This window comes from Schistocerca americana, chromosome X (genome assembly GCF_021461395.2).
Source record: "Schistocerca americana isolate TAMUIC-IGC-003095 chromosome X, iqSchAmer2.1, whole genome shotgun sequence".
Lineage (NCBI taxonomy): Eukaryota > Metazoa > Arthropoda > Insecta > Orthoptera > Acrididae > Schistocerca > Schistocerca americana.
This window is the reverse complement of record NC_060130.1, coordinates 375,596,506-375,668,594: the sequence shown is the minus strand read 5'-3', so window position 1 is coordinate 375,668,594 and position 72,089 is coordinate 375,596,506.

Genomic DNA, 72,089 nt, shown 5'->3' with positions numbered 1-72,089 from the left:
GTGTAGTGCACCAACTTGAAATGGTATGGACTCAACAAGTCGCTGGAAGCCCCCTGCAGAAATATTGTGCATTGCTGCCTCTATAGCCGTCCATAATTGCAAAAATGTTGCTGGTGCAGGATTTTGTGTACCAACTGACCTCTCCATTGGAGCCCTTAAATGTTCGATATCATTCATGTTGGGCGGTGGCCAGATCATTCGCTCAGATCGTCCAGAATTTTCTTCAAATCAATAGCGAACAATTATGGCCTGGTGACATAGAGCATTGTCATCCAAAAAAATTCTATCATTGTTTGGGAACGTGAAGTTCATGAATGGCTGCATATGGTCTCAATTGGTTCAGCTGGACCAGAAAACCCAGTCCATTCCAGGCAAATACAATCCACACCATTACGGAACCACCACCATCTTCCACAGTCCCTTGTAGACAACCTCGATCCATGGCTTCGTAGGGTCTGCCACTCACTCGAGTTCTATCATCAGCTCTTACCAATTGAAATCGAGTCTCGCCTGACAGGCCAACGTGTTGCAATTGTCTAGGGTTCAACCCCTATCGTCAGGAGCAAAGGAGAGGCGCTGCCGGCGGTGTCATGCTGTTAACAAAGGTACTCGTACCAGTCTTCTGCTGCGATGGCTCATAACCGCCAAAATTTGCAGCATTGTGCTAACGAATACGTTAACCATACGTCTCACATTGATTTCAGCGGTTATTTCACGCAGTGTTGCTTGTCTGCTAGCAGTGACAATTATGCGCTAACGCTGCGTCTCGTCGTTCAATGAAGGTCGTCGGCCACTCCGTAGTCCGACGTGTGAGGTAGTGCCTGAAATTTGTATTCTCGGCACTGTGGATATCTGAATACGGAATTACACAGTGATCTCCAAACTGGAATGTCGCTTTGTAACGTAGAAAAATATAACGAGTTGTCATCTTGTATTCAAAGCGTAGCTTGCCGTGGAGCCGGAAGGAGTGCAGATTTTGGTTCTCACACTGGCGCAGCTGACGCTGGCTACTGGGCTGAGCGAGCCGTCTATTTGTCTAACGTTGCATGCAATACGTTACAAACACTCTCTATGAATCCGAAGAAGTGCTATTGAATATTAATCGTTCCTTTTCATACTTAGCATAGCAAATTCTACGGATAACAGAACCATACTGTTACAATTTCAAATCACTAACTTCAATACCTTCGGAGATATAAATTTTTACCTAAAACACATAATAACCGTGCTACCATTGTGAAACCGAGTTAGGGACTGTAATGTATGCATCTACAGTGTCAACTGAAACTACAAGCAAGAGGATAGGTCCATATAAGCTAATTTTCTGGAATTTTCTTTAGTTTCCTTACCACATATTTCTGACGTAATTAAAAGTACTTTCGAAAATTATTATTTCATCGTGTTTTGGATGTGTCTGTGTTTTAGAGAGACTGAAAGAGTGAATGGAGGGCATACTTAAAGTGAGAACGTGATATTTTGTTAAAACTATGTAAATGTATGCATGAGGAAGTTGTTGAGCAATAGAGAAATTTGTAACGTACCGTATGTCCGAGTGAACTTGATTTTGTAAAAGGCAGCCAGAAGGGGCGTTGAGTATTAAATTTATCAGTGATTTATTTTGTGGAAAGGAGTCATCTTTTGTTTTCATTAAATTTTATTTAGTTTCGGAATTAACAGATTTCTAGTTTAAATTACTTGTGGTAATCTGATTGGCTGACATTAGAAATACCGTGAATATAGAAGTGCTATAGATGATCTGATTGGCTGCTTAATATACTAGCCAGTAGGAATTCAGTATTTCCCGCACGTCTGAGTAGGGCTTTGTGCATCAGCTCTAGCAGCCGAGAGAGACGCTCGCGATCGGTCTTCTGGTAGACAGCTAAGTTACACCGCGATGATCTGATTAGAACCAAAATGAAGAAATTCTCGCGTTTGATCGGTTCTCGTGTCGTTGACGAAAAACGACTACAGTATTCAGTATGTTGTGAAAGTCTGAGCTTTGTGAGTGGTTTATTTTCGCGTGTGAACATTTCATATCGTACATAAACTCCGCGTGGCGTGTAACGTGCGTATTACGAGACGTTATGGGGAGTACTTCTATACAAGAAGCCTATTGAACGACTGAATGTGTTAACTCGCTAGTAGTCTTGGGTTTTAAAATATCGGGTCGGACTAAATATCTTCTGGCTCCTTTCGGTGTGAACCTGTAACAGAGACCGACAGTAACATTGCATAATTGATGCTGGGATATGAAATAAGGACTTGATAGCCATTTTCCGTGTTTTAAAGACAATAAACCAAATTAAAGGAAATTTTAGATTTTTTCAAAGGAATCATGCAAGAATTCGGAAAGCTCGATAGTTAACTAACTTTCAGCTACTGACCATGGACTGGAGTATGTGGTGTTTGCGTGGTAGGTATTTAGTCAAATTTTCGTCGGCGCTGCTTCTGTCAGCTCAACCAATATCTACCATCGCAGAGTGAAGGGGCAGACAACCTGAAACCTATCCAGGTAGGCGGACTAACTGTTTAAATGATAGCGAGGGATCAACCCGTCCCGCTGCACCATGCGTCTAGCTACAACTTGTATTCCGTCTTCAGAGTTTGTTAATTTCTGTCGTGCAGCCATAAACACATCGGAAACCTTTACTCATGAATCACCTGAGTTCAAATGACAGTTCCACCAATGTACTGCCCTTTTATACCTTGTGTGCGCGATATTACGGCTACCGCTATCCCACGACTTTTGTCACCTTCGTGTATAGTACACGATCAGATGATATCGGCATTAAGCCAGTTTCAAGTGCTGCTCAAATAGTCGTAATTTTATCACGTCACCCGGTGTGACTGTATACAATTGTGAGCCTGTCATTTTAATACACTCCTGGAAATTGAAATAAGAACACCGTGAATTCATTGTCCCAGGAAGGGGAAACTTTATTGACACATTCCTGGAGTCAGATACATCACATGATCACACTGACAGAACCACAGGCACATAGACACAGGCAACAGAGCATGCACAATGTCGGCACTAGTACAGTGTATATCCACCTTTCGCAGCAATGCAGGCTGCTATTCTCCCATGGAGACGATCATAGAGATGCTGGATGTAGTCCTGTGGAACGGCTTGCCATGCCATTTCCACCTGGCGCCTCAGTTGCACCAGCGTTCGTGCTGGACGTGCAGACCGCGTGAGACGACGCTTCATCCAGTCCCAAACATGCTCAATGGGGGACAGATCCGGAGATCTTGCTGGCCAGGGTAGTTGACTTACACCTTCTAGAGCACGTTGGGTGGCACGGGATACATGCGGACGTGCATTGTCCTGTTGGAACAGCAAGTTCCCTTGCCGGTCTAGGAATGGTAGAACGATGGGTTCGATGACGGTTTGGATGTACCGTGCACTATTCAGTGTCCCCTCGACGATCACCAGTGGTGTACGGCCAGTGTAGGAGATCGCTCCCCACACCATGATGCCGGGTGTTGGCCCTGTGTGCCTCGGTCGTATGCAGTCCTGATTGTGGCGCTCACCTGCACGGCGCCAAACACGCATACGACCATCATTGGCACCAAGGCAGAAGCGACTCTCATCGCTGAAGACGACACGTCTCCATTCGTCCCTCCATTCACGCCTGTCGCGACACCACTGGAGGCGGGTTGCACGATGTTGGGGCGTGAGCGGAAGACGGCCTAACGGTGTGCGGGACCGCAGCCCAGCTTCATGGAGACGGTTGCGAATGGTCCTCGCCGATACCCCAGGAGCAACAGTGTCCCTAATTTGCTGGGAAGTGGCGGTGCGGTCCCCTACGGCACTGCGTAGGATCCTACGGTCTTGGCGTGCATCCGTGCGTCGCTGCGGTCCGGTCCCAGGTCGACGGGCACGTGCACCTTCCGCCGACCACTGGCGACAACATCGATGTACTGTGGAGACCTCACGCCCCACGTGTTGAGCAATCGGCGGTACGTCCACCCGGCCTCCCGCATGCCCACTATACGCCCTCGCTCAAAGTCCGTCAACTGCACATACGGTTCACGTCCACGCTGTCGCGGCATGCTACCAGTGTTAAAGACTGCGATGGAGCTCCGTATGCCACGGCAAACTGGCTGACACTGACGGCGGCGGTGCACAAATGCTGCGCAGCTAGCGCCATTCGACGGCCAACACCGCGGTTCCTGGGGTGTCCGCTGTGCCGTGCGTGTGATCATTGCTTGTACAGCCCTCTCGCAGTGTCCGGAGCAAGTATGGTGGGTCTGACACACCGGTGTCAATGTGTTCTTTTTTCCATTTCCAGGAGTGTATGTCACCGCTGTCGAAGTAAACACGAGCCAGAACAACGTTGCGCACTCGTCAACGATTAAAACTGACTTTACTGCCGAAATGGCATACATACGTAAACATAAAAATAACATACTGGATAGAACATTGTTCTACATGGGTTGATTCGACTCCGTATGAAGCAGTGTCCTGTGATGCATTTTATGTCATTCTCATTTTTTAAACGTCTGTATTCTCTTTTACCTCCTCCATATAATGAATTTTTATATTTTTCCTTTTCGCCAATGACATTCAATGTTTCCTGTATTTCTCAACGATTCTCTTTATCTATCATTAATACTGCTGCCATTCTGCAACAGTCCTTAATTGAAGGGGAAATTAACTTCATATGATGGGACAATAGGTAGTGCAAATAACTTATTTGCCTACCAAGATAGGACGTTTATGTAGTGTGTGGGGCATGCGGTGTCGATTCAGTTAATAGAAGCTGAGCAATCCATGTTATAATGGTGCATCCAGTGGCTGCTGTTGAATAATTATTGTAGTCTAGCGTGACGCATCATGAGCATCTGGATGTTGATGGTAACGGCACAGTCTCCCCATTGTATCGTTCACATTCATTTACTGCCGGGTCCTGAGTGTACACAAGGCCCAAAGTTTTAATTCTTTATTTATTACTCGAGCCCATCAGCAGGATGACCATACGTTATTTTATGAATTAATACACTGTCCAACAAGTTGCTAGGGATAGATAAATCAGGACAACATAGAAAAGTTAATGGTGGTAGTATTTGAAACTTGATGAAATTATATTCCATGTAATGTAATTTATGGGGGAATCAACTGTTTTTGTACGAAACTTGTTTACGCTTGCGCTCAACACTGGATTAAGTGACATAGATGTTTCGCTGCTGGTGTTCTTAACAGAAAACTTCATCGAAACATGGGACATACGTAACTTGTCGATTACCCATACTCTAATATCTGTATTTTGTTACTTCTTCGACTTGAGATGTATGTAAATATTTTTTTCTGATTCTGTGATCTGATGTAATCCCAAAATATTTCGTAAATGCCTCTTCTGAAACTATGCCATTTTATGCACTAAATTGTAATATACACTCCTGGAAATGGAAAAAACAACACATTGACACCGGTGTGTCAGACCCACCATACTTGCTCCGGACACTGCGAGAGGGCTGTACAAGCAATGATCACACGCACGGCACAGCGGACACACCAGGAACCGCGGTGTTGGCCGTCGAATGGCGCTAGCTGCGCAGCATTTGTGCACCGCCGCCGTCAGTGTCAGCCAGTTTGCCGTGGCATACGGAGCTCCATCGCAGTCTTTAACACTGGTAGCATGCCGCGACAGCGTGGACGTGAACCGTATGTGCAGTTGACCGACTTTTAGCGAGGGCGTATAGTGGGCATGCGGGAGGCCGGGTGGCCGTACCGCCGAATTGCTCAACACGTGGGGCGTGAGGTCTCCACAGTACATCGATGTCGTCGCCAGTGGTCGGCGGAAGGTGCACGTGCCCGTCGACCTGGGACCGGACCGCAGCGACGCACGGATGCACGCCAAGACCGTAGGATCCTACGCAGTGCCGTAGGGGACCGCACCGCCACTTCCCAGCAAATTAGGGACACTGTTGCTCCTGGGGTATCGGCGAGGACCATTCGCAACCGTCTCCATGAAGCTGGGCTACGGTCCCGCACACCGTTAGACCGTCTTCCGCTCACGCCCCAACATCGTGCAGCCCGCCTCCAGTGGTGTCGCGACAGGCGTGAATGGAGGGACGAATGGAGACGTGTCGTCTTCAGCGATGAGAGTCGCTTCTGCCTTGGTGCCAATGATGGTCGTATGCGTGTTTGGCGCCGTGCAGGTGAGCGCCACAATCAGGACTGCATACGACCGAGGCACACAGGGCCAACACCCGGCATCATGGTGTGGGGAGCGATCTCCTACACTGGCCGTACACCACTGGTGATCGTCGAGGGGACACTGAATAGTGCACGGTACATCCGAATCGTCATCGAACCCATCGTTCTACCATTCCTAGACCGGCAAGGGAACTTGCTGTTCCAACAGGACAATGCACGTCCGCATGTATCCCGTGCCACCCAACGTGCTCTAGAAGGTGTAAGTCAACTACCCTGGCCAGCAAGATCTCCGGATCTGTCCCCCATTGAGCATGTTTGGGACTGGATGAAGCGTCGTCTCACGCGGTCTGCACGTCCAGCACGAACGCTGGTCCAACTGAGGCGCCAGGTGGAAATGGCATGGCAAGCCGTTCCACAGGACTACATCCAGCATCTCTACGATCGTCTCCATGGGAGAATAGCAGCCTGCATTGCTGCGAAAGGTGGATATACACTGTACTAGTGCCGACATTGTGCATGCTCTGTTGCCTGTGTCTATGTGCCTGTGGTTCTGTCAGTGTGATCATGTGATGTATCTGACCCCAGGAATGTGTCAATAAAGTTTCCCCTTCCTGGGACAATGAATTCACGGTGTTCTTATTTCAATTTCCAGGAGTGTATAATTCGTTCATGCTTAGGGAATACAGAATTGTATACGATAGAAAGCTAGAGGGGAGTCCCTCCGGAATGAAGGGCTTAGGCGGTAGTGGAAAAGGAGCAACGGCGCGAACTGGTGAGAGAAATCTTTGTGTGAATAGTCTGTGGTTTGCTCTCGACAAGTCAACATCCCGGGTGATCAATGAAGCAAAAATTACTGGAATATGCTTCGAATGTGGATCGCTATTCGCTCCTATATCATCGCATTTATTGGGCCGCACTAAAATATGTATTTACAACGCCAAGAAGAAATTTTACACAGCATACGGCATCAAGAGCCATGATTGCATCATACGGCTTTGTTTTGTCGCAACAGAAGATCACAACTGCATTGCCCTTCAGGCAAAGCCACGCTGAACATTGCAAATTCATGCATGGACCACTGCCTGCTGAAGTGTACATTCAAATAATAAGTGATTAGGACTAGCTCTCTATCAAGAACGGTGATTTATCCTAAGTCATTCACCTTGATAGCATCCTATTCCAGCTACAATAATATTTAGTGTTTTCCTTTTACGAGGGAAAGAAAGTGCTTAAATGATTAATGACAATAATTAAAAGAATTGCTAAATTTTGTAGGGCAATTTGATTTGGTTTTGGAAATAGTCTTTTCAGTGAAGTGCTTCAAGTGGTAGTTAAAGTTCTCGAGTTCAGTCCGTAGTAGAAACATATTTAATTAATATTATTAAAATCAGTTTTCAAAAAACAAAATTTACTAGAGAACACCAATTATAGAAACAAAGTATAGGTCATAACAGTTTGAAGGTCTACAGTTGTCATCTCGGTGTAACAGGTTTGTAAATAATTATTTTGTGCGTTTATTCATTTACATATATTGTTAATATTGATTATTAGTGTTAGAGTTAATCAAGAAGCATGTTTTAAGACAGAGCACTCTCAGGATCTCCCTTATGTTACAGTCGGTGAACCGGTAAGCCACAGTAAAAGGTCAGGCAAAACTTAATCATTATTGAACTACTTATGTTATTGCAGTCATGAGCTACATTGTCTTACATAAACTGTAACAGGCAAGGAATCCCCAAGTACAACTCATGTTCTATGCAATGCAAATGTTTACATACAATCTATGCAAACTATTAGTGTTCATATTCGTTGAAATACCAACTTGGTTACTATATCAAAATTAGTGTCATTCAGTGGTAAAATATTAGTGGTATCTCATGTCCAAATTACCAGCACTTTTACGTTCTTGAGCGACGAATTGTAATTATCATACTCTTTACACATTAAATCAAGTAGTATACGTTAGTGTGAAGTGGTTTGTTGCCACTAAACGTGAACATCAACTCTGCTCATGCCTAGTTATCTTTCCATTACATGCTACACCTTGCTGTTGTTTTCGTGGTCATTTACCAAACAGATTTCTAACTGAAGTCAAGTTTAACAAAGCAGTTAATTTCCTTTTTTGTTGTACTTTACTTGAAATTACATTTTCTTAATTGTCTGGCAACCACATTTAATCTGTATGGCCACATATTTTACTTTTTAAATAACGTACCGTAGGTTCAAATGGTTCAAATGGCTCTGAGCACTATGGGACTTAACTTCTGAGGTCATCAGTCCCCTAGAACTTAGAACTACCTACGTAACTAACCTAAGGACATCACACACACCCATGTCCGAGGCAGGATTCGAACCTGTGAACGTAGCGGTCGCGCGGTTCCAGACTGTAGCGCCCAGAACCGCGCGGCCACCCCGGCCAGCTAACGTACCGCAGGTTCGATTCCCACTCAAATAACATTACACACTTTCAGTACTTAACACTTCAAGTGAGGAATTGCAGTCCCATTTGTTGACTACTTTCCTTTGGCACACACGTTTACGACCAGATATTAAATCTAATTAAAGAACTGGTAATAACAGAGGTGTTATAGATTGAGTCATACATAGCGCCGAATAGAATGCAGCAATATTCAATATGTCACCACAAAACACAACCAGACTCTGAAATAAAAAGTGGTAATTGATAAATACACTCACTGCGTGACAAGACGAAAAAAAAACAAGAAACGTCAAAAACTTATAAACCCACCTTTTTCACATTTCAGGTACAATATGTTGGCACTGGAAGATTTCACACTTCAATATTTCTCGCGTCCTATGCTGCATGAACAGTGGTCACACCGTTGTTGTTACTGCACCGTGTTTGCTCTGTTAACCGAACATATTTCGTGCGCAATATCAAACCATAATAATAAACCATTTAATGCATGCCGATACGAATGCAGCAATATGTGTTACAGGTACAGGCGCAACATGCGAAGTATCGCGATTCATCAGGCTGATACATTTAGCAGACGAAATTTGGTTTAAAGTAATTAAGGAAGTAGTTGGTTCTAACTCTTAAATAAATTCAATGTAAGCCGATCATCGACAAGTATGTGTTTATCCAGATTTTTTTTTTTTTTTTTTTTGGTTCATGTGGTCTGGTAAATTAGTTCTTGCTCACTGTCGATGTCCGAATCCCACCTTATTCAGCATTTTTAAAACGCACAAAAAGATATTTTTCACTTGGTAAAGCCAAGTGAAGAACGCGGGGCTCCACGGTTGTTTGGAACCCATTAAATCTTATGTCTCTGCTACGAAGTGGAATCATGTCATTTTAGATTACATCATGACTGAGGCACATGTTGCAGCTAAAGCAAACACTGGGTGTCATTTACACACGAAATTTAGTTTTGTTATATCATTGAAAAAGACGAAATTTGAAAAACTCGTTAGCCTTTTGCCAACAGACGACTTCGTGAAATTCGTTTGGTGCTACATGGTTCCTGAACTCCGTTTCATTTCCTATTGTCCAAATGGTTTCAAGGTCAGGGAACGAGACACACATTATTTCAAGGTTACGGAACAAGACCGTGAGAGACCGCTATTGGCCCCTCATAGTGTTTACGATCCTTCAGGATTATTAAAATTACAGATTCGTCTTTCTTTGTGATGATAAAAACAATGTTGAGCACTAAATAGAAATGCAAGACGAACATGATATAATCAGTACACGAGCAACTGATGTTTGTGTTTGTAGACCAGTATCACGTCAGTTGGACAGATTTATTAAGTAAGTTTATCTTTATAATGAAACTCGGTGCTTTGATTCGTAACAGAGGATGTAAAGCTGGATCCTTCTTGAATGTTCCGCCAACGAGTAAGTACTGTTGCTAGTGGTACAGCAAGCATGTCACTACAGCACATACACCGTAAGTTAACTGACTCTTTTGCGCAGGTGTTTCGACAGTTCAAAAACCAAAAACCGTGTCTATGACCCAACGGAGATATGGCTGCACAGCTAACGTGCCGTTCCGTCGGACGAAACCCGTCTCTGATAGTTCTATTATGACAGCGTGCCCGAGTGAGGGTATGAGTCTTTACCTCATACTCATCCAGGAGTATTTTGGGCTGGTTAGTATCTTTCGTTTTAGATAACGCTTGACTATCAGGAACATCAGGACAAATTTATCTGTATGTTATTACAACTACGAGAACTACTTGTGTCACAAAATGGTTCGCATATAGACATAAAATCATATTAATATCGATACGGAAATAAGTTTACAAATTTCGTCTCATCCTTCTCTGAATTTATTATTTTCGGCACCTTATAGACACACCGAACGTCCATCTACTCGATCTAATGTGATAAATATGACAGATAACAGAAACTCGAAGTACTAGCCAGTGCCAATAGCTTGCTGCCCACAAACGTCTGACTAACATGTTCGAAGTGCAGTTGTCTGCATTCACCGATACTACGTTGACGCGCATCTAAAAAAGTAAGTGTCTGCGTGAAGAGCCTAAAACCTCGTACGAAATATAAAATTACAAATCACTTAGGAAACCCACTTAACAGCTCTACATTGCGCGCTTCGCGAAGAACGTTGTTATTACTGACTGTTCTGATTGTGGAGGGTACTTTCCTACCATTTTTTATTGTTGAAAGAGAGACCTTTTTATTAAAATGTTTTTCCTTTCAATTTTTTTAACTTCTATCTTCGATCCCGCTGACATCTCTCCTTTTGTTTTCTTTAAGGTACAGTCGGAATACATATCTGTTGTCAGTGCGTTGGTAGCAATGTGTTTCCTTCCCTATTATGCTGTGTGACAGACAGTAAAAAGCTTTGCGGCTCAGCATAATAAAAAGGCAAGGATTCTCCCAAATTCTGTCCCCGAGTGTACGTATACACCAATGCCAAAAGTAACTTACGTGTGATGTTTCACTGCCAAGAAATATAGGTCAGTGAATCTTGGATCACACATAGAAAGAACTGCTGCAGTATAGTACAGTAAGTAACTGAAGAAACACGCAGTGAGGCAGACAAACATGACACTTATTCAAAGACTACAATTAAACTGAAGTCACCGCGACTGAAGTAGGTTCCCTGAATACAACAGAAGACGGGACATGGTTCTTAATTTGGTGTAAAATCATCACAGATGTCAGAGCACACTCTGCAACGTGTTCCCGCGCTGGACACAAGGTTGGTAAAGAGTTCTTGTGGTAGCGTGTTCCATTCCTCATCCAGCGCAGTTGACAACTGTTGAATGGTCGCTGGTGCAGTATGTCTCCCCCCGCATCCCACAATTCTCGATAGGATTTAAGTCTGAGGAACGGGCAGGACAGTCAACTCCCCAAATACGAGTATCCTATAGTTCCAAGAGCTCTTCGCCCTGAGCAATTTGATGCGGTTGCTCATCGTCAGTCATAAAAAACAGACAACTAAGAGTATGACCCACACTCCGAGGATTCCGTACAAACTTTATGATTTATATATATAATTCATCAATAGATTTTCATGAGTGAATTTGCAAGTATCATAATATGTGACGTAAATGGCGGCACCTTTTTATTGGATTGACTTGGAAACTTAAATTCTTGGTACCGTTAGGTGATCGTAGACCTGAGTATTTGACATAAATTTCAGCTTGATACCTCAACTCGTTCCAGAGAAAAAGGCGTCAAGACAGACGGACAGATAGACAGGCAGACGAGAAAGTGAGCCTACAAGGGTTCCGTTTCTGCTGACTGAGGTACGGAACCCTAAGAATGCAGCCAGGGACGAATGCACCCCAAAGACGCACATGGGCAAGGAGTGTCACAATAATGTTGACCAGTGAGCATATCGTGTGTAAAGGTTTTACGGTCAGTACGCCCGTTCAGCATAACTTCTCCTCACTCCATAATATCTGGGCGACCAAACCGATCATGTTCAACAATGTTCCGGGATGCGTTGCGTGTTCCTACCTCTTGCCTCATGAGTGACGACCAGAATCGCTACGTAGACTGAAGCTGCTCTCATCCGAGAGGAGCACGCGACCCCACTACTAGTTGGTCCAATCCCTATTCTCTTGGCACCATCGCAAATCTTTGAGTTGGGTATGCTCACTGGTCAACATTATTGTGACACTTTTTTCCTTCCCAATGTGCATTATTTCAGGGTTGCATTAAGATCTGACGGCATTTTTACGGATGACAATGCTCTGCCGCATCGAACAGCGCATGAATGAACTGGCCTACCCGTTCCCCCTTCTCAAAACTAATAGAGCACGTGTGTGGTGCGCTGGGGAGACGTACCGCAGTACGTTCATCCGTACTGACAGCCATCCAGCAGCTAACAACCGCGCTGGTGGAGAGATGGAACGCCTTACCTCAAGCACTTATTAAGCTTGTGAGCAGCATGGGAGCACCTTTCAGAGCATGCATCATAAATCGTAGCCACATTCTCCGTGAATAAGAGTGTCGTGTCTGTTTGTCTCACTGCGTATTTCTTTCAATTAACTTCTGCACCATATTGCAGCAGTTCTTCGTATAGTTCAAATAACATCGAGCTACGTTACTTGGCACTGACACATCATGAAACAGTTACTTTCGTCCTTAAGTTTTCCGCATCAGTGTAACTACAACCCAACAAAATCACAAATACCACGTGCACCTCAAGTATATATGGCCGTGAACTTTCCATTCGCAATGACATTTTAAACTTTCATTTGAAAAGGGCGTGATCAGAAAGTTACCAATGTAATATTTAAAAAGTGTGACAAGGGGAACGACTGGAAGGCATACCTTTAGGAAGTATAAGGCAGCACTAAGCGACGAGTTTAAGTCGAAGGTATTTCATATCGGAGCTATAGGCACACACCGGTACGTAACCACAGTTAATCGCAAATGAAATGCAGCAATACTTCCATAGTGGATACTTCTTTAAATACGCTCCACACCCCTGTAGAGACATATTGCACATACCTCTTCCTATCATCCAGTTTTGTTTCCATCTCATCTTAACCTCTGACGACCACCTTACTCGCATCCTGTCTCACTGATCAATAATAGAAAATCTGTCGGCTCTGTAACAGCTGACGATGAAACTGCCTATACCACTGCATCGCATTCCGGTCTCGTCTTAAAAATCCAGACCCATGTCCTTCTAATTAATTATGTCCGCCTCATCCCATCCTTTCTATTCTTCGACAGCATAAACAAAAGCATTTCCCGTACCTTCAGTTCCACTACATTAGTGCCCCAGTTCTCAACCCTCTCTCCGCTCTAACATACGGAGGTCAGAAATAGTCTGAAGAGCTTGTAAGGATGTTGCAGGAGAGGTGGTGATGAGAAATAACTGCTAAGAAAAAAATCCGATACGCTGCGCCGTTTCCGAGATATTTAGTATCGAAATTAGACAATCAGGTTGTAGCGCGTGCAAATTCAAGCAGCCTACCACAGGCGGTGTTGCTAAACGAGTCCTTCGTTTGGTTTCCTCAAACCGAATATCGTAGCTTTTGAAACTTCCTGGCAAATTAAAACTGTGTGCCGGACCGAGACTCGAACTCGGGACCTTTGCCTTTCGCGGGCTAGTGCTCTACCAACTGAGATACCCAAGCACGACTCACGCCCCGTCCTCACAGCTTATGCTCACCTAGCCTAAAAGTATCACTTCCGAAAAAGGATCATTTTAACAGGTTTTTTATATCGTAAGGTCTTATGGGACCAAACTGTTGAGGTCATCGGTCCTGAAGCTTACACACTACTTAACCTAACTTAAACTAACTTACGCTAAAGACAACACACACACCGTTGCCTGAGGGAGGACTCTAACCTCCGGCGGGGGCAGCCGCCCGGACCGTAACAAGGTGCCCCATACCGCGGGGCTAAACCCGCTCGGCCCATTTCAACAGGTAGTGAGCATCTCCACAAGTGGTAATTCACAGACCCAAAGATATTTGCGCACTACCGCCTTTTAGCGCGTGCAAGTGCTTCAATTTTCGCATGCAAATACCTGATCAGCTAACTTCAATGCTAAATAACATGGAAACGTAGCAACGTAGCGAATTTTTTATTATTATTTCGCAGCACAACTACTCCTGAAACACTTTTAGAAGCTTTTCCGACTGTTTCTGACCACCCTGCACATTAATTGCAGTGCTGGTATGTCCAGAAAAACACCATCTCGTCCAGTATGCTTATGATACCGTCATCCTAGCCCTCATCACTACCCCTCAGATATCCCACAGGCTCTTTCAGCTTCACCCAACCATTTCGCCTCCTAGTCCAACTCATGACTCCTCAACATAAACTCACTAAAACTCAGACCGAATTTATAGGAAACACAGTCCACAGCTTCTTTCTGCTCGACTTTTCCCTAACTATTCATGATTATCCTGTCCAAATAACTAATACATTTAAAAACTTGAGACTAACTTTTGATCACAAAGTAACATGGAACCCCATATACCAACCATCCTCCAGAGTGCCCATAACAGGCAAGACCTAAAAAGCAGAATTAGTAGACTGTATCTCTCCACTATCTTGCACTCCCACAAAGCCTTCATCCACCCCGTCCTCCGGTATGTTAATGCCACCTAGATATCAACTCTATCGAAGTTCTGTCACTTAAATCCCTGAACGCCATGTACTGTGACTTGTTCTCCGCACCTGTTTACCCTTTTCTATACGAGTCCTCTATCAGCTCGTTACCTTTCCCCCAGTTCTCACACACTGTAATCACTTCCATACATCTACGTGATTACTCTGCTATTCACAATAAAGCGCCTGGTAGAGGGTTCAGTGAACCACCTTCAAGCTGTCTCTACCATTCCACTCTCGAACGGCGCGGGGGAGAAACGAGCCCTTACATTTTTCTGTGCGAGCTCTGATTTCTCTTATTTTATCGTGATGATCATTTTCCCCTATGTAGGTGGGTGCCGGCAGGGGTGGCCGAACGGTTCTAGGCGCTACAGTCTGGAACCGCGCGACCGCTGCGGTCGCAGGTTCGAATCTAAGGGACTGATGATCTCGGAAGTTAAGTCCCATAGCGCTCAGAGCTATTTGAACCATTTTTATGTAGGTGGGTGCCAACAGAATATTTTCGCAATCGGAGGAGAAAACTGGTGACTGAAATTTCATGAGAAGATCCCGTCGCAACGAAAAATGCCTTTTTTTTAATGATTACTATTCCAATTCACGTATCATATATGTGGCACTATTTACCCTATTTCTCGATAGTTCAAAACGACCTGCCCTTCTTTGAACTTTTTTGGTGTCATCCGTCAGTCCCACCTGAAGCGGATCCCCCAACCGCACAGCAATACTCCAGAATAGGATGGACAAGTAGTCTCTTTAGTAGACCTGTTGCACCTTCTAAGTGTTCAGCCAATGAATCGCAGTCTCTGGTTTGCTCTACCCACAACATTATCTAAGCGATCGTCACAATTTAGGTTATTTGTAATTGTAATCTCTATGTATTTAGTTGAATCTACAGCCTTCAAATTTGTGTGACTTACCGCGTAGTCGAAATTTAGTGGATTTCTTTTAGTACTCATGTGAATAACTTCACACTTTTTTTATTGAGGATCAACTGCCACTTTTCGCACCATACAGATATCTTATCTAAATCATTTTGCAATTCGTTTTGGTCATCTGATGACTTTACAAGACGGTAAATGACAGCATCATCTGCCAACAATCTAAAACGGCTAATCAGATTGTCTTCTATGCCGTTAGTATAGATCAGGAACAATAGAGGGCCTATAACATTTCCTTGGGGAACGCCGGATATTACTTCTGCTTTACTCGATGACTTTCCATCTATTACTGCGAACTGTGACCTTTCTGATAGGAAATCACGAATCCAGTCGCACAACTGGTTAGAAGACGCTTGTTAGGAACGGTTTCGAAAACCTTCTGGAAATCTAAGAATATGGAATCAATTTGGCATACCCTGTCGAAAGCACTCATTACCTCATGAGTATAAGGAGGTAGTTGCGTTTCACAGGAACGATGTTTCCTGAATCCGTGCTGACTATGTGTCAATAAATCGTTTTCTTCGAGATAATTCATAATGTTCGAACACAGTATATGTTCTAAAACCCTAATGCAAATCGACGTTAGTGATATGGGCGTCTAATTCAGCGGATAACTCATATCTCCCTTTTTGGGTATTGGTGTGGCTTGTGCAATTTTCCAGTCTTTAGGTACGGATCTTTATGCCAGCGAGCGGTTGTATATAATTGCTAAATATGGAGCTATTGCATCAGCATCCTCTGAAAGGAACCTGACTTGTATACAATCTAGACCGGAGGCCTTGCCATTATTAAGTGATTTAAGCTGCTTTGCTACCCGAGGATATCTACTCCCATGTTTCTCATCTTCACAGTTGTTCTTGATTGGAATTCGGGAATATTTACTTCGTCTTCTTTGATGAAGGAGTTTCGGAAAACCGTGTTTAATAACTCTGCTTCAGTGGCATTGTCATTAATGGCTTCATCGTTGTTATCGCGAAGAGAAGGTATTATTGCGTCTTGCCACTGGAGTGCTTTATGTGTGACAAGAATCTCTTTGGGTTTTCTGCCAAATTCCGAGACAGAGTTTCGCTGTGGAAATTATTAAAAGCATCTCGCATTGAAGCACGCGCTATGTTTCGAACTTCTGCAAAACTTTGCCAATCTTGGGGATTTTGTGTTCTTTTAAATTTGGCATACCTTTCTCGTTGCTTCTGCAACAGCGATCTGACCCATTTTGTGTACCATGGGGGATCAGTGCCATCACTTATTAATTTATGTGGTACATATCTCTTTGAAATCATTCCACATCTTTCCTAGGCTTACATGATCAGATCGGAAGGAGTGGAGACCGTCTCTTGAAAAGGCGTTAAGAGTATTGTCATCAGCTTTTTTACATCGATGTACTTCGCGTTTCTTTTTGATGGTTGTAGGTGTTACGGTTTTCAGCCTAGCAGCAACTGCCTTGTGGTTGCTAATCACTGTATCCGTCATGATACTCCCTATTTGTCCAGGATTATTTGTTGCTAAGAATTCAAGTATGCTTTCGCAACCATTTACACTTCGAGTGGGCTCATGAACCTATTGGTCAAAATAATTTTCTGAGAAAGCATTCAGCACAATTTCGGGTAGTGTTTATGCCTCCCGCCGGCTTCAAACGTATAATTTTTCCAGAATATCGAGGGTAGATTGAAGTCACCACCGACTATAACTGCATTAGTGGGGTACCTATTTGAAATGAGACTCAGGATTTCTTTGAACTGTTCAACAACTATATCTTCTGAGTCGGGGAATCAATAAAACGATAGAATTAATAGGTTAGTCCGATTGTCCAATATAACCTCTACCCATACTATTTCGCTGGAACTATCTACTTCAATTTCGCTAAAAGGTAAACTGCTTCTAACAGCAATAAATACTCCACCACCAACTGCATTTAATAGGACTTGGCACTCTGATTCTTTCCCAACACAGCTACGACAATTTACGTCTACAATACCGATTGTTGCTATAAGTACCTCACTGTGTTTTAACTGCCCCCTTTCAGACGGACCCCCCTATCCTGAGACACTCTAACCTAAAAGACCCCCCCCCCCCCCCCAGTCCCATCCACACAACCGGCGCTACCTGTGTAGCCGCTTCCTGTGTGTAGCGGAACCCAGAAACCCACCCCTCGATGGCGCAAGTCAAGGAATCTGCAGCCTACACGCATGAGCCTCTGATCCAGACCCTCCACTCGGCTCTGCACCAAAGGAGCACAGTCTGTTCTATGGACGACGCTGCAGATGGCGAGCTCTGCCTTAATCTCGCAAGCAAGGCAGTCAATCCTTACCATTTCCGCTAGCCACCCGAAACCACAGAGAATTTCTTCCAATCAAAAGCGACACAGTCATTGGCGCCGACATGAGCCACCACCTGCTACTGGCTGAACCTTGCACCCTTCATGGCATCCGGAAGCACACTTTTCACATCAGGAAAGACTCCTCCCGAAATGCACACGGTGCGCAAACCGGCTTCCTTCCCGTCCTTGGCAGCCATGTTCCTAACGGGCCCCCTTATGCGCCTAACATTAGAGCTCCCAACTACCAGCAAACCCACCCTCTGTGGATGCCCAGACCCTTGCGCGCCGAGAAGATTCCTCTGTAGCTAGGTGTACGACTGCATCCCGCTCAGAGACTTCGTCCTCCAGAACTAACGCACAGAACCTGTTCGTCAAACAACCGGGGACGCCCTACGATCGGCTGGCCCCTCAGGAAGTTCAAAAATGGTTCAAATGGCTCTGAGCACTGTGGGACTTAACATCTGTGGTCATCAGTCCCCTAGAACTTAGAACTACTTAAACCTAACTAACCTGAGGACATCTCACACATCCATGCCCGAGGCAGGATTCGAACCTGCGACCGTAGCGGTCACGCGGTTCCAGACTAAAGCGTCTAGAACCGTACGGCCACACCGGCCGGCCCTCAGGAAGTCTTTCGCTGCCTGCCAGACTAGTGAATCATATTCGTGGCAGTCTCACATCTCGAAACGAGTCCCCTTTTTCGAACCCATCTGCCACTGTGAAATTCCAAGTGGTTTTAGATAGTCCCTATGCATATTGTAACCACTACTGAGTCTCTGCTCTGTCCTCCCTGCAGCTTTGCGCAGGTGATCGTTCCATTTTAAGTTGGAACAGAGCAGAAGTCGGAGAGCACTATATTTACCGTATTCTGCAACCCGTGTAGACACTGAGTGAGCTGAGTTAATGTGACAGGACCGTGTATTGACCACTCGGTGGAAATTCCCGTGTTGTCGTATCTCCGTCAATCATATACGATGTGTAAGGTCAGCACCAAACGGAGCCTGCTCCTGCAACACGAGGTAATATAAATGACAGTACAGTTACGGTGGTGTTTCCTATTAGGAAGACCGAGCGAGATGGCATCGTGGTTAGGACACTGGATTCGCATCCCGCGTCCGGTCATCCTGATTTTGGTTTTCCGCGATTTCCCTAAATCGCTCCAGGCAAATGCCGGGATGGTTCCTTTGAAAGGGCCGACCGACTTCCTTCCCTGTCCTTCCCTAATCCAATGAGACCGATGACCTCGCGGTCTGGTCTCTTCCCCCAAATAACCCAACCCTTATTAGGAAAATCACGGAGACTCCACACAATACAAGTACTGCAGTTCGAAGTAGATCTGCGTCCCTCAGAGTCCATACACGTCAATCACCCAAACGCCGGCCGCGGTGGCCATGCGGTTCTAGGCGCTGCAGTCCGGAACCGCGGGACTGCTACGGTCGCAGGTTCGAATCCTGCCTCGGGCATGGATGTGTGTGATGTTCTTAGGTTAGTTAGGTTTAAGTAGTTCTAAGTTCTAGGAGCCTGATGACCTAAGATGTTAAGTCCCATAATGCTCAGAGCCATTTGAACCACTTTTTTTATCACCCAAACAATTTAACATCGTTATTCTGTACCATCCAACAGAGAGAAATTACGAACTATAGAAGCTCCGCTAACTTCATCTGACAGAGAACTCGATAAAACTTTTTTACCGCATTTCATTTCTTCCGATATATCGGAAACAAATACCGTCTGGGTGCCAGCATCGAGCGTATGTGGTGATGGCATTAAATATACATCTACATCTATACCTCTTATACGTTTCGCAACCGACTACCCCATGGTTTCTCCCTAATTTCCAATCCTGGTACTATCCAACCACAATATTATTGTTCTTGATCTCCCGCAGCCGTTGTCGGAAAAACGCGGTGATGTTAACAGTAAACAAGTACAGTGATGATTAAGGAAAATACATCGCACTGTGAATGCCTTCAAGAAAGGGGTGCATTTACTATCAAGTGGTGCAGCGTGTCCTTGCAAAACATAATGATAAAATTTTCATGATAAGCCGACCGATACTAACACTGCATCACTCCCAGATAAACAAAAATCCTTTTTCCTCATCGTTTGTCTCACCCTTGACTACAATTGTTAAACACTAAAACCGAGCGAATGGTACATTAGTCAGCTCTGAACTCTTATTTAGGAGGACTACATTCAAATCACCGTCTGGCCATCCAGATTTAGGATTTTCCTGCTTTTTCGTAATCGCTTCAGGTGAATGGCGGGTAAGGTCATCCAAAAGGACACGACCGAGTTACTCGGAATCCTTACCAATCCGAGCACGTTGTCCGTCATTAAAGACCCCGTCATGAATGGGACATTAAACCCTAATCCCACATTATTATTCTTCTTCTTCGTTTCACCCAACTTTGGGGTACGTTGAATCAATCACTTCTGTGTGTTCTGTGCCTTTCTTTTCGCCCAGTACTGCTTCATTCTTTCTGATCTTGCTTTTCTTTCCTCATCAGAGATGACAATCGTTCTTTTCTTTCTATTTTGGAGCTGGAATCCCTCTTTTCTGTCTTTGCTTATCATTTTTGCGGTCCTGTCTGTGAGCATTTTTTCTGTGATGTGTAGTTCTCTTAAGTCTTTCTCTGTTTGGATAAACCAATTTGGTTTGGATTTTTTATTCCTGAAGTAGTCAAACATTCTTTTTGTAAGTCTATTTGGGGTCATTCTGAGAATGTGCCCATAAAACTCAATTCTTCTTTTCCTCATTGTATTTGAAAGTTTTTCTGTGGTTTTGTAGAGTGTTTCATTTTTGGTATGAATTAGTTTGTCGTTATGAAATTTGGGGCCTAAAATTTTTCTCAATATTTTTCTTTCTTTGATCTCTAGCCTTTCAATTGGGCCATGGTTAGTGATAGATAATGTCTCAGCTGCATATAGTGCTTCTGGTTTAATAACAGTGTTGTAATGTTTTATTTTTGAATTCCATGAGAGGGACTTTTTATTATAAGTATTTTTAGTAAGCTGAAAGGCTAGTTCAACTTTGTTTCTTCTTAATTCTATTGCTTTTTTCTCAAGGGCGTTCCAGCTAATCCATTCACCAAGATATTTGAATTATTTAACAATTTCGATCTTTTGGTCTCTTACTTTAAGATATTTCATTGGCTTTTTTATATTTGTGATTATTTTGGTTTTTTCAAAAGAAATTTTAAGGCCTATTTTCTCTGCTTGTTTCTGTAATTCGAGGATCTGTTCTTTGGCTTCTTCCCATGTTTCAGCTAGTAGGGCCATATCATCTGCAAATGCTAGGCAATTAACCTTGATGCCTTTGTTTTTTGTTCCTAGTCGGATTCCACTATTGATTTTCTTGTTCCATTCTCTTACTATTTTTTCTAGGGCACAGTTAAATAACAATGGAGAGAGTCCATCACCTTGTCGTACTCCAGTTTTTATCTCAAATAGGGCTGAGAGTTCTCCCATAAATTTAATTTTGGAGTATGTGTTGGTGATGGTTTCTCTAATTAGGTTTGTAGTTTTATTGTCTAGGTTCAATTCTTTTAATATGGAGATTAGAGATTCCCTGTCTATGGAGTCGTACGCCTTTTGAAAGTCAATGAATGTGATGACATACGCTTTTGCTCTCGATTTTTGGTAGGCCATAAGATTTTTGAGGTTTAGAATTTGTTCTGGGCAGGATCTTCCCTTCCTGAAGCCTGCCTGGTATTCTCCAAGTTGACAATCTAGCTGGGGTTCTGCTCTGTTCAAAAGGACTTTAGACAGTATTTTGTATGTTACGTCAAGGAGCGAAATCCCTCTGTAATTGTTGAGGTCTGTTCTGGATCCCCTCTTATGAATTGGGTGAATGAGGGCCATCTTCCATTCATCCGGAATTCTTTCTGTTTTCCATATTTCTTCAAATATGTTTTGGAGAGATTCTATGGCATTTCTATTGACATTTTTCCACAGTTCAGCTGTAATTTGGTTCTCTCCCGAAGCCTTATAGTTTTTGAGATTCAAAATGATTGATTGTAGTTCCTCGACGGTGGGTGGTTCTGAGTTAGGACTTGTTGAAGTTGAGTTGCTGAAATCCATTTTTTCAATTGGTTCTTTACAGTTGAGAAGGTTTCTGAAATATTCCCTCAAAATTTTGCAATTATCCCTGTTGTTGTGTGCAATATTACCATTTTTATCTTGTAATTGGAGTGTCGGTGGGCTGTACTTGGTTATTTTTTGTTTAAAAGTTCTGTAAAAGCTCCTAGTCTTGTTTTTGTTGAAGTCTTCGTTGATCTGCAAAAGGAGTTGATCTTCTTGTGCTTTTTTAATTCTTTTGAGGTTTTTACTCACTAGTTTTCTTACACTCAGGAAATTTTGCCTATTATATTCATTTTTCTGAGATTGCATCTGTTGCCATGCTTTCTTTCTTTGCTCAATAAGTTTGTCACATTCCTCTGTCCACCATGCGTGTTTTTTGATTTTGGTTATAGGTGCTATTTGTTCAGCTTTGGTTAGTAGGCTTTCCTTCATTTGATCCCAATTTTGGTTCCTTATATCTTGAGTCGCGAGGGGAAACTCCTTCGAATTCATTATCTTTTCTGGGTCGTATCTTCTGCTTTTGGGTTTACTGTTTCTATCTTTCCTTTTGGGGATAATTTTGAGTTTTTTTTTAGAAAGATAGTGATCAGAATCCAAGTTTGCTCCTCTGAGTACTTTGACATTTTGTATTTCTGTATGGTGTTGCCATTTTATCGCCACATGATCAAGTTGAAATTCACCCAAGTGTGGGTTTGGTGAGGTCCACGTCTTCTGTTTTCTGGGTAGTCTCTTAAAGGCTGTGGATTTCAGGATCAAGCCATGCGCTTGGCAGAGTTCTACTAATCTGACTCCATTTTGGTTAGTTCTATTGTGCGCTGGGTAGTTTCCAACAATATTTTTGTATTTCTTCTCTTTTCCTACTTGAGCATTGAAGTCCCCCGTAAGTATGATGTTGTGTTTGTCTGGGATCTTTTGCACCACGTCATCTAGTTGTTCCCAAAAACGTTCCACCTTTTCCTTATTTTTCCTATTGTCTTCATTTATGGGGGCATGTGCATTCACAATTGTGTATACTCTATTAGCAGATTTAAAAGTGAGTGTGGAGAGTCTTTCCGATTGTGATTGAAAGCTGATAATGGAGTCTAAAATACTTTTATCTATTATAAAGCCCGTTCCGAGGTGGGGTGTGTTTTTCATTATTCTTTTGCCTACCTTTCCTTTGTATATTCTGAAACCTCCGGAATCAAAATTGTTTTCATCTATGTATCGAGTTTCTTGTAGTGATGTTATGAGTATTCTATGATGTTTGAGGGTATCTGTAAGATGTTTTAATTTTCCTGTTTTTAAAAGAGAGTTTACATTGAAAGTAGCTATGTAACTTGTTTTTTTACATTTCAATTTGCTTGATGTCTTATCATGTCCCGATTCATCTCTGTGCAATGCTGCAGACTCCCCAGAATCCGATAGTCTGGTTGCGCATCTTGGTGCGGTGGATTGTCCACCTGGGGTAATTTGTTTCACATTACACTCTTCCATGATTGATAGTATTATGTAAGGGGTGACTCTTCGAGCCACAAATTTACAACCACGGTTGTTAGCCCTGGAGGTTTTTCCCAGCCGCCCCTAACCTGGGGAACAGACGCTGACCAAAGACCGCCCAATGTGAGACAGTCGCCTTTGGATTTCTGGTCCTGTGTTGGTCCACGGGTGGTATTTTATTTCCCACCTACCCTACATATCTGTAGAGCTTTCCCCTATCCGCCACCTGGGGACGCGCCCGGTAGGGGAACAGGTTCCCCCCACATTATTATTATTATTATTATTATTTTTTTTTTTTGCTGAAGACTAAAAATAACAGAATGAATGCTTTACGGCCTTCTTGCTGCGTCACATTTGTATGCAGTCTTAGTCTTCCGACGACTTCCTCCGTTGTCAGAATAGGAAATTATCCGTATGCCATGTGGTGCTCTGTTTCATCGGCCGAACTTTGTAGAAGAGATATCACGAAGTCGCGGATGTTCCATAGGCAACCAAACATTATGTCGATGTATGTGGTGCAAGAACATTGGTAGCGGTGTTGATTTCATTAAATGGTTAGTGATTCAGCTTATTTATCTGTTGCCTTTCAGCAGCAAGTGAACATTTGAATGCACCACTAATGGATAACCACTACCCCGGTTACAGTTGTTGTCGTACATCCCGAAAAAATGTGTGTGAAATCTTATGGGACTTAACTGCTAAGGTTATCAGTCCCTAAGTTTACACACTACTTAACCTAAATTATCCTAAGGACAAACACACACACCCATGCCCGAGGGAGGACTCGAACCTCCGCCGAGACCAGCCGCACAGGGTACATCCCGATTTCAACAGTTTCTTTGATTACAGAATTCCAGTTCTGTCAAACATAATATATATTTTGTCATGAGGCTGTGTTCAACAACAACAGATTTGTCGGAATCGCATTATTTAATATGGCGTTGGTACTTTCTGCGGTGTTCTGAAATGTTTCGTATTGACTGACGCGGCAAGGACTTTGTGAAGAAGTAATTCAAGAACGTCGCCGAGAAAAAGTTCTTTGTCGTAGTGAAGATAATTACCTACACATTAAAAATAATTTTTACGCAGAAACCTTGAGGCACTAAGCGTCAGGCTGACATAAATGGTGTACCAGCTTAATAAGAAGAAAAACGGTGCTCGTAGTACACCTGAGGCTATTCACTTCTTTCCAAATGTAATTAAAACATCTCCACAATCTCCAAAACAAAATCCCAGAGAGTATATGATATGATCTGAAATAGTAAAAGAAGGACTAAAGAAGAGGTTAAAGGAAGAATGGTCCTCATTCAACTCGAATAGATCGCAAAATTGCTAGAAGTATGCCGGATAATAATAAGTAAATAATAAGTAATAGATATAAAAATATATAAAAAGACAGTAAGATGCATTTTATAAGTATGCATTTTTACTTGCTTACAGCAAAGTGGCGGAACAGTGAAGTATGTTTTCACTGCGCGACTGCTACGGTCGCAGGTTCGAATCCTGCCTGGGGCATGGATGTGTGTGATGTCCTTAGGTTAGTTAGGTTTAAGTAGTTCTAAGTTCTAGGAGACTGATGACCTCAGGTATTAAGTCCCATAGTGCTCAGAGCCATTTGAACCATTTTTGAGGTATGTTTTCGTTGTTACGTTATTTTTGTTTTCAAAGATTTTTTTTATTTGATGATGAAATTTTTAAATGATATGTGCAACAAAGATATCGAGGAATCGTAAATTCATAGAGTTACTTTTTATCGATAAGTATCAAAGTAATATTGTAAAAATGTTTGCGCCACTGGGATGGTCGAATAATAAAGTGAAAACGTTAAGATACCTGCTGTGAATTCTTGACTGATTCTCAGAATATCCATGATGTACTCAGTCTTTACATACGTTCTGTCTCGGAGGGCACACCTCAGTGCTTGAATTAGTTGTTAATTACGCGAGTCATGAAACGCTATAGCTACTCTGCAGAAAAGTAAACACGACAGAGGAGGACTTGGAGACATGTGCCCTAGAACGCTCACCGACGGTGCAAGACAGCGTACACGTAGCGCAGTGTGGACACACGTGAATCAACATCCTCTGTAGCCGCGGAGCGCCTGCGAAGAACGCGTGCACGGTGCCCAAGTCCGCGTCTCGCCGCACTGCGCCAACAGCCGGTGCACTGCGCACGCTGCGTACCGCCGCCCACGCACGCCTCTCTCTACACAAGTCACCAGCTGACCAGGGGTGGCGGGCTCGATATGTTGTTCATAGTGATTCACACGAAAGACGTGGGAGGTTTAATAACATTTAGTCCTTAGAAAATATGATTCATAAGCAATGTATTACATTGTTCATCGCCCACAACACGCAAAGAAAAAAAAATAGTATCAGGAAAAACGCGTCTAAAGCGCAGAAAGAAGTCCTTCATCTTAGCTACTATATAAAGATAAGTGGTAGCTTAATGTTGTTACCGAAAATCTCGAAAAGTTCTTGACAGATTTACTTTCAATTTTTGCGCGATACCCTAATAATTGTTCGGACTGACATAGGCTACATATTTTCATAATATATTTGGTGTATAACTATATTTACACAATATAAATGGCGAAGGCTGTTAGTAAAAGTCTCGAAACGTTCTTCACCTACTTACTTCATATATTTGCACGATACTCTAATAAACATACAGACGGACATGGGTACATATTTTTCAAATATACTTAGTATATAAATGTCTGTACGTTATGTAAAGGGGAAACATTGTCAGAAAGAATCTGGAAAAGTTCTCGACCAATCTACTTCAGATTTTCGCACGATACTATAAATAAAGTTTGCATGGACATGGGCTACATATTTCTTAAACATATGTAATATATAAAACTATATGTAATACATAAAGGGGAGGTGTAGCCAAAAATCTCAAAAAGTTCTCGAGCGACTTGCTTCATATTCTACATCACAATCTAATGAACATTTGGACATACATAGGCTATTTAGTTTATGTATATGTATACACTACTGGCCATTAAAATTGCTACACCACGAAGATGACGTGCTACACACGCGAAATTTAACCGACAGGAAGAAGATGCTGTGATATGTAAATGATTAGCTTTTCAGAGTATTCATACAAGGTTGGCGCCGGTGGCGACACCTACAACGTGCTGACATGAGGAAAGTTTCCAACCGATTTCTCATACACAAACAACACTTGACCGGCGTTGCCTGGTGAAACTTTGTTGTGATGCCTCGTGTAAGAAGGATAAATGCGTACCAACAAGTTTACCACTTTGGTAAAGGTCGGATTGTAGCCTACCGCAATTGCGGTTTATCGTATCGCGACATTACTGCTAGCGTTGGTCGAGATCCAATGACTGTTAGCAGAATATGGGATCGGTGGGTTCAGGAGGGTAATACGGAACGCCGTGCTGGATCCCAACGGCCTTGTATCACTAGCAGTCGAGATGACAGGCATCTTATCCGCTTAACTGTAACGGATCGTGCAGCCACGTCTCGATCCCTGAGTCAACAGATGGGGATGTTTGCAAGACAAGAACCATCTGCACGAACACTTCGACGACGTTTGCAGCAGCATGGACTATCAGCTCGGAGACCATGGCTGAGGTTACCCTTGACGCTGCATCACAGACAGGAGCGCCTGCGATGGTGTACTCGACGACGAACCTGGGTGCATGAATGGCAAAACGTCATCTTTTCGGATGAATCCAGGTTCTGTTTACAGCATCATGTTGGTCGCATACGTGTTTGGCGACATCGCGGTGAACGCATATTGGAAGCGTGTATTCGTCATCGCCATACTGGCGTATCACCAGGCGTATTGGGTGCTATTGGTGACACGTCTCGATCACGTCTTGATCACATTGACGGCACTTTGAACAGTGGACGTTACATTCCAGATGTGTTACGACCCGTGGCTCTACCCTTCATTCGATCCCTGCGAAACCCTACATTTCAGCAGGATAATGCACGACCGCATGTTGCAGGTCCTGCACGGGCATTCTCCAGATCTCTCACCAATTGAAAACGTCTGGTCAATGGTGGCCGAGCAACTGGCTCGTCACAAGACGCCAGTCACTATTCTTGATGAACTGTGGTATCGTGTTGAAGCTGCATCGGCAGCTGTACCTGTACACGACATCCAAGCTCTGTTTGACTCAATGCCCAGGCGTATCAAGGCCGTTATTACGGCCAGAGGTGGTTGTTCTGGGCACTGATTTCTCAGGATCTATGCACCCAAATTGCGTGAAAATGTAATCACATGTCAGTTCAAAATGGCTCTGAGCACTATGGACTTAACTTCTGAAGTCATCAGTCCCCTAGACTTAGCACTATTTAAACCTAACTAACCTAAGGACATCACACACATCCATGCCCGAGGCAGGATTCGAACCTGCGACCGTAGCGGTAGCACGGTTCCAGACTGTAGCGCCTAGAACCGCTCGGCCACCCCGGCCGGCACGCATGTCGGTTCTAATATAATATATTTGTCCAATGAATACCCGTTTATCATCTGCATTTCTTCTTGGTGTACCAATTTTAATGGCCAGTAGTATATATATATATATGAGACACTAACAGTTTTTCATTCTCTTATATAGTTCGAAAAAGAAGTAATAAACGTATCAATTCAATGTGCTCTTTGGTTTTTGTGTATTTATAACTCATCGGCTTATGATTAGAATAGTACTAAAGAATTTGAGTCTTCTGACACTTTGTAATCCTATCAATTCGCAGATTAAAACCATACGAAATTCTGTCTTTGGGGTTACTATACTCACAAATCCATCACCTGGAGAGGTTTCCCGTGTACCAATGGTCGCAACCGATTTACCCATTCATTTGAAGTAATTTCAATTCCGAATGAAGGTTTCGTTTACAGTAACGATAAATACTTGTAAAGGTCAGAGGAGTTGACGTACAGAGAAAAGGAAGGGATGAGGAGGAGAGGGACGAAGAGAAGGGGTGGAAGAAGATGGAATTCCTACACATAGTTTGCAGTTGCGAAGCGTTTCCGGATTCCTTAGTATTAAGGAAAACACACACAACTTGTATTCCTCATAAATTTTACAGATTTACACCTTCATGCTTCAATAACTCCTTGATTTTACTTTGGATGCTTACTTTTACGCGAATTTCGTTCGTATTTAATCTTCAGAGGATTTAATGATGATTCGAGTACTTTCGCAGAACGTTACGATACACCTTAAATGCGGAATGATTGCCTTCCTAGTTGACAGATATACGAAGACTTCAACACGCATTACGCCTTCAAAATGTTTTTATCTTTTTAGAGGGGAAAATGACCTTCGTGAGAAAGCTGGCGTTTCAGTTACAATTTGTTGCACTAACTTTCAAACTGCAACGAGAACTACAACTAAATTTCTGCTTCTGTATGAACACCCCAACTGATAGTGGAGTTCGTCGCCGGCCGGTGTGGCCGAGCTGTTCTAGGCGCTACAGTCTGGAACCGCGTGACCGCTACGGTCGCAGGTTCGAATCCTGCCTCCGTCATGGGTATGTGTGATGTCCTTAGGTTAGTTAGGTTTAAGTAGTTCTAAGTTATAAGGGACTGATGACCTCAGAAGTTAAGTCCCATAGTGCTCAGACCCATTTGAACCAGAGGAGTTTGTCAATGAATTCTGCTTGCGAATGAAGTTTGGTTATTAGCTGGATAAAAACGAATGTCCATTTTCTGAATTTCTGCTTACTTCTAAAATGCATAGAAATAATTGATGGCTCTATATCCTTCGCACTCGGAGGGCGCTAAGAGAGCCATAAACTTCAAATGGGGTAAGGAGTCATATTTTCACTTTTGTGATAATAATGTCAAATTACACTTTTAAATAGGTCTTCGCATAACTGCAGGCTCGCATTGTTCGTCACAGTTTCACTTAGCAAGTGCATTGCTTTGAAAATCATGAAACGATTTTGTCATTGTCTAAGTTTAAATCATACTGCTCATTCACGTTCCATGTTGTACCCTCAATTTTTTGCTTAAAGTGCAACATACATACATTCTTAGATACAAGACCATCCATTAACACATCTCTTTTTCAATGGTAAGGGCCTGCCCATTCATTTCATTGATAGGCCCAACAGCACAGAAAGCAGCCAAGTGTATAACTTCAGATTTCCACTCAGTAATGAAACAATATTTCGTTGTTTCATTCGCCTCATTTACTACTGTCGAGAATTCATCTCGTTTTCAGTATAAGAACACATGGTCTTGCAAGCAGATATTTATTTCCTGCAGCGATATTTATTTCTGTTGACTCAGAAATAATAAGAAGAAGTCATTATTTGTGCATTATGTCTGTTCTCTTTTGGTCATAAACGAATAATGGTTAGTGCTTATTTGATGTTAGTTATGTTTAGTAAATTCTCGTTGATGTTGCTTACATTTTCACGTAAGATTTCTTGTTCAAATGATGACACACAACCTTCCTTCGAGATCCCATTCCTTCTGTCTAGAAAATTTTCTTCAGTTATTAATAGACTTGGGTGCGACATCTTGAAGTTTGACGTTTGTTGACAGTGCAGAAAATTCGGATCACTTAAAGATTCATTTCTGGGTTCCTTTCGTCCCCTCCATAGACAGTCCTCTCTTCGGAAGGTTGAGAAGGAGCGGTGAGGGGGGAGGGGGTATGCCAACGCCCAGGGCAGCAAATGGTCCAAAAGGATGAATTCAACAAGACAATGGAAGTTTTGCATAAATGATGGAGTGCGAGAATAAGTTGGAAGTACAAATCATTCATAAAATTTGGTGTCTTACTGGAAATTATCCACAGTTTTGCGAAATATATGACGAAAGAATCGCCGGAATTGGTCACCTTGTGTAAATCTTTCAAAGTAGCAAAGCATGCTAGTAGTAGTGGTGCCAACTCAGTTTCTGCCATATATCTATACAACATTGAAATGAACCTACATCAGCTTCAAAGGCCCTACAGAAGCGGATGTTTCAAAATAAACAAATAAAGATAAATCTCAGCGCGTGATGGCCTAACAGTTCCTATACAAAAACCTTAAACATCTATAGCAGTATCGCTGAGAAGAGTTCTTTGTAACAAATAAACAAAAAATAAGTAATATATGCACTGCCTGTTGTCAAGCCAGACATTTTAGTTAAGCGGCTTTTACGGGTGAAAGGACGGATGAAACCTCTCCCCATCCCTGCCTCTGCTTTGGGTCTGTCGTTAATACCATTTACCAGTACAGTGCTCTTCCTCTTCCCACGCTCCTGTCAGTTTTTTTCTTCTTTGTCTGTAACTTTTTTTTTAAGTTTTCACCCGATTGTTTTCTTTATCAGGATTGAAACTACGATCAGTATGTATTAAGATAAAACATAAAAAACCAGTCAATTCTTGTTTTCGAGCTGAAGTAACTAAACTGCACTGCACGAACTGTTTATCCAGTATTTCGCACTCTTTGCGTTACAACAACTTTGTTTAGAATTTAACTGTCTCTTTTCGCTACAGTAACTAGAAGTGCCTTCAAAACCGCTTGTTTCGAGCCATAAATCGAGATCATGGCACTTCTGACAGCATACCTCATCGATATCCAAACATAATAGTTTTTCCTTTACGTACTGCAGGCACAGTAAATAGGCACTGGCGCTTTGTAAACTTTTTCAACAAACAACGCATTTATAACTAGGTCGCTCGCTCTCCTATTACGTTTTACTTTGTAACAGCATAATCGCCACCGATACCGCCGACAGTGCAGTACCCAGCTGTGCTGGCTGCTAAAGGTCACGCGCCGCACGGCCCCCATTGCTCGGGGAAAGAGAAAAGCGTACAGCTTTTACTTATACACTCTGCGAGTGACATAACATAATTCTGATTGATATACTCTTGCAGTTATAACTCAAAATGTATTACACTGTAACCGATTCACTTCTGTTTCCTCCGACAGAGAGAGAGAGAGAGAGGGAATCTTGACATAATCACAATTTTTACTTACAGGCAACATGTAATTGTGACTAAACAACGCAGAAAACCTGGAATTAACGGAATGTAAGTGTGACTTGTGTTATGTCTTCTTGTTTCTTTTTTTTTTGTCGTGACTTACGATAAAAGTATAATACAACATGACGTCGTTTATCGATTTGTCATTGCGTTGCAGATAAATGAGCTATTGTGTAGGTTTTACTCGCTATAAAAGTAAAGTTAAAACTTTTACTTTTTGAAAAATTTGTAAGTTTCTACGGCTGCCTGCTGTCTCACACATTCAGATATTTCATCTCTCTGGAGTCTTTTCCTTATTCGTAACGAATAGTACAGCCATGACTTACTTTTATAAACAGCTTTATTCGAAGCTATAAGTTTCGATTTTCTGTCGTCGTCAGGCCTCTTATAGTCAGTACATTTGTTGTTGTATGCTGCTTGAGATTCCGCAAAGTATTCTTGTTGGCCAATGGTATCGTGTGACCTGTTTAGCGTTTTGCAGGAACCAGCGTGTTTCAGTCATGACGTAGCGCTCCACTTCTTGTTGAAAAGCGCAGTGAGTAGTCCATAAGGTACCAACATTACAAATGTGATGATAACTCTGTCACCTTTTCGCGGCAGATTCACTGAATCGAATTTGATGAAGTATGGTGTTGAGATAGCTTCAACACTGAGAAAGAACAAGGGTTTCTTAAAAAATTAAATAAATGGGCAGAGTAGATAATAGTCATAATAGTGGATGAAGGCAACAAAATCTTTGTTGGCAATGCACTCTTTTAGAACACGTTGCGCAGGCAATAAGAACTACGTCAGACTGGACTCTGTATCTAAAAAAAAAAGCAACAACATCTACACAAAAGTCCACGAGAGCATATGCCTAGCTTTTACGGTTCACCCATAATAATGCTTGTTTTTGGATTGCACCTGTCGCAGCGAATCCAAAAGACATAATAAAATTGGTGACTCTAGGTGAACCATAAAAGATAAACATATGTTCCCACAGGATTTTTGTAGCAATTTTTGAGATCTGTCTTGTAGTATGAGATCAAATTATGTACCACATGTTGAATACGCAGCATGTCTCTGCCGGCAAACTCGTTACTTTCTTACTGTTGTGGAAATCAGTATAATGGCATGGATATTTGTAGGAATATTAACATTGTCGGTTGAAATAGCTATGCAGAATGTATATGCAATACTATGGGATCCAGTATACAGACAAATGCAGTTAAATGGTGTCGCATTTAATATCAGTAATACAACCTAAAACAAGACGTTAACGTTTCAGGGGGTCGTGGGTGGAATTCGGTATAAGGGCAGTCGGTTCTGTGCGGTGTTAGTGTGTGTGTGTGTGTCTGTGTGTGTGTGTGTGTGTGTGTGTGTGTGTGGGTGGGTGGGTGGGTATGTATGTATGTGCATTTACTGCAGATGGGAAAAGCCATTAGTGACAGCGCATGTTGTGTACATAAACCACGATTGTGTTAGTGCCACACGGAAAACAGTTATCATATAGTGAAAAAGGAAAAAGTCGGTGCTTACAAGAAAATGGTACCCTTTAATCCTCAAATCGCAAAGGCGTTGAACCGTTTAAGTGCAGTGACTGACCGTTTATGTACAGTTATTGATAATTTCGTTAGATTGGGCGCACGATATGGACAGAACGGAAAGCTGGGCAAAGTAGAAAGTAATATGAGGCATCGAAACGGTTACTTTTGTGCAGAACAGGGGCCACAAATAGTTATTCTTCTCAACTTGTTACTGATTTACAGTTGACAATAATCTCCAGACTTGTATGATAAATGTTGTCAAATGACAAACAATTCGCATTTGCGAAACTACTGCAGCAACCTGCTTAACACTTAAACATAAACAGGCTAGATTGGAGTTTGCAGAAAACGTTTGTCATGGACTTCAGAATGGGATAAAGTATTCTTCATTTTAATTTAGATGGGTCGAACGAATTTCAATATTATTCAAATGGTTCAAATGGCTCTGAGCACTATGGGACTTAACACCTGTGGTCATCAGTCCCCTATAACTTAGAACTACTTAAACCGAACTAACCTAAGGACATCACACACATCCATGCCCGAGGCAGGATTCGAACCTGCGACCGTAGCAGTCGCGCGGTTCCGGACTGCGCGCCTAGAACCGCGGGACCACCGCGGCCGGCTCAATATTATTGGCGTGATCTGAGAACAGAGTATCAGATAAGAATGAGCACAAATTTTGGTGTCGAAAATGTTATGATTTGGGCAACCTTCTGCGTTGAAGGCGAATCACACATTCCATGGCCGAACACTAGAATGTACTCTAACAAGTACTCTGAGATGCTAAAGACAAATTGAGTAGAGTTTATGAGGACGTAGGGGACGAAAGTCTAATATTTCAACAAGATAAAACTTCCTGTATATTTCAAAAAATGGCTCTGAGCACTATGGGACTTAACATCTGAGGTCATCAGTCCCCTAGAACTTAGAACTACTTAAACCTAACTAACCTAAGGACATCACACACATCCATGCCCGAGGCAGGATTCGAACCTGCGACCGGAGCGGTCGCGCGGTTCCAGACTGAAGCGCTTTTAACCGCTTGGCCACACCGGCCGGCCCTGTATATTTCTGCTACAACTAAGAAGTACTTTGAAGATAATGATATCGATGTCTAGCCATGGCCTGCGCGTAGACCGGATTAGAACCCTGTGGAAAACCCTTAGGGAATACTCGCAAGGTGTGTTTATAGCAATGGATTGCAAATGGAGGCGGTATGCGAGCTGAAAAGCGATACGAGAGAAGTGGGTGACAATTTCTCTGCAAGGATTACAAATCCTAACCAGATCAATGCCGAAGAGAATTTTTGAGGTGGTTAGGAAGAACAGAGTTTGGACAGAGTACAAACAATGCAGTAACACAGCAGGACAGTGAGTGCCTTAATGTAAATTCCCATCCAGAAACTGAAAACGCCTTACAATGTTAGTCGCGTTACGAAAGAAAGTATGTAACTCCGTCATGATTATTTATGCCTTATGTGTGTCTACTGCTTTCATAACAAATTCGATACATGTGTGCTTCAGATATTATAGTACTACTTTCGTAGGGATACTGATTTCCCGTACTGAAGCAGATTGCCTCTATAGACCTCAACAGACTTTCATCAAACCTATGTCATGACAATTCTGATTAAACTAGCCTTCAAATAAATAAAAAATTTGCTTTGAAATCGATGCATTCGTGTCGGCGCTACGATGCCATAGACATACAAAGACTTACAACACTCGACTTCGTGCGATAGGGCACCGCGTACATCGCGAGCTGTGCTTCTCCGATGCTTACTCATCATGATAATACTACTGATAAGCGAAAGAGGCCGCAGGTAAAAGTTAGTTGGAAATATAAATAAACAGACACTATTACTAATCGATGGAGAACTTTCGGAAATGCTTACAGATAGCACTCTGTTTACGTAGCCGTGTACAGCTATGCTTTGAACAGACCATCAGGACCAATTTTCAGACCCAGTCTGTAGACGAGTATTACCATTTGTCAATGTCCATTCCTTTTCTCGATCATTTGTTAAATGAAATGTCATTAACACTCCCTGCAACTCAGCTACAACGAATCGGTCATATAAAAAAACTGTTATTGCAAGACTCTAGTGATGACGCTATAGTGCATGTTTTGCAAAGTGCTGAACCATAAAGACTATTTCCCTTGTTTTGCCAACAAATGGACAAAAATATAGAAACGTCTCCAGTAGAGGCCTATAAAAGCACAACGGATCTGCCAAATATTAGAGTCATGCGTCAGTTGTGCACATTTCCTGTAAAACCAGCACTGCAGAGAGATCTTTCTCAACTTTACGCCGTCTGGGGACATTTCTTCTCAGCAGGATGACAAAAGATCGTTTAAATGGACTGATACTGATGTATATCTATCAAGGTATTGCATCAACGATGAACACTGAGGAAATGTTGGATATCTTCTGTAGGAAACAGAGGGAATTTTCATTTCATCATACATACTAACGACAGTAATAAAATTTATGGTGGTAATAAAATCATATTTCTAATATGTGTATCGTATGTGATAATGACTGTAATGTAATTAATTTCTCTCTCTCTCTTATATATTGTTCTTCCCCCTCCCCGGAAAAAAATATGTAACTGTCCCTGCTTGGCTCTGGTCTGAAAGACGTAGTCACATCAGAAAGGCTTGTGAGTAAATGCGGTAAATGTGATATGTGAAAATAAAACGTCATGGCTGCAGGACTTTGTAAATATGGTTGACTGTGTCTGCAAATGCAGGGAGAGAGGGAGAGACTGTGGGAGGGAGATCACCTCTTGAAATTTTCACACTGGCCGGTAAAATCTCTGGAACGACCCAGAGAAGAAGCAGTAAATGCAACTGATGTGCTTGCTGGCGAGTTCTTCCTTCTTCCTCTACATATTCGCTTAGCTTTCCCTGAGACGTTGGCCTGCGTCCGCCACGCGGGATTAGCCGAGCGGTCAGGGGCACTGCAGTCGTGGACTGTGCGGCTGGTCCCGGCAGATGTTCGAGTCCTCCCTTGGGCATGGGTGTGTGTGTTTGTCCTTAGGATAATTTAGGTTAAGTAGTGTGTAAGCTTAGGGACTGATGACCTTAGCAGTTAAGTCCCATAAGATTTCACACACATTTGAACATTTGGCCTGCGTCCGGCTGTCAATCCAAAATATGTTGACTCCACTCCTTACACTCCAAAATGCCTATAAAATCATCCAGTGGAACGCAAGATCACTCAAGGCAAACAAAGACAGACTCAGACATTTTCTGCTCGAAACTAAGGGAGACATTAGTACCTCCATTAAAACATGGTTAAAATCGAACGAACCGTTCGCACTGCCAGGCTACTCTGTCGTTAGGGAAAACAGAGATAATGGCGTGGGCGGTGCACCGTTGTTAGTAAAACAAAGTATTCACTTTTCCGTTGTCAATACTAGCTCTCAGCATAATGCATTGCAAATTGTTGATATTGATATCCATCCTCTGATCAAAGACATTCGTCTGAATTTAGTCAGAGCATACAAAGCACCTGCCGACAGACCTTACAAACAAAAATTAACAGCAATAACTGATACCGTCGGGAAACTCCTTCTGATACTAGGTGAAAGCCGAATGCAGACCTCTGTCTCAGGAAAAGGTACATGAATATCTAGAGAAAGACGGTTGGACACAGCAACAAAGCACCGTACACTGTCGGGCTGCAGGAATGCTAACAGTGGTAAAAATACTAGTGGATATACTAGATTGGTATACCTTGTAGCACTAAATGAAAGCTCACCGACAGAAGCAGTCCAACAAAATGAAGTCCGGATGGCAGCAGACTTGAGCATAGCGTCCCCAGCACTGTCTACCAGAACAAAATAGGAAATTCAAATGATAATAGCCACATAACCTTGGAAGAGTTTCAAACATGCAATCAGTCGTCAATGGAATACAAACAAAGCCAATTGGAACCTAAGCGAGACACTACTGGAAAAAAAACTGGAATCGATCATCGAAACTGAGGATCCCAAAAGACATTATGGAACCCTTCTTTCTGTTATCAGCGAAGCAGCGGAAGTGTCACTACCTCAAAAAGGACATAATCAGATCACAAGGGACGAAAGGAAGCATTAAGAGTAGAGACTTGTACCGTAGGAAACAAGGGAGAGGATGTTATCTACATCTACATCTACATGATTACTCTGCAATTCACATTTAAGTGCTTGGCAGAAGGTTCATCGAACCACAATCATACTATCTCTCTACCATTCCACTCCCGAACAGCGCGCGGGAAAAACGAACACCTAAACCTTTCTGTTCGAGCTCTGATTTCTCTTATTTTATTTTGATGATGATCATTCCTACCTATGTAGGTTGGCCTCAACAAAATATTTTAGCATTCGGAAGAGAAAGCTGGTGACTGAGATTTCGTAAATAGATCTCGCCGGGACGAAAAACGTCTTTGCTTTAATGACTTCCATCCGAACTCGCGTATCATATCTGCCACACTCTCTCCCCTATTACGTGATAATACAAAACGAGCTGCCCTTTTTTGCACTCTTTCGATGTCCTCCGTCAATCCCACCTGGTAAGGACCCCACACCGCGCAGCAATATTCTAACAGAGGACGAACGAGTGTAGTGTAAGCTGTCTCTTTAGTGGACTTGTTGCATCTTCTAAGTGTCCTGCCAATGAAACGTAACCTTTGGCTCGCCTTCCCCACAATATTATCTATGTGGTCTTTCCAACTGAAGTTGTTCGTAATTTTAACACCCAGGTACTTAGTTGAATTGACAGCCTTGAGAATTGTACTATTTATCGACTAATCGAATTCCAACGGATTTCTTTGGGAACTCATGTGAATCACCTCACACTTTTCGTTATTTAGCGTCAACTGCGACCTGCCACACCATACAGCAATCTTTTCTAAATCGCTTTGCAACTGATACTGGTCTTTGAATGACCTTACTAGACGGTAAATTACAGTATCATCTGCGACCAACCTAAGAGAACTGCTCAGATTGTCACCCAGGTCATTTATATAGATCAGGAACAGCAGAGGTCCCAGGACGCTTCCCTGGGGAACACCTGATATCACTTCAGTTTTACTCGATGATTTGCCGTCTATTACTACGAACTGCGACCTTCCTGACAAGAAATCACGAATCCAGTCGCACAACTGAGACGATACCCCATAGGCCCGCAGCTTGGTTAGAAGTCGCTTGTGAGGGACGGTGTCAAAAGCTTTCCGGAAATCTATAAATATGGAATCAACTTGAGATCCCCTGTCGACAGCGGCCATTACTTCGTGCGAATAAAGAGCTAGCTGCATTGCACAAGAACGATGTTTTCTGAAACCATGCTGACTACGTATCAATAGATCGCTCACTTCGAGGTGATTCATAATGTTTGAATACAGTATATGCTCCAAAACCCTACTGCAAACCGACGTCAATGATATAGGTCTGTAGTTCGATGGATTACTCCTACTACCCTTCTTAAACACTGGTGCGACCTGCGCAATTTTCCAATCTGTAGGTATAGATCCATCGGTGAGCGAGCGGTTGTATATGATTGCTAAGTAGAGAGCTATTGTATCAGCGTAATCTGAAAGGAACCTAATCGGTATACAATCTGGACCTGAAGACTTGCCCGTATCAAGCTATTTGAGTTGCTTCGCAACCCCTAAGGTATCTACTTCTAAGAAAGTCATGCGAGCAGCTGTTCGTGTTTCAAATTCTGGAATATTCCATTCGTCTTCCCTGGTGAAGGAATTTCGGAAAACTGCGTTCAATAACTCCGCTTTAGCGGCACAGTCGTCGGTAACAGTACCATCGGCACTGCGTAGCGAAGGTATTGACTGCGTCTTGCCGCTTGTGTACTTTACATACGACCAGAATTTCTTCGGATTTTCTACCAAATTTCGAGACAATGTTTCGTTGTGGAACCTATTAAAGGCATCTCGCATTGAATTCCGTGCCAAATTTCGCGCGTCTGTAAATTTCAGCCAATCTTCGGATTTCGCGTTCTTCTGAACTTTGCATGCTTTTTCCGTGGGTGGTCAGTAACGCTTTCTACAACACAAATGCACATGTGTATTAACACTGTTCTTTATTTAGATGGACTGTAAGTTTTACGTAACTGGAATAGAGTCCATGTTCTGTAATACAAGCTCATCAGTAATAGTCCTCTTGCAGATAATATCGGTAATCTTGCAATTACACAATTCTGGACGAATTCTCCACGAATGAATGACAGGCGCCTACCAGGCGTAGTGAGTCGAGCAGTGCCTCTGTGACTGAGGTAGTGCGTCAGTGAGGCCCTCCTGTTGGCGACGGCGGCCTAAATACTTGCTGTCGAGAGGGAGTTGGGGGCCTGTTGCTTGCGAGTCTGTCTCTGGCCTCTTTCGTGATAGGTGCGCTTGATCCAGTGCCTATTATCGATCTTTGCGCTACATCTTTGCCAACCAGTGTGCTGGCCACAGCCTACCCCAGCACATTCCTCCCCTCCCCCCGAAATGCCGCACCACTGTCGTGTACGAAAGATGCGAACGACGATGGGGAGGGAGGCAGGTCGCTGGACATAGAGATGAGCCGGGAGCTGTGACTGGAGGATGGCATACTCCCATCCGTGACCCACCATCTGGCTTGCGAGATAACAGGAACATCCTCCAAAAACCTGCTACCAGGTGCATGTCCAGGCCTGAGGGCGTGTCCTGGGACGATGACAGCGATGGCGACGGCGGGTCAAGGTCCATCGGGTCGGCGAGAGGAGACGGTGGGGGCGGAGGCGCGTCGTCCATCCACTCCTTCTGGGGTGCCCTGGTTGCACGAGGCCGCGCCTGTGAGGTCGTGAATCTAGGGGGAGAAAAGCACCAGGATCACAATGCAAATGACATCCACGAATTTAGTTCTCGTGGCAGCGCTGCAAACCATCGGGACCTGCAATCAAGTACATAAAAGAGCAAATGCGTTCCTGCAGCACACCTCTTTCCCAGCACCCACGGTTGCCACAAACCCTGAAAAGACCAAGATCGAGGTGCACAAAGCGATGCAAAGCGATATTTGCGGAACATTCTCTGGTGGGTGTAGCAAGAGTAGCACCGTGCGATGGCGGCACCCATACAGAAGTCCCGCCGGTGATGATCCGTCTCGTGGGTGGAAGCGATAGGAGGCGAGAAAGAGTTGCCGGCCGCTGTGGCCGAGCGGTTCTAGGCGCTTCAGTCCGGAACAGCGCTGCTGCTACGGTCACTGGTTCAAGTCCTGCCTCGGGCATAGATGTGTGTGATGTTCTTAGGTTAGTTAGGTTTAAGTAGTTCTAGGTCAAGGGACTGATGACATCAGATGTTAAGTCCCATAGTGCTTAGAGCCATTTGAAGCATTTCGAGAAAGAGTTGTAGCACCTGTTCTCGTGTGTGTTTGGTGAGAAACTTGGTCATCTGTTGTTTGGAAGTGCATTCGAAGCGTTCTGCTTCCCCGTTGGACTGGTGATGAAACGAAGCACTTTTCAGATGAGGAATGTCATTTTGTTCACATGAAGTGAACTGCAGTCCATTGTCCGACACAAGTACTTCTGGCAAATCTATGCGAAATATGAAGGACAATGCTTCAATGATGCTACGTGATGAGATAGAAGCCATAGCCACCACTAGTGGGAATTTGCTAAACGAGTCTACCACTATGAGCCAACGGGTGTTCAAAAATGGTCCTGCAAAGTCTATATGCACTCGTTGCCATGGCGATTGAGTCTTAGGCCAAGCTGAGAATGTCTTTGTTGGAACAGATTTGTTCTCTGCGCATACGCGACACTATGATGGCTTCTGAATCAACGTGGGCGTCCATGCCCTGCCACGTACAGTGCCGGCGCGCTAACTGTTTAGTACGAACAAAGCCGCAATGTTCATGGTGGAGCAATCGCAACGCATCCTTTTGCAACACTTTGGGAATAAGCACGGGCGATTGTCCATTGTCATTTTGAACTAGAATCTCACTTTGTTGAACCGAAAGGTTATGCCGACGTGCAAAATATCGGCACTGGATGCTGTGCTCCTGCGGCTCCATTTCGACGAAATCCTGGAATTAACAATCTACTGTGGGTGTGGAAGATATTGGCTAAATAAACAACTTCCACCCTTCACTGCTGAATATATGCAGATACGGGCATGAAGGCAGAAGAAGTGGAACAGTCCTCTTCTACGGTACTACAACAGGCCATACGAAACGTCGACTCTACAGTCTGTTGCCAGACCAGATTAACGTTTCAAAACCAGGACACAACTATCGCAATGGCAATGGCATTCCTGTCTCACTATCACGATGCATGCGTGGTGTATATGGATGAGTCCAAATCTAGTGATGGCGTTTGTAGTGCCTATTAGGTACCGCGAAGCAAGACACACGGCTTGTGCAAGTTGGATCCACTCTCCACTACTGTGACAGTCGAGCTGATTGCCATTTTGGAAGCCCTGATATTCGCACAGACGACCACACCAGTCACGGTAGCCATAATATCCGATAGTATATCAGCCCTAAACTCATTAGAAACAATCATAATAGTCGTATCAACATCATAATTGCGGCAGTTGTGGACGTTCTGTTTCGGGAGAAGAGGAACTATCGCAATGTCTTGATGGTATGGATGAAAGGTCACTCCTAGGAAAGCAAGCACCTCAACATGGAGCTATTAAATATGATAAACTCTCTCTCACAGGTATGATTTGTCATCGTACTGGCAACAGGACTGACAGAGAATAGCTAAAATCAAACGCATCCACTCCACACTAATTCATCCCACGATTCCAAGTGCACCATGGTATAATATGACACAAACGTTCGAAGAACTTGACGACAGTTACAGCAGAGTTGAAATTTAATCACTGGAAGTCCAACAAACACCTCTATCGGCTAAGCTTAAGCGCCATCCCTCTATGTGCTTGGGGAGAGGAAGAACATTCAAATCGTATAGTCCTACAATGTCCTCAGAACAGGCAGCACATAAACATACTTGCAAGTAATCTTCGGGCTCTTGGTCATCAGTTCCCAAACAGCCTTGTGGCTAGCACACCGGACTCGCATTCGGGAGGCTGACTGTTCAAACCCGAGTCTGGCCATCCAGGAGCTTGTGTTCCATCTCTAACGACCTAAATGTCGATGGGACGTTAAATCCAATCTTCCTTCCTTCCTTCCAAGCAACATTTTTATCTTCTGACAATATAGCAACGTACAAAATACTGTACGATTTCATCAAAAAAGGAACCCTTAGGGACTCAGCGATCATTTGCTGGGTACGAACTTGGCAACCCTGGGGTTCCTGAGCTGGGGACTGGCCAGTCCTCTGTCATTGTAACCTACGGGCAGGTTTCAAACACCACCGTGTGGCGCCACAGTGGAACATTTTGTGTCAGTATGGCCGGTGATCTTAACTTCACCGCCTGGGTCACGAGGACGGTACAAACCTCTCTCTAAAAAAAGAAACCTCAACCTTAAGGTGTGCTGCACGCTGATGAGATGCACGGGTTTTGAGGCGGCACAATCGTTAGCGGACAACCTCTAGGGAACCTACCGCACCTCAGATGTATAAGGCTTACTCAGCCACTCAGGGCCCTGTCTTGGCGAACTGTTCCCTAGCTGCTCGTGGGATCGTTGTGGCACCCGTCTCACGCAACTGCTTCCAACCATTCCAGTGGTCCGTTGGCTAGTATTAACAGCCATCCTTCAACGAGAGTACCAGAAGATAGCCCTCCTGAGCAATCTTCCTCTACGTTTCTGGCATTGTATCGCAACAGTGTGTCAGAATGCGTCTTTGTGATAAGGAGATAAGATGGAATGTCTGAGAAGGTATCGACCTCAAAAAGGCCTTAATAATTTGGCTGTGAACGTTAAGATAAGTTAAACGGTTGCCTAATGGCACATTGGTAGTCGAAACAGCGATATCACAGCAAATTAACAATCTTTTGATGTCTATATTTTTGGGTAAGTATCCTATTACAGTTGAACGGCACCGCACCCTTAACTGCGGTCAAGGAGTTGTCACAGGCAGTTATACATATGGACACTTCAGAGTTAAGGGAGGAATGAACTGATGAAGGCATTATTGAGATGAAACGTGTAATGTATGGTGTGGATGGAAAACTCGAAAAATCAGACTCATTTACATTGACATTTGATTTGCCGCCTTTGACAGATTATATTAAAGCTGAATTATTAAGACTGAAAGTCAGACCACACTTCCCCAACCCTATGAGGAGTCTCAAGTGCTAGAAATTCGAGAAGACCACTCTTGGTTGCAATGGTTGAGCTACGTGTGGTACGTGTGGTATTGCCGCCCACTCTGACGGAACTAAGTGTACCTTCCCTGACTTTTGTGCCAATTGTTCATGTCCACATATAGCTTGGAGCAGAGAGTGTATGGTGTTCAAGGAAGAAAAGAAAATCCATGAGTTAAGAGCGTTTCTTATTCTGAAGCGAAGAATATGCATAAATTCCTTCAACACCCAAACTCTTCCACATCACTTTCTGCCGTACTCACGAAGAAACCCGCGACCGTGAGCACCCAGATGTCACCTTTAGACCTTCATACCAAGAAATGCTCTTGCAAGTGCACATGTGGCAGTGACAGTTCAGATGGAACTGTTGCTGTTTTCAGGCAAACTCCAACGATGAGCACTGCTTCTGCTCCTGCTGTTGATGGTGCCTTGGCAGGGCGCGTGCTGCACACTGGGTTGGCACGGCCTACTTCGGTGTCGCCGAATCTGAAGGAGAACACTAAGGTTAAGGGTACCGTCAAGAATCATAATCGAATTAGGTGGATCGTCAGATTCAGGAACACTCACAGGATAACGAATCGGTCATGGGCTTAGAACACAGCTTCAGTGAACCCCAACACACATCCTTCTGAGGTGGGACCCCAACACGCAGAGCGAAAAGGGTAAGACATAAATCTCCCAGACAAATGACTCCTGTGCTACAATGAAACATGAACTGGTACAGAACACACGTGGAGGAGCTGAAACTGTTGGTACAAGAGAGAAACATCTGTGTCTACAGGAAACGCATTTTAAACGTAATGATACCCCTGTGCTCAAGGTATACAGCCCTGATCAGAAAGATGACCTCAGTGGAGACAAGGCTAAAGCTGGAATGTCGGTTTAAATGCCAATCTTCTGCTACGAGCCTCGTAGCATTTCGAATCGCGAGGGCAAAGGGGCGTCGGACAATCAGAGAGAATCAGAGGAGGCCTTGGCAAGTGTTTATGGACTCGATCACTCGTTGCACTAGCTCTTCAAAGGTATGGGAAGGCATACGGAGGATATCTGACAGATATGACAGACGACCTACAACTGCTGTACTGCGTCGGGGGTGTCTACAGTCTACAATTGGGTACACAGCGAATGCCATGGCAGAGAACTTCGGTTTGATCACTGACACTGAAAACCAAGATTCAACTTTTCGCCGCCATCGGGAACTGGTGGAGAGGGGTGGTTGGAATTTTATTTTTACCAACACCTGCTCCTTTTTTGAGTGTGAACTTGAGTGTGCCCTGTCTCGAGTCATGAAGACTGCCCCAGGTAAGGATCAAATTCCATATATCGTTTTACAGTATCTTCACCAGGATGCGACATGGTTGACCGGCAACTTTCTCGATTCGTGGAGAAAGGTGACTTTAGTCCCCCTTCTGAAGTCGAGGAAAGACCGCATGTTGCCCAGTAGATACCGTAGTGAGGCTCTCTTTAGCTGCATAGGAAAGACACTAGAACGGATGGTCAGCCGTTGTCAGATTAGGGTCCTAGAATTGCAGAACCTAGTTAGTGGCTCCCAGTGTGGGCTTCGGAGGTACCATTCATCCCTTGAAAACTTCACCCTGCTGGAGGTGGAAATATAACAATCCTTCCTACTTAAAGGTATCTTCTTCGAGTGAGAGGGCCTGTGACACTACTTGGAGGCATTACATCCTGGGACAGCTTCACCAATAAGGCTTCAGAGATAGAGTACCAGTTTCCATATGGTGCTTCATTTCCAGACGATTTTTTCGATTTCCAGTCGATGACGCTTTTTCCGAGCGGTTCGAGCAAGAAAATGGAGTCCCTGAATGATCTGTTTTCAGTGTAACTCTGTTCACTATTTCCATCAATGGTATTACGTCCACAATTACGTCTGCTGTTCGATGTTCATTGTTTGTGGACGACTTTGCCATCTTCTGCTCGTTCTCCAACCTTCCAACATCTATTCGTCAGTTGCAACTTACGATACGACGATTGGAGGAGTGAGTAGGTCGTACAGGTTTTAAATTTTCCTAGGAGAAAGGTGTTTCTTTAAAGTGTTTGTTTCAGTTGTAATCGTTCTTGTCACCATTTTAACTTGCCTCTTCTTACAATGAGATACAGTGTTCTTAATTTTATAAGTTCATTTAAGTTTCTGAGTCTTCCGATGAACGCCTGACGTTGTCGCCACATCTGAAGGCTGTTAAGGCTAAGGGCTTAAAGGCATTGAATATTTTAAAATGCCTCAGCCACAGTTCATGCGGAGCAGACCGCTTCAGTTTTACAAAGCATTTCTTGACTATGGTTCCACAGTATATGACTCAGTAAGACAATCTTAATATAACTGACGGTGTTAGTCATGAGGGGATTCGTTTGGCGACAGAAGCGTATAGGACGAGTCCAATTCTTAGCTTCTGTGTTGAGGCTCATGAATCACCACTCGTCATCCGGTGGTGGGTCCTCATGATGCATCTTGTGTGTAGCCTCCTCTCCACGCCACAATCACCGGCATTCCATACAGTTGCTCGTCCTTCTCTGGGCCGACTATTTAGAAATAGGTCACGAACAACGAAGCCATTCGAGATTCGCGTGCGGCATAATTTCGTGCTTCTTGGTGCAGATAATACTTCTGTGCTTCATCGAGTTTGGAGTCATTCGCGTCCTGGTTAATACGGAGACCCATGATTATTTTAGATCTATCAGTGTGCAAGAAGATTTTCACTTGGACACTGTTTTTAAAGCAGTATTTTACAGAATTTTAGCCGAGCACTGTGACTGTGTGCTCGTTTACACTGATGGGTCTTATCAGGATAACTCCAGCGGTTGTGCTGTGTTATTTCTTTCAGTCTGTGTCATCAAGATACACTTACCTGGTACAGTCACAGCCTGCTACCAAATTCCTCATCTGCACCAACTCTCTAAGTGCCCTTCAGGCTATCTATCACTTGAGCTGATTCATGTCACCCTTTCCCACTTACAGACTAAAGAAAAGATGTCTCATTCTGCTGGGAATCATAGCACTTGAGCATTAAACGTAATTAATCAGCAGATGCAGCAGCTAAGGATGCCTGTTTGGAAGCTATAATTTCAGAATGTGCTACCCCTGTCCATACAATTACATCACTATTGAGACAAAATAACATCCATCTGTGAGAGGAGGAGTGGTTACAGTTGTAGAACAACAAGCTGAAGCTCGTGAAACCAACGACACGACCTTGGCGTTCCTTCTTCCGGCCACTGGGACGGGAGCAAGTACTTTCAATGCACATCCGGATAGGACACTGTTCTCTGACACATGGATTTCTCCTTCGGTGGGAAGACCCACGGGTATGTAGTGCTTGTGCTGTACTGGTTTCTATACGCCACATTTTAACTCAAGGCGTTTTATACCAAGCCTTGAAGGCTGTAACCCACTTACCAGTTGACCTGCCCTCTTTTTTAGGTGATGATGAATCGAATATCGTTCGTATTTTATGATTCTGTGTGATGTCGTGTCTTCTCAGTAATGTCTTAGGTATAAGGTATTAATGTGCTTCTAGCGACGTTGCTTCCTCTGTTATTTTTCAGTTGATTATATAGGCTCATCTCCTTCCTCAAGTACTTTAGATGTTGTTTAGTTAAAGTCGATGCATTTTACACACACACTGGCTTGAAGCATACTTACTATTCTTTTTTGTGTGACAGTGAGAGTGAGAGAGTCCCAGGATTGCTGTGGATTACATTTTCTAATTTAAATTTTGTTGCATGCTCCTCACAACTCATAATCACTCTTGTATTCTGTCAGTTGTGTGCGAGCGCTGATGACCCCGCTGTTGAACACCCCGTACATACCACCACCACCACGACCACCACCACTACCACCACAATCGTTAACAGTGCCAACATCTAACTCTCTTGGTAATTAGAATTCCAAGGGGATACCTAAGCACAATTAACTGAATATATTGCTACGTGCCATTCAGTAGGACATGGAAGTTCAAAATGGTCCAAATGGCTCTGAGCACTATGGGACTTAACATCTGAGGACATCAGTCCCCTAGAACTTAGAACTACTTAAACCTAACTAACCTAAGGACATCACACACATCCATGCCCGAGGCAGGATTCGAACCTGCGACCTGCGAACCATTTGACGCATACAAATGTATTTTGCCAACAAGACATGTACTCATAATAATAAAATCACACCGCCAATTATGCACGTCAGAAACGTTAAGGAATGTGAACTTATTTCATCGTTATTATGTAACGTTCGAACCTAGTGTCACAGATTAGGCAAGCAGTAATCTGACACATCTAGTATACATAAGGTGTTTCAGCCAAGCTATTCACCTCAAATATTTCCGGGACCGTTACAGATACCGTAGTTTTGTTTTTCCGCCGATGAATTCCGGGGAAGTCCGTCTCGGTAGATCCGCGGTCAGAGCGGCGGATTGTTGACTGAAGAGCAGCGGGTTCGATTCCCAGCGGGGTCGGAGCTTGTTACAGCTCGAGGACTGGGTGTTGTGTTGTCCTTACGTCCGTATCGTCATAATTCACAGTCTACTCTTGAGATGGCCATATGGGCACGTCCATAAGCCAAAAAATAAAAAAATGAAAGAATCTCCCTAAACGACATATGGTCTCTTTCCAAAGCCGTATTAATTACAGTGGTATCGGTATCAACTTTGCTACATCAAATGGAATTATAGAATTTTTTACTGCTTGTACTGTCATTCTAAAAGAAAGGAATTCAACTGCGTGTCACTCTTCAAAATCCGATTACTGATTTGCTGACTTAATTTTGCAGTGTAAGTGCATATATTCACATTACACTCATCATACTAAGTCATTATTCAATAATATGCACACCTCAATTCCCTGTTTTAAAAGTACCTTCACTTTTTCATGTTCACCTTTCTTTCAAGGCTCTGGCAGAAACAAGACCAGAACTGTTACCTTAGCTAACAGCTGAATCATTCTTAGATGCCACTTTCTTTGTTTTCTAGTTTACGTGTCGGTCCATCCACATGCATCCAAGTGTGATTACTGAAAAGAAAAGAAAAAGGTAAGTCTGTCGTGCAAACCCGTGATCGGGCCATTGGTCCGACTGCATGGCCTTTCTTCGCCACAGCACTACGCGAAGCAGGGTGGCGGAGCTATCGACCCGTCCACCTTTTACCCCCGGAAAGAACACTGATACTTATTTTCTAGCAGGCTGAGTGGATCTGGAGCCTTCCTCTAGTGACTGGAGCTAGAAAATTCCTCGCTTGTACCTGGGACTGAAAATGTGACGTGTATCGTTGGAGCCTAGCGCTCTACCCGCTTTAGGTTTAAAGGTGCAAAGATGTATTGTGTTACGACAAAGTATCACATTAATAAATTACTTGGAAAAAGATGAGGTTGTTAGCACTGAGCTTATGAGATGGGAAGAATATCCATTTTCATTACTAAAAGTGACTTTTATCCATTAATCGCCTTTAATAAATAGACTGTCACAACTGTGTGAAGTTGGAGCAATCCACCAGCTTGAAATGACAGTTTCGTATAACAACACGAGACAGCACTTGGTTTCATGTTTAAAACAGATCAATCTCGAAGATATAAATATTGTAATTTCTACGAAACTGCTGATCACATTGTGAAGACTGAAACGTTGTTGAATTCGTCTCTTTTAAAACTACGGTACTACCTGCAGAAACTGCTATACAATGGCGAGAGAGAGAGAGAGAGAGAGAGAGAGAGAGAGCGTGAAGACGCAGGATTGCTGTATTAATATTCATGAAAATTTTGCTTACTGTAAATTACAGTATGCTCTGCTCTGGTTTGTGCGTAACTGCACTTCTCATTCCCGCATAGTGCCCAATATTTCGACAAACACAATTCTGACGTACGTTCTTTCTTGCTTTTCACGTGCAAGCCCTGCTGCCCATGTTGTAAACCGGTAACTTTTAGCGACGTCGGCCCGGTGGTACAGTAGGCAATAGCTTAATATATATTTAACGCCGTAAAGTTTGCTGAAGCGTATTAATTTGTTATTAGTGGTATTACTAATTAAACACCAAGTGAAATGGAGTGTTATTTAATGTGTTTATTTCATGAGTTTAATCACGTGTCTACCTTTGCGTGGTGCAACAAACGACTATGTGGGTAATGCTGTAGAGGTGGATGTAATGCGAAGGGCTTGTTGTTAGGAAAACATGACAATTGGAGTTACTGTTGTTGGATGGAGACCGATCCTTAATTATAGCGAAGAAACAAAGGACGAAGGTGGAAGCACAGGGGGTGGAAGGGTGATGTGGAGAAGGAAGGGAAGGACTTCCCTGTCTAGGAGTGGGAGTGAGCTAAAATTCTGTTGGGAGCAAGTCTAAGGGTGGAGAGATGTATTGTGGTATGACAAAATACCGCTGCTGCTACGGTCGCAGGTTCGAATCCTGGCTCGGGCGTGGATCTGTATGATGTCCTCAGGTTAGTTAGGTAGTTCTAAGTCTAGGGGACTGATGACCTCAAATGTTAAGTCCCATAGTGCTTAGACCAATTTTTTGATCTGGCACTGTAACATTAACAAACGGGGGCTCGCTATGTTGATGATGTGAACGGCTGAAAGCAGGGGCAAACTACAGCCACTATAAACAGCTCTACTGCGTTGTATCAGTCGGGTAAAATTTTCCTTTGGGAAAAGAATCCCCCATTCGGATCTCCTGATGATGTAGAATGTTGTCATGGGGAAAAACAAATTTTTGGCCTCAGGTCTGCGTATGGAGTGTTAGACCCCTTATTCGATTAGGTAGGTTAGAGAATTTAAAACGAGAAATGCATAGGTTTTAAGTTACATATACTGCGAGTTAGTAAAGAGAGCTTGGAGGAAGAACATTACTTTTTGTCAGATGGGTGCAGTGGAATAAATAGAAAATCAAACAGACGTAATGCAGGAGTATGTCTAATAATGAGTAAGAAAACAGTAACGTGGGTGGACCATCTATGAACAGCATAGTGTTACACTCGAAGTCTACACTCATCACAGTTGTGCAAATTTGTATGCCTACTAGCCAATGTTAACCAGATTGGAAGCATATAAGATGAAATACAAGAGATTATTCAGGCCAGTAAGGAAGATGGTAATTTAACTGTAAAGGCGGACTGGAGTTCAACAGTACGAAAATGAACAGAAGGAAAAACAGTACAAGAATATTAACTGAAGAAAAAGAATGGAAAGGGAAGCACCGGGTAGAATTTTGTACAAACTATAATTTTATCATTGCTAACACTTGACTTAAGAATTACAAAATGTGTTGTGTATGCGGAAGAGACCTGAGACACTGGAAGATTTCATATAGATTATATAATCGTTAGAGAGCGATTTATAAACGAGAATTTAACTGCAAAAGTACTTTATGACCACCACAAAAAATTTAAAAATGCAAAGTTTGTTAAATATCGTTGATTTTCATTCACGACATACTTTTTAGGTTACATAGATGTCTAAGGAGGGCCCCAAACCTGAAAATATTAGCCGCGCGGGATTAGCTGAGCGGTCTAAGGCTCTGCAGTCATGCACTGTGCGGCTGGTCCCGGCGGAGGTTCGAGTCCTCCCTCGGGCATGGGTGTGTGTGTTTTGAAACGTCCCCTTAGAAAAGTTAATGAATTATTGTGCTGATAAACCTCTTACATTATTTGATTTTCAAACAGCTGAGCAGAGCTGAACGTACTCACACATTTCGCTCTTTACTTATTCTGACCAACACTAAACTCACACGCAATTTTTTTAACGCAACGCAATCTGACTTTCAATAATCCCTACATAAGAATGGCCCTGACTAACGTTAACCTAAACCTTTCACAAATCACTTACCTCACAAAAATCTTCGTTACTCAAGCTACTGCAATACAGCGAGCTCCACTACTGCCAGCTAAATAAAAGATTCAAACTACTGAAGGCACTACTGATAGGCATAGTTAGTAAATGAAAGATTTTGATAGAGAATAAACAATGTATTTACCTTAAGTGTTCAAAAGTCATAATATATATATATCAGTCCATGATATCCAATATTACAAATTTACTCTTTCTGATGGACACACGTCCAAATCGTCCGCTCTCAAAATTCCGCCACCTTTCTCCCCACATCCACCACTGCTGGCGGCTCACCTCCAACTGCACAACGCTACGCGCTGTTAACAGCCAACTGCCCAACACTACAATAACCAACAACAATGCAAACCAGCCACAGACTGCACACAGCACAGTCAGTGATTTTCATACAGAGCGCTACGTGGCGTTACCAATATAAAAACCTAAATAGCCTACTTACAGTTTGTCCTTAGGATAATTTAGGTTAAGTAGTGTGTAAGCTTAGGGACTGATGACCTTAGCAGTTAAGTCCCATAAGATTTCACACACATTTGAACATTTCTTTCTTCAAGACAATATTCAGCCGCATTCTGTAGAGGCAATGAAAACGCTCCTGCAGCGTTTTCGCTGGCGAGTATTTGATCACACAAAACACAACCCTTAATTGGCTTCTTCCATTGTTCATCTCTGCTCACATGAACTGCTGACTACAAAGACAACATTTTGGCACAAACAACGAAATTCAGACCAGTGTAGAGAATTGGCGGAAAGCATAGTTGGCTGCTTTCTGTGACGAGGGTAGTGGAAAGTTTGTACAACGCCACGACAAATGTCTAAGTTGGAGCGGCGACTACTTAGAGATGTAGCAGGAAGGTGTGGCTAACTGTTGGAATAAAAAATTTTTGATTTTCACTGTGGTTTCATTTCACGACCGATCCCACCTCACTTTCCGAACAGCCCACGTATAACAGATAGTTAAGAAGAAACATAAGAAACATCTGGTTTTTATGGATCATGGGGCTACAGATGGTTGCAGTTCGTAGCATTTTACGTAAATCACCTTCACTATGAATTCTGAAGCATTGTTCTAGAGTCTCGGGTCAGTACCAAGAAGGTAAGACTGAAATGATCGTAGAACATAAACATATGAACTCTAATGCAGGACATAAATGTCCAACATCTGACATCACCCTGCAAGTTTGATATCCCACTCACTGTCGTGACAAACCTTAAGAAGATAAAACTAGTTCCTTCTACACCAAAGAAAAACGCATAGAGTCTTTGTGATACATGCACAATATAGCTTTCCAGAGATGTATAGCGCCCACTGTTCACATCCGGTCACGAATCAGGAATTATATTATGCTCGTATCAGTGCTATAAAATGATCATTAGTAATGAAGAATGCCTGTTACAAGGAAGCAGATGAATGCGTAGCAGTGGTGGCTGACATGTGAAATTACACATCATGCTGCCACTAACTCCGTAAACAATACATCTTTCAAGAAGAGATACACACAGGGGTTGCAGTACCTCATGAACACCTATCATAGAATCACCGTAGTTATGAACTGAAGACTCGATTGTAAATCCAAGATGCAGCAGGGGAATGGAGTTTGTCGCATAAATCTTCGTTCGCCTAGAGGAAGGTGCTGAAATAGGTTTTCCATCGATGGAGATGTTTGATCATCAACACACGAGTTGGGAGTCCTCCGATGACTGTGGTATGGAGAGGTTTAGTGTTAATGATCACAGGTAGATAGTACTCTGTCACACACAGAACACAAGAGTCGTGTATGAGTTGAATGGAGGTTATGACGCACAACTGATACCCCCTGACAGAAAACGGAAAATATGGTTAAATGTGCGATATATACCTTGCAGCAACATCTTCCTGTCTCTCTAGAATGCATCATCAGTCTACCATTAAATCATAACTTGTTAAAACTCCATCTCAACCGATCAACCCATCCACTTTCTCTCGTACTTTAATACACATGCAAGTGAATTTAGAGGCAGATGGTCCTCTTTTCTACAGGAAAGCATTAAAGACAGGAGTCAACTCACATGTATCACCATTATCTCAGTAGAAAAAAATGGATCTGAGCACTAAGGGACTTATCATCTGAGGCCATCGGTCCCCCAGAATTTAGAACTAGTTAAACCTAACTAACCTAAGGACATCACACACATCCATGCCCGAGACAGGATTCGAAACTGCGACTGTAGCAGTCGCTCGGTTGCGGACTGAAGCGCCTAGAACCGCTCGGCCACCACGGCCGGCTATCTCAGCAGACATTTCGGGATATGAGAGTGCTACGAATATGATAACTAGTGGCTGTAATCATTAAAAGATGTCTCCACAGTATCCAACGCAAGTATGTGGTCAAATGGAAAGACTTGACTCCAAATCACAGACAGCATTTCTACCAGAAAGCGTCACACTATAGATTTGAAAAGCCAGTGTACTGGTCTTAGGATTTTGTACGTTTCTTATGATACCAGTTTAGTATTGCATTTTTTAAGTGATTCGTCAGATAGCACACCATCTACTGTATGTGATCATGCTTAATCAACAATCAACAAACCTCATGAGAAATATGTAGCGGCGTGATGAGGGAGTTGCAAATACCGGTTTATTTCTACACTCTTTAGCCGGATCCCTTTCTAAATTCGGTGATTTTATTATGAACTTACACCGCCGGTGATGCGCACCCGCGCGTTCGGACTGTTAATGCACACCCTGACGATCATAATCTGTATTCAATGTCGCGATATTTGCGTGGAAAACTACTTCATTTGGAGGCAATACCGTATCTCGATGAATAAAGCTTGTATAGTTTTTAACATGAATATCTTTAGCGAGACTTCTGTGCGACATTAGAGCCAAGATCGCTTTTTATGTATGAGGGTTGAATGAAAAGTAATGTCTCCACCTTCGTTAACTGGGTTTGGATGGGAATATATTAATTAATCAAACGCAGAAATAATCTTTACAATGTGATCAGTAATTACCAATACTCACTTTTCCACATAATCACCAGCCAATTGGATACATTTCTGACAATGATGAACAAGTTTTCTGAAGCCGTCACAGAAGAAGTCGAGACTCTGTTTCCGCAACCACAGTCTCACAGTTCTCTCGACGCCTCCAGGTCGTAATGGTATACTCACGTTTCGTCTCCTGTCACAACTGAATGGAGAAAGGCGTCACCTTCATTCTCGTAACGCGAGAGGAGATCCTGGCAAATTTTAAGTCTGTGCTCTTTCATTTCAGGAGTCAGCATCTGGGCTACCATCATGCACAGATCTTGCGATAGCCAAGCAAAGTAATAATATGATCCACACGTTCTTGTTAAATGCCGATTGTGCTTGCAGTTTCTCTCTGAGTGATATGACGATCGTCCTGAATCAGTCTGTCAACATTTTGCCTGTGAAACTCGGTGGTTGCTGTCACAGGACGTCCACCTCTTTGTTTGTCACGCAGGTCAGATGTTCTCGTCTCAACGGAACACACCAGTACCTGCCGCATACCAAAGCTGCTAACTGTTGAAGAGTTACGAGGGTGGAGGTATTACTTTTCAGTCAACCCTCGTAGGATGACAGTAACATACTCGTTGCGTTCGTGTATTTTTAATAGCTGGTCGCTTAAATGATCCTAGGACACACTACTACCACTCACAAGAAAAACAAATGAGGCATTTCCATCGATCGCGGATTTTCGCTCGGTATTGTTTGGTGTCACCAGCTTTCAGATACTGGCAAAATATTGTACTTAGTGTGATGGATTTGCTGTGATCAGAGTGCTTATAAAGTATGTGTACTGTGGTCAGAGTTCCGACATGCGCGAAGGAAATGACTGAGGGGAGGTACGGATTTCACATGGATAATTGCGATGGCCTTAAGGGAGGTGATGGATTGTATGTGCAGAATTATGTTCAGTCATAAAGATGATATAGATATATATATTTCCAGAGCCTCAGCAATCAGGAGGGGGTATTTCCGATACTTCACTCATGTCATAAGATTGAGGCTGAAGTCGTAATATTTAATTGTAATTACAGTGATAAATATATGGCTGGTTCCCAGGACAATTGTGGCTGGGGTACGGAAGCGCGTGGCGGCGGTAGCCTGGGAGACTGAATAGCGAAATTGTACAGTTGGTTGCTTATTTTCGAGTTTTCACATAAAGATCTTGGCGCGCGAGGTAAGTCTCTAGTTACTCAGTGGTTTTCATCATATCCCACCTCACTGCATCTCGATAAAGTTTCGGCTTTCTAGAGGTATAAATAGTACTCTTTATGACATCTTGGATATTCGGGAATCCAGCCGGATGTTCGCGTCGTTCTCGCACGATATTTCAACAGCGTGCCTCGCTGTCTTCTTCAGGTAGCACCTGAAGAAGACAGCGAGGCACGCTGTTGAAATATCGTGCGAGAACGACGCGAACATCCGGCTGGATTCCCGAATATCCAAGATGTCAACAGCTCGCCGGGAAAGTTCAGATGGTTCAAATGGCTCTGAGCACTATGGGACTCAACTGCTGAGGTCATTAGTCCCCTAGAACTTAGAACTAGTTAAACCTAACTAACCTAAGGGCATCACAAACATCCATGCCCGTGGCAGGATTCGAACCTGCGACCGTAGCGGTCTTGCGGTTCCAGACTGCAGCGCGTTTAACCGCACGGCCACTTCGGCCGGCTTCGCCGGGAAAACATGAAGAATTACAGTACTCTTTATCATCGGAATTATACTGTGCAAGCGATCAGTAGCAATCTGCTATGTGGCCGATATCGAGAACTATCACGTAAATGGTATGATTTCTGGCAAACAATGTTAAAATACATATGTTCTTGTAATCCCAGAATCTGGAGATGGGTGTAGGAAATGCATCAGCAAGCAAGCAGTCTGGGGTCGGAAACAGTAACGCCTTTGTGCCAGGGGAACTACCGCAGACTTTGTACAACAGTTGAAGAGTGTCTGCTGCCACAGAGGGCGCTCCGATTGCGCATCAGGCAAGCATGTGTGGGGCAGTTGACTGGTGACCATTGACCATGGTGGATAACCGACCGAGCTCACGGGAGATATCTAGTGCACCTACCATTGGTGCACTAGAGCTTGTGTTCATGTTTTTTTTATTTTTTATTTATTTATTTACTTATTTATTTTTTAATTTGTTTTCGCAGTATATGTATGAGTGTCTGGTAGCCGATAGCTATATGCAGGATGCAGAGGTGCTGATTTTGTATGGTGCAGGATTTAAACTGTGTTTACTAAATCGACATGTCAATCGTTGGTGGTGATAGAGCCCAATTGGGGGTCTATTTCACGCTGCAAACTTCAAGCGTTCCTCGACAGTAGCAGAGCATTGTAACTCAGGATGTGTCTTTTGCAATAGATTGCGTATTTCACGATCTGTAGGCCACTTTTGCTGGGTTTATTGTCAGTGCAATATGACTGCTATATGTTTTTTTTTTTCGATCTGTACAAAATAGTTTTGCCACTGAAAGTTTCCTAATTTGTCTGTCTGGAGAAAATGACCGACAGTGCTCCAATGCAGGAAGCAGCAGCAGTTTGGCAGGTAAATTCCCTAATAACCAATCAGAATGCTCAAGTCACAGGAGGTTCCATGACGTCTGAAGGTCACAAGACATCCTTTGTTCAGGGTATAGGAGCCTCTACAGCAGGGGCGGGCAGGAATCGTGCACATGTGCGGTGCACTTGCACGCGTGCAGTTAACAGGTGTTCCGCGTGCACACAGGGGCAAGCTGGCCACCCGCTTATCTCCCATCCCCACCACACCTTCTGTCCGCTCCTTCCTCTGTAATGCGTTTTGTTTCCTAGCTTGCTTTATTGAGTGAATTAATAAGGTTAGTAGAAGTGCTTGAAAGAAATCATGGTTTGAAAGAGTACCTATTACCTACGATACGTTTTATTTAATTATCACAGGTGGAGTTTACAATACTTTAATATCTGGAACAAAATTTCTACATACAGACAAACACAAACAGTTACGTAAATTTTCATCACTGATGTTTGCTCTTAACCGAGACTTATTAATTCAGCAAATGGTTTTCCAGCTCTCGCTATATTAAGCGCAGTCTTATAACTTGCACAAACCGCTGGGCTATTATTGTTGTCGTCCTGAAAACTTGAAAACAATGCTCCATAAAATGTTAAATCAGTTAGATGAGAGACATGACGAGAGAAAGTCGCAGATCTCTCGTGACAACAGCAACTACGACAAATTCAAATGGCTCTGAGCACTATGGGACTTAACTGCAGTGGTCATCAGTCCCTCAGAACTTAGAACTACTTAAACCTAACTAACCTAAGGACATCACACACATCCATGCCCGAGGCAGGATTCGAACCTGCGGCCATAGCGGTCGCGCGGTTCCAGACTGTAGTGCCTAGAACCGCTCGGCCACTGCGGCCGGCCAACTACGACAGATTCATCTGGTATCGTCAGATCGCTCTTCTTAAGCTCAGTCAATTCCCCATCCGCTCAGAATCCGACAATAAATTGTACTCGTCCTTGTGAAATTTATTATAATGGCCTTCAATACTAAACTTCCGTTCACCAGCGAGAATACTGCCACATATTAAACATTTCGAATTTTCACGTTTTTGCACAAAGAAAAAATGATTCTCCCATTACTTTTTAAAAGATAGCAAATCTCCACTTCTCCGTTTCTTGAAATACAACGTTCACTACATAGTGCTCGCTTCGCAACAACGTCCGCAGCTTAGCCTGGCACTACACTGCCGCAACCTGCCGGCTGTCGCCACAGCCCCGGTCGACGCCTGCACGCGAGCAGCACACGTGCACCGCTGTGCACTCATGAGCCGCGTGCAACGTTTGCCCGCCCCTGCTCTACAGCCTGTTTCGAACAAGATGAGGGCAAGGTATCTATGGGAACTTCTGTGATGTCTGTGAGTCATGTGATGTCTTCTTTGTTCGAGTGTTCAGAGACAATTCAAAGCAGACCATCCTCCAACGGTTCATACAGGTGGAATGCTGTCCGTTACCCACCTTTGTAGCTTCAGAGCACCTATAGACCAGCAGCTGTTGGACATCGAAATTTCACCGAAAGTTCTAGACATTTTTCTCGTCTGTAGGACATTGCTTCGAATTCTGTTAATTTAATTGTTCTGATTTTCCCGTCTGTGCTTAGATACCAGTATGTACTTCGAGAAGTGAGGAAAATAACGTCCCTGACTCCAGCAGCAAGTATAAACTGAGCTCAGTCATCGTTTCAGAAAAGTGATGAACACCACAGCAGCTGAAAGTCTCAGAAACTTCTCTCTCTCTCTCTCTCTCTGGCAGTGCCTTCAGACAAGCAGCTAATATGGGAAAAGGGGTGAGAGACCTCATTAGGGTTAAAGAGATATTAACTTCGACTTCCAAATAGCGTCGTTTTGGCGTGTAAAATCAGACATTGCAGCTGATATTAGTTTTGGAATCTATTTTCCACATAAGAGTGTGAGGTGTCTCAGGGAGGTTCCACAAGTGTGCAGCAGACTTTTTAGAGTCTGTGTTCAAGTGTGGTGGTATACATCGCAAAACTGAAGCAAACTACAGTGCAACAATCTTTTTGAAAGTGTATTTAGAGACAAAATGGAAATGAGTGTATGGCATTGTTGGCCTGGAGGCCCCACCCAGAGAAGTTTGGCTGCCCAGTCAATGTCTTATTTCAGTCAGCGCCACATTGGGTGACTTGCGTGCTGGTGATGACGATAACACAACACCCAGTCCCCGAGCGGAGAAAATCTTCAGTCTGGCCAGGAACAGAACCCAGGCTCACTTGCAAGGGGGGTGAACACGTTACCACCCAGCTAAGCGGGCAGACATTTAGATATATATTCAGTTGGATTTAGTAACTCCTGAAGCAGCCCATGCTCAAAGACAAGGGGAGGCTGTGGCATTTCCCACAAAAGCACACGAAGTGTTTCCGGAACAGTTTCACAAGTGTGCCGTGAACTTTTTTCTGAGTCTTTGTTCAAGTGTGGTGGTGGTACTCCTCAGAATAAGACACCACAAGATGTTTAAATATTCTAACATTATCTGCAAAGCTCACTCTCTTTGTGCAGTGGTACATTTAGTTCCTCAAGTTTGGTATGTGACAATATTTCACACACAGCTTACACACCAGATGTAATAACTCCTGTAACAGGGTCATTCGTACACCGCAAATAATGCTGAGGTATTTGCTGCTTATCGTGTGGCTGCCCTGTGGCTACTGCCTGCCAGCGCTGTGAGCCCGCCAAATTACCTTTTCCAGTGGGGCATGGAGACTCTGTGGCAGGGAGCATGTGTGCCAGCATGGGTGAACATTTTTTCTCTTACGCTTCTGAAGACACTGGATTTCCATCAAATGATCTACAGTTACAGCACACACATTTATCAGCATGAGTTGCAAAGTTTAACTTAGCCTATCCTGCTGCATCTTCATTATCTGATGAAGTGTATTTCTCTCCTTCAAACATTCACCAAATAACATTGCTTTCCAACCTTTGTGCAGGTGGCTGTGGACACAGTCCTCAAATGCATGATTACAGCAAATACAACCATTAAACTCCTCCTTCTCCAGCACAGACGTCTCATCCATTGAACACATAGAACACAAAGTAAACAATTATGTTTGTCCTCCCACTCCACCAGATAGACATAGACTGAGCCAATTTCATGCCATTTTTTCTCCAGACCGCCATCTTGGATCATGTTATTGGAGGTGAGGTGGGGAGAGCTGACAGTACCCTCTCGTGGTGGTGTTCTGAACTAGGCCAGTTGGACTCTGGACCTCAAGGCGAACACACTGGATGGAGTTACTGTCAGTTACAATTCAAACTGTTTAAATAAACAATATACCGCAATGCACACAAAGTAAAGACTTACCTCCATCCTACCCAGCAGCCGAGAACACACTGAATTCTTTTCCCAGAAATTTCCAGATGGAGGAGGGAAAGGAAGGGAAGAAGTGGAGGGAGGAGGGGAGAGTAGGAGAGGATGGGGTTAGGTTAGTGGAGGTAGCCCAATTGCCCTATTTCCTTGCAAAATTTGAACTTCCTGCCGTGACGTCAGTGCGACGCTGAAACATCTGTGCCTGTCATCTTGGATTCGTCATCTTGAATGAGTTTGGCAACAATGCAGTGTGCAGTGATCCCCCCTTTGTCCCACGACTCATCTACCCCAGAGATTAATACCAAGAAATTCTTGATGAAATTTCGAGGACTGTACCATGTAGTGGAGATAACTTCACTGGACAGTGTCAAGCAGCAATTACCACCGAAAAAATTGGATGTACATGTTAGCCGAGTCAAACACTTTACCGAGTGGGCTGACGCAATGATTAGCACACTGGACTCGCTTTCGAAAGACTGTGTCTGGCCATCCTGATTCAGGCTTTTTATGATTTCCCTAAATCGCTTCATGCAAATGGTGGGTAGGTTCTTGTGAAAAGGCATGGCCAATTTCCTTTCTCATCCTTCCTTAATCCGAGCTTGTGCTCTATCTCTAATGACCTCATTGTCGATGGAACATTAAACACTAATCTCTGCCTCCTGCTCCTTGAACACTTAAGGGTACAGTTGATGAGTCATCGCAAATACCTGCACCGTTACTGCAGAAAAAGAAATTACCCCATAGAACAAGAATAGCACATAATGTATCTTATGAGCTTAGGTATAAGGACAACTGATAAAATAGCAGTGTATCTTGTTTAATTTTGTATTTTTTTATTTGCTATTACTGTTTTCTGTAAGATACGATTTTTTTCTGAGCAGATGGGATTCATGGTCATTCCTTTCTCCTAGATTGTATCAAAGATGGATGACATTGAAATATATTTTCACGGGTATAATGTTTTTGCACATATGTGTAGCAGAGGTGATTAAAATCTAGCCATTGGAGAACACAAATTGAAAGGGTCATGAAGCAATACACCATACATGGACAGTTAAGTACAACATTGTTAACATCACAGCAGTTTCTACTGGGACTGTAACAAGCGGAAAAAGAATTTTCAACAGAGACACGTCACATTGTACCACTAGTAAAAAGTAATACAGAATTCTCCTTTCATGTTTCTAGAGTTAATGTTTATTCAGATCGAGATGAGGTGTATATTAACATCCAGTTTACAGTTGCTAGTTTAAATTTTTCTTACCAATGTTTCACACTCGTCTGTATCCTGTCAAATGAAAAATTTTCGGTAACTGAGTACAAATGCAAGCTAGTAAAGTCTTATTTAGAACAAATAGATACGCATATTGTCATGTCAATAGGAGACCTAATCAGTTGTGTCAAGGAGTTAGTCACAATTTTTCCATTACAGGTGGCTCTAACTGACAAGTGACCCCGTAAAAGTCAGTTGTTTCTAGGAAATATTGAAGCACAGAAGTGTAATAATGTAGTATCAATGCCGCAGCCACATTTTCAGCTGACTGTCAGGCACTTTTTACGTACTATGTTTTCTCAGAGACAGTAATAGTGAATCGCAATAGTAATAAGCCATTTACGACAATGACAAAATTAGTGTTAAAACAAAGTGGACTGTAAGTAAATGAAACCAAGTCTGATACAGCCATTACAAAGTTTCACCTTCGTCCTACCATTACCGGTACTGCTAGGGAACTTCAGCAATGATGTATTGGTCGGAGAAAACTTTTACCGCGTTATCCTGTTTAACTTAAAGTGTCTGAATAATAATTCAGATTCCACTTTACTGCAGGCAATATGTGAATTAGTCATAGCAGAAAAAGGAGAAACTTCGGTAGATGATTTGTTACAGCATATGCGGAAACATCAAGAGTACTGTAAACAAAAACTGTTACAATCAGTGTGTCAATCACTAGTGATATGGTGATGCTTGTGCATTGTACTTTTGTCTCAGATAAAGAATAAATCATGCAAAGGGAGAACCATGCATGAAATTCTTTTGGAGTGGATTGGTACTAGTAAGTAGCATATTTTAGAGTGATATGTAAAAAGAAGCTAGGTAGGAAAATAATGTTGAGCTAGGATGAGAGTTTCTTTGTGCTTGAAGAAACAAAAGATTCAAAGTTGATATAAATGTGTAGAATAGTTAACCAAACAGATAGCAAAGGGTAAAATTCGTAACGAATTTTATTGAAGTGGAGAGGAATGTTATGCGACAAATTAGGAAGGAAAGGGGAGAGTAAAATTTTCTATGTTCGAATAGCCGGCATTACTCAAGTATCAACAGCCGCTATCAGGGAAGAGTAGACATTTCAACACCGTTACTCTGTCAGGAAGAAAGCAGCCTCGATACTCTCGAGCGAGACTGCAACCGAGTTCAGCAGAAAATCGTTGGAAGAGAGCAGGCCAAGTTGTCTCCCTAACATTATGTAAGAAACGCTAGGTATGACGCAACATCCTATACAGTAAGGACGCTATAACATATTCGTTAAGCAAATGTAGCGGAAGTGAAGACAGCTGACGGCTAGAGAAGAGAAAAGCCGATTCAGTCATTACGAATGACTTCGTAGAGCAGAGCCTCTCATCAACGACATGGATGATCCACCCCTACTAGTCTAGAGCAGTAGATGAGTAGGATCGACAGAATTCATGTGGCTTTTACTTGATTCTCTGGTTACTGTATGGTATCATCTTGTGTTAGAGATTGTTCTATTGTTTGTCTTAGACTTGCTGCCTTACGAGAAGTTCAGCGATCCCTCCCGCCCCATCCCCAAGGGGCTGTGGTGGCGGGCTAATTTTTGCACCAGCAGATGCCCCCCTCGAACATAACCAACTTCGTATTCTACACATTTTTTTCGTGTGAAGCTTATTTTTCGAGTTATTCTGGTTTGTCAACTTAAAATTTACACCCTGTATACACCGCCAATAGATCGCAGACATTACTATTTGACATAAATTTGAACTTGATAGCTAAGATTAGATGGGTAGATCACATAACTAATGAGGAGGTATTGGTGGTGGTGATGGTTGTTGGGATGTTTAAGGGGGGACTAAACAGCGAAGGTCATCAGTCCCCCAGAGGAGGTATTGAATAGAACTGGAGAGAAGAGAAATTTGTTTCAAAACTTGACTAGAAGAAGGGATCGGATGGTAGGGCATATTCTGAGGCATCAAGGGATCACCAATTTAGTATTGGAGGGCAGCGTGGAGGCTAAAAATCGTAGAGGGAGACCAAGAGATGAATACACTAAACAGATTCAGAAGGATGTAGGTTGCAGTAGTTACTGGGAGGTGAAGAGGCTTGCACATGATAGAGTAGCACGGGCAGCTGCATCAAACCAGTCTCTGGACTGAAGACCACAACAACAATAACAGTTCTGCCTGTTCTTGAGTAAAGTGGACCTTAACGTACGGCCGTATCTTTTTATTGCATTTACTCAGAACTTTAAATGTTTTACTCCTCCAGGGGACCGTGGACCTTAGTACTCGATACTTCTACCTATTCCAGAGGAAAATAGTCTTAACAGACGTACAGGCGAACGAACAACAAAAATATGTTTTCGGAAATTGTGGGAAACGTAAAGCAAGATGGTCAGACGGGTTTTGAACTATAGTGTAAAATGGTTGAAATGGCTCTGAGCACTATGGGACTTAACATCTGAGGTCATCAGTCCCCTAGAACTTAGAACTACTTAAACCTAACTAACCTAAGGACATCACACATCCATGCCCGAGGCAGGATTCGAACCTGCGACCGTATCGATCGCCCGGTTCCAGATTAAAGCACCTAGAACCGCTCTGCCACACCGGCCGGCAAACCATAGTTTATTAACTACATAAACAGAAAATAATGATAGTACCTAAGGAAAAAAAGAAACAAAGACAGAAGCATAGGCCAGCGTGAGTTCTCAAAATGTAACGTTATCTAGTAACACAGAAATATGTTTCGTATTAAGAACTGAACCCTAAAGGCAAGTCCATCGCAGTTGGCATTTGTTCAAGAACTGAGGTACCGTGCAGTCGCAATATATGAAACGCGACCACGGGAACTGCAGCTAGTGTTGCTACTGTACGAGAACGCCCGTCTACACCCTGCTGATTTCACAAAAAGACCTGTCCAGAAACTTGGCTGGAAAGCACACCTCCGTGCTTCTTCTTCTGACCAAGGACCCACAAACTATTAAGAAAATTTATTTGTGGATGAAAATGCTTTTTAAACTAGGATTGACGACATTTTTATCTCCAAACCAGTAGCTTTCTACAGGTGTGCAATCCAAAAACTGGCTGACGATCGTCAGATTGCTTTAGTTACTGGTGAGTGCGGGGATGTGTCATTGGTGGTTAATTTCTCTCTGACGTTTTCCTGTTATATTCAATAAACCAACGAGAAGAACTATGAGAAATATTCTCTGTTCTAATGCATATGAATTACAATTTATCTGAATAGCTTTACGACGAAAGTCTACTTTACTAAAACAAATACTATCTGCAACACGAGCCTGCACAAAATTTCATGTATTTGCAAGATATTATGCACTTTTGTGCCTGATGTGGTCTGTATCCAGTGAAGCCTCTTTTCCTGACCAAGAAGCATTTTACAGTTACCACAAAAATAGTATAGGAAACTCGCGTTGAGAATAGATCCAAAAAGAAACCAGTTAACAAGTTATTCAGTGCCACATATAATCAACTGAATTGTGTATTCACAAAAAATTAAGATCCATGTTGGTATAGGCAAAAAAATAGAAGCTTTAACAAGGATGGAAGATAATGCAAGATAACAGTTTCCTAAAGATTGACCGTTACATTTAGGGGGTACTGAGATTGAAATTTCGATTATACTTGGTGAAGTTAAGAGTTCTATAATAGTTTTCGATCTGGAAGCTTATAGCTTCCATTAGTTTCTTTCTCCGACACTTCCGTAAATAATTTGAGTCAGTATTCTGCAACCATGACTTATTAGACTGACTGTTCGGTATCTACATCTACATTTATACTCCGCAAGCCACCCAACGGTGTGTGGCTGAGGGCACTTTACGTGCCACTGTCATTACCTCCCTTTCCTGTTCCAGTCGCGTATGGTTCGCGGGAAGAACGACTGTCTGAAAGCCTCCTTGCGCGCTCAATCTCTCTAATTTTACATTCGTGATCTCCTCGGGAGGTATAAGTAGGGGGAAGCAATATATTCGATACCTCAACCAGAAACGCACCCTCTCGAAACCTGGCGAGCAATCTACACCGCGATGCAGAGCGCCTCTCTTGCAGAGTCTGCCACTTGAGTTTATTAAACATATCCGTAACGCTATCACGGTTACCAAATAACCCTGTGACGAAACGCGCCGCTCTTCTTTGGATCTTCTCTATCTCCTCCGTCAAACCGATCTGGTACGGACCCCACACTGATGAGCAATACTCAAGTATAGGTCGAACGAATGTTTTGTAAGCCACCTCCTTTGTTGATGGACTACATTTTCTAAGCACTCTCTCAATGAATCTCAACCTGGTACCCGCCTTACCAACAATTAATTTTATATGATCTTTCCACTTCAAATCGTTCTGTACGTATATTCCCAGATATTTTACACAAGTAACTGCTACCAGAGTTTGTTCCGCTATCATATAATCATACAATAAAGGATCCTTCTTTCTATGTATTCGCAATACATTACATTTGTCTATGTTAAGGGACAGTTGCCACTCCCTGCACCAAGTGCCTATCCGCTGCAGATCTTCCTGCATTTCGCTACAACTTTCCTATGCTGCAACTTCTCTGTATACTACAGCATCATCCGCGAAAAGCCGCATGGAACTTCCGATACTATCTACTAAGTCATTTATATATATTGTGAAAAGCAATGGTCCCATAACACTCCCCTGTGGCACGCCAGAGGTTACTTTAACGTCTGTAGACGTTTCTCCATTGATAACAACATGCTGTGTTCTGTTTGCTAAAAACTCTTCAATCCAGCCACACAGCTGGTCTGATATTCCGTAGGCTCTTACATTGTTTATCAGGCGACAGTGCGGAACTGTATCGAACGCCTTCCGGAAGTCAAGAAAAATAGCATCTACCTGGGAGCCTGTATCTAATATTTTCTGGGTCTCATGAACAAATAAAGCGAGTTGGGTCTCACACGATCGCTGTTTCCGGAATCCATGTTGATTCCTACATAGTAGATTCTGGGTTTCCAAAAACGACATGATACTCGAGCAAAAAACATGTTCTAAAATTCTACAACAGATCGACATCAGAGATATAGGTCTATAGTTTTGCGCATCTGCTCGACGACCCTTCTTGAAGACTGGGACTACCTGTGCTCTTTTCCAATCATTTGGAACCCTCCGTTCCTCTAGAGACTTGCGGTACACGGCTGTTAGAAGGGGAGCAAGTTCTTTCGCGTACTCTGTGTAGAATCGAATTGGTATCCCGTCAGGTCCAGTGGACTTTCCTCTATTGAGTGATTCCAGTTGCTTTTCTATTCCTTGGACACTTATTTCGATGTCAGCCATTTTTTCGTTTGTGCGAGGATTTAGAGAAGGAACTGCAGTGCGGTCTTCCTCTGTGAAACAGCTTTGGAAAAAGGTATTTAGTATTTCAGCTTTACGCGTGTCATCCTCTGTTTCAATGCCATCATCATCCCGGAGTGTCTGGATATGCTGTTTCGAGCCACTTACCGATTTAACGTAAGACCAGAACTTCCTAGGATTTTCTGTCAAGTCGGTACATAGAATTTTACTTTCGAATTCACTGAACGCTTCACGCATCGCCCTCCTTACGCTAACTTTGACATCGTTTAGCTTCTGTTTGTCTGAGAGGTTTTGGCTGCGTTTAAACTTGGAGTGAAGCTCTCTTTGCTTTCGCAGTAGTTTCCTAACTTTGTTGTTGTACCACGGTGGGTTTTTCCCGTCCCTCACAGTTTTACTCGGCACGTACCTGTCTAAAACGCGTTTTACGATTGCCTTGAACTTTTTCCGTAAACACTCAACATTGTCAGTGTCGGAACAGAAATTTTCGTTTTGATCTGTTAGGTAGTCTGAAATTTGCCTTCTATTACTCTTGCTAAACAGATAAACCTTCCTCCCTTTTTTTATATTCCTATTAACTTCCATATTCAGGGATGCTGCAACGGCCTTATGATCACTGATTCCCTGTTCTGCACTTAAAGAGTCGAAAAGTTCGGGTCTGTTTGTTGTCAGTAGGTCCAAGATGTTATCTCCACGAGTCGGTTCTCTGTTTAATTGCTCGAGGTAATTTTCGGATAGTGCACTCAGTATATCACTCGATGCTCTGTCCCTACCACCCGTTCTAAACATCTGAGTGTCCCAGTCTATATCTGGTAAATTGAAATCTCCACCTAAGACTATAACATGCTGAGAAAATTTATGTGAAATGTATTCCAAATTTTCTCTCAGTTGTTCTGCTGAGTCGGGAGGTCGGTAAAAGGAGCCAATTATTAACCTATCTCGGTTGTAGAGTGTAACCTCCACCCATAATAATTCACAGGAACTATCCACTTCTACTTCACTACAGGATAAACTACTACTAACAGCGACTAACACTCCACCACCGGTTGCATGCAATCTATCCTTTCTAAACACCGTCTGTACCTTTGTAAAAATTTCGGCAGAATTTATCTCTGGCTTAAGCCAGCTTTCTGTACCTATAACGATTTCAGCTTCGGTCCTTTCTATCAGCGCTTGACGTTCTGGTACTTTACCAACGCAGCTTCGACAGTTGACAATTACAATACCGATTGCTGATTGGTCCCCGCATGTCCTGACTTTGCCCCGCACCCGTTGAGGCTGTTGCCCTTTCTGTACTTTCCCAAGGCCATCTAACCTAAAAAACAGTCCAGCCCACGCCACACAACCCCTGCTACCCGTGTAGCCGCTTGTTGCGTGTAGTGGACTCCTGACTTATCCAGCGGACCCCGAAACCCCACCACCCTATGGCGCAAGTGGAGGAATCTGCAGCCCACATGGTCGCAGAACCGTCTCAGCCTCTGATTCAGACCCTCCACTCGGCTCTGTACCAAAGGTCCGCAGTCAGTCCTGTCGACGATGCTGCAGATGGTGAGCTCTGCTTTCATCCCGCTAGCGAGACTGGCAGTCTCCACCAAATCGGATAGCCGCCGGAAGCCAGAGAGGATTTCCTCCGATCCATAGCGACACACATCATTGGTGCCGACATGATTGACCACCTGCAGATGGGTGCACCCTGTACCCTTCATGGCATCCGGAAGGACCCTTTCCACATCTGGAATGACTCCCCCCGGTATGCACACGGGGTGCACATTGGTTTCCTTCCCCTCTCTTGCTGCCATTTCCCTAAGGGGCCCCATTACGCGCCTGACGTTGGAGCTCCCAACTACCAGTAAGCCCACCCTCTGCGACCGCCCGGATCTTGCAGACTGAGGGGCAACCTCTGGAACAGGACAAGCAGCCATATCAGGCCGAAGATCAGTATCAGCCTGAGACAGAGCCTGAAACCGGTTCGTCAGACAAACTGGAGAGGCCTTCCGTTCAGCCCTCCGGAATGTCTTTCGCCCCCTGCCACACCTTGAGACGACCTCCCACTCTACCACAGGTGAGGGATCAGCCTCAATGCGGGCAGTATCCCGGGCAACCACAGTCGTAGTCCGATCGGGGGATGCATGGGACGAACTGGCCGTCCCCGACAAACCCCCATCCGGACCCCCACAGTGATGCCCATTGGCAACAGCCTCAAGCTGTGTGACCGAAGCCAACACTGCCTGAAGCTGAGAGCGAAGGGATGCCAACTCAGCCTGCATCCAAACACAGCAGTTGCAGTCCCTATCCATGCTAAAAACTGTTTTGCAAAGAACGTCTGAACTAATCTACAGAGAGCGCAAACAAATCGACAAAATTTAAACGGTTATTAAAATACAAGATTGCCTAGTAAATGCAGTAATGCTGCTACTTGTGCACTGCTGACACTGCTCGGCGGCGGAAGGAGACTACGCGAATTTACACTATTCAGGTACTAAAACGCGATGCTACAACTCTCAAATACTATAATACGCCCGAAATTTATGAATTAAACAATGCAAGTACCAAAAACACGCAAAGAAATTAAGAATTAAACTATGTAACAAATGAGTGAGCTAGGAGTATACGACTTGCTGCTGCAGCTGCTTATCCAACGGCGGCAGGGAGCACACTCCCATGTCTCATGTGTCAACAACTGTCATTTTTGGCATCGGAATTATTACTTTCTTCTTGAAGTGTGAGGGTATTTTTCCCGTATCATATATCTTGTGTGTCCGATGGAATCGTTTGCCATGATTTTCGCCGGCCTCTGTGACCGAGCGGTTTTAGGCTCTTCAGTCCGGAACGACGCTGCTGCTACGGTCGAAGGTTCGAATCCTGCCTCGGGCATGGATGTGTGTGTTGTCCTTAGGTTAGTTAGTTTTAAGTAGTTCTAAGTCTATGGGACTGATGACCTCAAATGTTAAGTCCCATAGTGCTTAGAGCCATTTAAACAATTTGAACCACGATTTTCCTCCTGAGGATATCAATAATGCCGAGAGAATGTCGTCTACTCAAAGTGCCTTGTTGCGACTTACGTGATTCAGTACGCTGTCAATTCACTTCCGTATCTCACGTCGTATCCAAGGATTTTGTTTATCTATCACAACGTATTAAGCCTTGAAGAAATAATTCTTAACCGAAGGAATTTAGTTCCAACTGGAATTTAGATTCAGATAACAATAGACGGTGTAACTAATTTATTTACCAACCATGATGGGGTACCTGCGTAGTGTGTGGGGTCATGGAGTGTTGGAGCAATGAACATATACAATAGTTAGCAATTTATTTCCTGTAAAAGATGAAGTATGAGTTATAATGATGCAACAAACAGCTGCTGTTGAACTGTGTCCAACAAATGAGGTTTTCAGTTTCTAGTAAACATAAGACAGAAAAAAATAATCATAAGAGCTACTGTAGAGTTGGGCCATTCAAATAATTCCCCCTAATCATAATTTATTGTACTTAGTTTGGAGTCACTGAACCTGGAAATTATTATTAATTACGATTTAGCCCTGACCCCTAGTTACAGAGATGCAAATAAAATTCAATAGCCTGTTCATTTGGTTAACTAGGCTACTACCTTCTGTGTGTCTTTCGAAAACAAGTATTACACGCAGAAGATACAGTTCAGCTGTGGAAAAACTTGTTTTGCCAATAGGCAGAGACATTATAACATTCCAGAATAAATTTGGCAACACTGTGACCACTTACTTACTTCTTGGAGTGGCAGAGGATTATCCTCATTTTGATTAAATATTCCTACTGGTTGCCAGTTAGGGGTTGAAACAATGTTTTTTATTCCAGAAAGCTCGTTTCAAGCTCAACGACAGCCACTCCCGTCTTTTACATTGCAGACTATCCGTCTTCGCCATCACTGGAGTAAAGACAGAGCTCCATGAGGCAATCGTCCAAAACTCAGCGGTAAAGTGTTCACCTTTCAAAGGGATGAATGTGGCAGTTGTCGATTGAAATCTCGCTGGAAACGTGATTTTTACTTCTTCTGTGACAAAGTTACGCTCAGGCAGATCAACAATCAGTAAAGAAATTAGAAAACTTGTCCCTCATGTCAATTTTGTTACCTTGATTCAATACATTGTAAAGCCAAAACTGGAAAACGTAAAGATTTGCAAATTTTTATTGCTGCTTTTTCTGCCTATACATAGACAATTTTTATTTTTTATGAAGAAACGATTGTTGTGACTTAACTGGGGCACTGAATAATTTGCTAACTGGATTTCGTTACGTGACTGCCTTTACTGCTACTTTTCCATACTTTCGTGATAGTACTGTAACACTGCTTCTTAATTATCATAGATTGCACATTATCACAGATAATTTTTATGCGAAAAATATGTAATATCTTCCTAATTCCTGACGAATTTGGCACGTTTGTTTTATGGGTACCTTGTCTTATCATAGAAGACGTTTATTGTAAGGTTGTCATGGTAAGCTTGTAATGGTACTTGAATTACGTAACCACTATGGTACCTCACCTGAACCTCTCGATACCAGTAATATTCTACTGTATTTCTGTTAACTACTTAACATATTTCTGAGACAACATTCAGATTTCATTTCACTTTTGATACATCGATATGTTTATATTGCAATGATATTATTCTTATGTGTATTCTTTCTTTTGTCACTATGATCTTGACGTACTTGTAACTCTGATTTTTGAGCGCGTAAGCGATAGTTAGTTAGTTGAGTTGTTAGAGAGTCGGACCTTGGCACGGTCAAGTGTTGGACGTCAAGTTGGAAAGATGCTTAACGTAGTCAGCTTATAAAATGTGAACTTTACCAGTGACTGTGAGGAAGATGTTTTCAAGTATGTTTTGTATTGTGATGTGATGTTTTGTGTTTGCGTGATATTGCAATAAAAGCAATTAAAAGGAAGTGTAACTTAATTTCGGAGTGCTGATTATTTTTTTTACATCACCATTGTCCAGCGAAAGTGTAATCTTGAAGAATGTTTTGTGAAGTGCATCTACATAACTTTTGAATATAGCAGGATAAAACCTAGGCCTCTTTGCATTCGAGCTTGGAATCATAACCACCTAGGTTTTCAACGACTGAGCCACGATTTTACGACGAGACCAGCGTGGGAAACACAAAAAGATGAGTGCCTAGTTTTTTGATTATTACATGAAATGACTTTATTAACTGTGCTCTAATGACACCTGCCACATAATATGACTGTTGTTGCCCGAAAATGCAGTATTTAGCAGCGTGAGCAACACCACAATCGTTACTAAATGCTGACCTTTGTTGTGGTAGGGTTGTTAGGAGCTGCAATTAACTTGCTAGTAGGTTGTATAATTTTTACGCTCTATGTTAGTACATTGACCATATCGGACAAACATACGAAATAAGTTAATCATCAGCAATATAGTCCACCATATTATCAAACATTATCGAACTTGCACTATGGTCGCTCACCTTCTTCATTTTTTTCACTGCTTTTTGAGTCGTGTTTTTTGGTTATTG